Raw genomic sequence first — 72,089 nt, 5'->3', positions numbered from 1 at the left:
GAAGTGGATTGAGTGAGGCGTTTTGAGGGCACCAGTGCACACAGGTAAGTGGATCAAGCACCTTGTATATCTTTATTTATGAAAGCATGAAATTAAGCAAGAGCTTGTATGAATTATGAAGATGAAAGGTTGCATATATTCTTGGATATGTCCTGCTTTTCGAGGAAATTAAGCCTTCAATTTCATGACCAAATGAGCACTGAAATTCCTCTTGTTAGCCATGAAAGTTTGTGAAATGGTGTTCCCATGCATCTAATGTAAGATGGAAAAGGTAACTAACATAAATTTGAAGTATTTGATTGTCCTTGAGGAATGCCATGACCATACTGTGAAATTCCAGGGAAGTTCTTGTAATGAACTTCAAATGATATCCAAATGCTTTCAAACCACCTTTATTTGAAATATATGTGTTTCTACTTAAACTTCGTTTTGAAATCATCTCAAAATTTCTTATAGATTGGAAGTTTTGTCCCTGTTTATGGGGACATATCACTGTTATTAGATTACAGAAGATTTTAAAAATCTCATTCCTATTGTATTGATTTGGTTGGCTAAACGGGGTCCAAATGCTTTCCACTAATTGAAAGATATGTGTGTTTCAAAGTAAATTGGTTCTGAAACTATATCAAAATTTTGTATATATTGGAAGTTGTGCCTCTATTTATGGGGACATGTTACTGTAAGGAATTGCAGAAATCGTAAGACTATAGTTCATTTTGCACTGAGCTCTTGACTGATCAAATGATGCTCAAATTTCCTTTGATTAAAAGATATACATCTATTTCAAGTTGATGTTAAAATTAAGTTGAAATTTCTTATGAATTGGATACCATGCCTCTTTTAGCATATGTATATCACCGATGGAAATGGTAGTGAATCCCAAACTTTTGTATGATTCATGAAGCGTGGTGCACTAATTATATGTTTTTGAATAAAACTTAAATTTTAAACCCTTCATAAAGAGATTGAATTATCTTGTCATGAAGCACTGAATATGCATGCTTATGATTCTGTGAATGCTCTTGAATTCCCAGAAAATAGCAAAGCATGAGTGAATGAATGCTTGAGTATACATAATGAATGCTTGAGTATACATGTACACATTTGAAATTAGTTATGATATGACTGTAATATGGACCACTACGCAATGGGACACCCATTGGTAGTGGGATATTGTTATGATGTGACTGTAATATGGACCACTACGCAATGGGACACCCATTGGTAGTGGGATATTGTTATGATGTGACTGTAATATGGACCACTACGCAATGGGACACTTATTGGTAATGGGATACTATTATGATATGACTGTGATATGGACCACTATGCAATGGGACACCCATTGGTAATGGGATACTGTTATGATGTGACTATGATATGGACCACTATGCAATGGGACACCCATTGGTAGTGGGATACTGTTATGATGTGAATGTGATATGGACCGCTATGCAATGGGACACCCATTGGTAGTGTGGTTTGATACTGTGAGACTTCCGATATAAGGCACTACGCAACGGGTTACCTGCTGGTGGTACGATCTGTATTGTTATGATAGGAAAGCAATGTCAGCAACTGAGATCTTGCCCCTACCCCCATGACAGGAATGGGGTAGGGATGTGAATGCGAATATCTGGGAGGGTCGCACCCCCCAAATCTATATAGGCACTATGCATCGGTTCACCCAGTGATAGTGTAACGCCCTTTCACCTGAAAGGCATAAAGAGAGGGTCGTGTCATACAAGGCCACCTCCTATCAAAAACCCCAGAGCGTACTGGTGACTGTGTGCGTGTGTGAGGAGATTCCGAAATGAAACACGCATTTGTATTATTCTCCCTCCTGAGTGAGGGTAGAAGTTCCAAGTTATAGGATTAGCTTGGCCTAATCGATGGGACTTCCACTTCGGGAGTAGGCAACTCTAGTCTCTGCCTATGTGTATTGTGTGTTTCGTTTGAGTTTCTGTTTTGCTATTGTCATAAGAGATGGAGTAATTGTTAGCTCATGCAATATGTAATGTCCTGATACTTGAATTATACTCCTTACACTGCTAAAGAATTGTGATACATGACTCCACGTTGTGACTACCGTATAAATTGGGGGAAATGTCTATAAATGTCATTATATGTATTGGCCGGAATGCTATAGTGCTGATCTACTTACTGGGCTTTTAGCTCGTCCCTTTTATTTTCATCTATGTTGAGTGATAACCCCCGACCCTTGAGACCGAGCAGCTGGACATTTGTGGCAGACGACTGAAGCTTGGTGCTTGACAAATAAACTTCTTGATAGCAGGTGTTTGGTGGCAGTGCCACAGAGTTGTTTTGATGAAGTGTTGTAATCTTGTTGTCAGGCATGTAGTGCCTTGAACATAATTGTAAAAGAATTTTTGAAGAATGCATAAATATAAAATGGTTTTATGGTTTTATATTATGTTCAGTTCTGTGGAGCATGATGAATGAGTTTTATTTTCTTTCGTGGTTTTGCTTTGATTCTGCATTTCTAAACACATTGAGCCACTCCCACTTGAGTGGCATTCACCATCTCCGATCACAATTCCGCACTTTGTCGCCCTCCGACTAGTATGGTAGGGGTCAGGGGACAGAGTCGTGACATCTCTCCTGTATGGAGGAAGAAGGTATTGGTCTGAAAGTTGAGCCTCTCAACAAGGGCCACAAGAATGGGAAAATTCACATGGTAAGAAGCCATGGTCAAGATGCCCACCATTGAAATCAAGGCCAGAAAGGCCATGAGCTCGGGCCATTATCAACAGAGAGGAATCAATCCCTGAGTCAGGGGCCGATAACAGGATAGTCCTGAACTTGCCGAAGAGCATCGTCCATCCTTAGGCCTTGCAAAATGTGAGAAGGGAGGCCCTCTGATAAATGCCTTACCTGGGCAAAGGGGGGAAGAACGTCTTTGTTGCTTTTGTCTTCAGCATGAACTATCGCCTTACCCTTGCCCTCAAAGATATCACTTTTCTTGTTAGGAGCCATGGCAGATTAGAAAGAAAAATATTGAATACCAGGAGAAAGGACGAAGATGAAGATGAAAAGAAGAATACTTGAACCCAAGGATTTTATGAGAACGAAAGGGAGGATATGAGAAATCCTATCCAAAACCCATGTTATAGGCTCCAAATTCAAGATCAAGAAGCATATGACAAGTTCTAAACATGCTAAATCAAAGAAATTACGATTTTGAAGGTCGGGGGACGGGGCGACACAGGTCCGTATGCCCAGTTTGAGCGACACCACTAGTGTCGCCCAAACGTTTTGGACAAAAATGCTCTTGCTCTAATTCTGGAACCTTCCGGGGATCCAAATAGGTTTTGTTATGGATTTTACTTGCGAAAAAAGACAGTTTTCAAACATTTAATTGATTTTCAAAAAAATTCAAATGCTCCTTGGTGGCACAAGCCTAAACTGCCAACCAGTTTCAAAAGGAAAATCTTTCATTTCAAAAAAGTTCAAAAAAAAATTGCTCCTTGGTGGCATGAGCCCAAACTTCCAACCAATTTCGAATGAAAAACCTTTTCATTCAAAAAATCAAAAAAAAAAAAGGCTTCAAAAAAATGCACCTTGATGGAATGAGCCTAAAGTGCCAACCAATTTAAAAAAAAATTACTTTTATCCAAAAATTCAAAAAGAAAATGCTCCTTGATGGCACGAGCCTAAACTGCTAACCAAAATCCAGTTCAGAAAAACATCAAACTCGTGCGACTTAAAAGAGCCGAGACAAGAAAAATGTCTAACCCTATATGACGTTAAAGGTCGAGGGTATTCAGAAAATGTCTAGCCCCGTATGACATAAAAGGTCGGGTGTAGCCGTCTAGCCCCGTATGACATAAAGAGTCAAGTGTATCTGTCCATCGTTGTATGACAATAAACTGCTTAGCGGGCTTTATGGTTGCCGGAGCTAAAACTGCTAACTAAAAATTTGTTTTTCAAAATATCTTTCCCTTTTTGAAATGTTCACTATATGTCTTGTGTTTTCAAAAACCTTAATTTCTTTGTTAAAATTGTAACACGTCCAAAGCTCGTGGTTCTATTTCAAACATCGCCCTATTTTCAAAACCATCTTTTAAAACAAAGGAACTTGGACACCCTTATATAATGATTACCACGTTGTTGCCTGATCTCTTTCTTTAGAATTGACCCAAACAAACATTTTCTTAAAAAACCAAAAACTATAGAAGACCTTAGAAAACCGTAAGAAGATCAAAGAAAATGCCAAGTTCAAGAATTTAAAAGTGAAAATCTCTGAAGTTAAGTGGAAGGCCACAAAATATAACTCGAGTTCCAAGCTTGCATAAATCACTAGAACATCTCACGCCGAAAACCCTAGTATGAAAATGCCCTTAGTGGGTGAGTGGGGAGCACAATGTCTTCTAGGGAGTTCGATGTGCCCTCTGACCATGTGACATTAGATAAATTATAATGTCAGCAATGTCTACTTCTTTAACTCTCACTTGTCCCTCGAAGGACTGGGACCTCCAAAGAGAGGAAACTGAGGACACCCCATTTTGAAAATTGGCAGAGTCAATGGTCTTTTGAAATCATTGACAGCTTTAGGACTACACTATTCCAGTAAACCCCCGGACCAAAGACCACCATAGTTCATATTGCCTGCCATGTGACTCAAAATCCTGCAAGACACACTATTCTAATAATAAATCAAGTAAAAATAGTAAAACAACTTATTTTTACCTGATTTTTGGCATGAACCATTTCAAAACCCTCTGCATTAACCCGAAATTGGAATTTGCCAATTTTGAGCAAATTTGGCTTCGGCGACACCAGACTGGCCTAAATCATTTCATTTATGGCAAGCAGCATCCCAACAGCCCAAAAATCAGCCAAACAAGAATCTGTCAATTTTGGGAAGACTTGCCCAAATGGGCAGCATCCCAACATCCCAAAAATCACCCCAGACTAGAATCTGCCAATTCTGAGCGGATTACTGATGTCGCTCAGCTCCGACTACCCCGAATTAGCAATTTTTGCATGCCAACCCCTCCCGGATCAATTTTGGCCAGGTTCATTGAATGTGGACCATTTTGGTCAAAGCGACACTAGTATTGTCACCCAAGCCTTTGTCCACCAAAATGGCAGTCCAGGCTAGGAAATCTCTTTGTTATGGGTTGTTATCCTTTCCAGCTTATATAAGCACATTTCGTGACCCATTTTACGGTTAGACCTCATTAGCTTGTATGTTAGGAAAAACCTAAGACTCTAAGATACGAGAGAAGACCCTGAGAAAACCCTAGGTCTAGGAAAACCTTTAGGCCATTAAACCTACAACCTTTTTGTTAAGAAAGTCATCCAATCAAGCTAAAGCCTGGTCAAAACTTAAAGAGAATCTAAGAGGACACATGGCATAAACTCAGTCGGTCCAGATACCGGCAAGACCTCGAAGCTTCGGGAGTCCTGGGTCAACTAATCTGGTCTGGTATATTTTACTTTTCCTTGCACTTCCATTCATTTTTGTTTATTTTATTAGAATTAAATCAGTTTTATTGCATTTTATGTAGTATTTTGTATTTCGGATTAATGTTGGCTATGCCACTGATATGAGAGCAGATCTGCTTATTTTTTAGTAGATTTGGCCTTAGATAAAAATTTGATTGTCCCCACTCTCTGTCACTTTTTAAAATAATAAGTTTGTGGTTCAGATCCAATCGATTCTCATCCTAAGATTGTCCCGATCTGTATCATGAACAAATTTTTTTGAAGACCTTTTGAGAAACTCGGAATTCCTAATGAATTAAAAAAACAATATTTGATTCTTTGAAAAAATCTATGTTTTAATCGGAGACTTCCTAACTACGCTCAAAACATTGTTGAAAATTGCTAATCTTCTATGTATCATAAAATTCCAATTTCTCCCTTAGTGTGAAAATTGAAGCTCAAAATAGCGCATATCTTTTGTTTTTATAAAAATGTTGAAACATATGATCCATATAATGTGTTATAAAATTTGCTAGTTTTACTGCTCGATTGTTTAAAAAAAAATTCATAATTGTCGAGGTCAAGATGATTAATTTGATCATTTTCTTTTACTAAAGCTATATTGTTTAGCACTTTCTTGAGGTATAACTTTATCTCTTTATGCAAAGCCTAGAATTTTGTAAACATTAATTAATTCGCCATTGTAAAAGGAAATGTATAACAATAAGAGCATTTATTTTTGGTATAAGGTCTTAGAATGAATGGTTAAGAGCGACTATAACCTTGTAATACCAAAAACGTATGGAAAATTGTTTCATACAGCGGGGACCGCATCTCTACATTTGCGGACCCAAGGTATAAAGTGTCAATCTTAAAGATGGATGCAAATAGGTGGTCCATCTAAAAACAATTAAAACTAACGGTCCAAATATTTTCTTAATGGAATTATTATTTTTAATTTTCAAAATTTATTTATTTTTTCATATTCATGATCTCCAAGTTGGAGATTACATGTCCTTAAAAATTAAGTCCAAAATTCCATCTCAAAAATAGATTTTCAAGAGATGACTCATTTCTACATGGACACATAGAAACCGTATCCAAAATGTATTAATCTTATAACATAAAACTTATATATTTCCCCTACAACATAAAACTTATATACCTTCCCTTATCCAACCGTCCATTCTGAATGGAGGGCTAAAATTGCCTCAATCACAATGTCACGTCTCTACACTATTTTATTTTAAATTTTTTTTATAAACTATTTTCACACCAAACTTTGGATGTCCAATCCTCTATTAAACTCGCGCTAGTGAAAAATATAAAACAAATATTTTCAATAAAATAAAATAACCAAAATATCCCAAAAATTTTCAAGGAGTATTTTGGTCTATATTTTATCGAAATTTTATTTTTAGTACTTTTAATAGGTGTGCCCCAATGAGAAGATGGTACGTACTAAATTTCATATTCATACAATTTGTATTAAAAACAGTAAAAATAAAATACTTTGAGATGTCGGATCTAAGATCAAACGATGAGTGGCTCTTTTGATCAAAATTAGACAGCTAGATGGTAAGGGAAGTATAGATCTTCTTTGTAGGGAAATTATAGAAACCTTTCCCATATGAACCCTAGCTAATGCCCAAAGATAGCGAGTGGACTTTGGACCTTACTTTTACATGGTTTTTTCCTCTCTCCATATCAAGGAAAGAAAAAGTTGCTCCTTTTGTTTGCTTATTATGCATTTATTTCTCAAAGATTTCTCTTTTATTGTGGTTATAAATCAGCAAGGATTTGAAGCCTAAAGAAAACGGGCACAAAATCTATCGAAGTCGTCGCATGCAATGCTATCATCCACATTTACCTTCGACAAGTTGTAATTATGGGAAAGAAGCTGATGAGGTCGTGGTAGTAGCAACCCCACACCCTAGTCATCACATTATCGATTTTATTCTCACTAACACTACCTTACTAATATTTTCAAAAAACTAATTCCTGAACTATTTGAAAAAACAGGAAGGGACTTGTCTTCCTCATTGAATTACACACAAAAACAAAAAAACAAAAACAAAAAAAAAATTGTAATCATGGGAAGTGGAAGATTCCTTTGGTCCTCGGGGTGGCAGGGGCAGGTGTGCCTAAACCAAGTCTAGGTTAGGGTCTAGGTCTGGCATGGACCCTATCGGGTTGGGTCCAGGCTCCCTTTTTCGGATTTAGGTCCAAGTCACATGTCCAAGTCGGGCCAAGATGAGACCTAGTCGGGTCGTGGTCGACTCTGTCTCAACCGAACCAGTTTACACTAGTGGTTTAAAAATCGTCGAGTCAACATGGACTTGGGCGATTCAACATGAGAATCAGTCACCCCATGTCGATTCCAGCTCAACACAGGAAATCGCTAGTGTTTAGAAAGGCACCAGGCTAGTCAGGTGATTTTGCTACAGTAAACTCGCTAATTCCACCGAGTTTCAATGATGAACAATGAAAGTTGAATGATTTGAGCTCAATGATCAAGCTTTGAAGATTTTTTATCACTTTTTTGAGCAAAATCTAATCTTTGCAGCCTTCACATATCACTTTACAATCTTATTTATCATTAAAAACGAAACCACCATCGATTTGAAGCCACGAATTCACTAACATAAACTCGTTTTGATAAAAAACCACCATTTCATCGATTGCAAATGAAATAGGTCAAGATTTTAGATCAAATCAAAGGGTTTTTTAATCTTTGATAGTATCATTGACAATAAATTATAGCCTATTTTTGGGATTTTTGGTCAATTACTGGTGGATTTGTGATTTGAGCTCACGGTTTCTGAAGAACAGGTAAGGGTTTCAAAATTTCCGCCATTTCATCAATTGCATACAAAATAAGGCAAGATGTTTTATCAAATCAGAGGTTTTTTTTATCTTAATAGTATTATGCACAATATATTGTAGCCTATTTTCGGTTTTTGTTGTATATTACTGGTGTATTTGTGATTTGAAGTCACGGTATCTCAAAAACAGATTAGGGTTTTTATTTTTCCACCATTTCATCGATTGTAGACGAAATAGGGCACAATTTTTTATCTAATCAGAGGCTTTTTTTATCTTAATAGTATTATTCACAATATATTATAGCCTATTTTTGGGTTTTTTTATCGATTAATGGTATATTTGTGATTTGAAGTCCCGGTTTATCAATAACAGATTAGGGTTTTCATTTTCCATCATTTCATTGATTGTAGGCAAAATAGGGCACAATTGCTTATCAAATCAAGGCATTTTTTATCTTAATAGTATTATTCACAAGATATTGTAGCCTATTTTTTGGGGTTTTGGTCAATTAATGGTGCATTTGTGATTTGAAGTCACAGTTTCTCAAGAACAGTTTAGGGGTTTTTTTCGGCAAAACTAATCATTTCACTCGAATTAGGGAATCATTTTGAATTATTTCAGAGGGTTTTTTAAGATGATGATGTTATTTAGATAATTGTTATTGTTATTTGTGTGATCAACAAAGTTTTGTTGATCGAATTTTGAAAAAATTGTGATTATTGGTGTTCACCTGCAATTTTGAAGATTATGGCTTGAATTTTGAGAGGGTTCTTTGAGTAATTAATTTTAAAATAATTTGCTAATTAAATTGTAAATTATATTCAATTGATTGTCAATTTGTAATTATCATGTGAAAATAACTTGTATTATTCAACTTTATTATCAATTATTTAAGGAAAAAGTTTATATAAGTTTGCAACCTTAAAATGTAGAACTAAAGATGCACCTAAAAAATCCATCGAAAAGAAGTTATTTTAATGTTTATTTTAATGTTAAAAAACCCTTTGATCATCTCGACATCGAGATGTATGAATACGAAAAATAAAAAATAAACAAATTGAGTCCTAAAAATAGTGCATCTTGCAACACATTATCTAGACCGTCTATTTTCAAGATTTTCATATGTTTATAGATCTACTTGATTTTAAACTATTTTTGGAGTTTAAAATTTTATAATTAGATATGAAAATAGATATTGAGATAATCTTAAGAATTTTGTACATCAAAATTACATATTATGATAAAATTTGGACGCGCACCTTAATTTGATTGTTTAAGGTTGCAACCTAATAGAAACCGCACCCATTATTTAATGCAAATACATATTGTAAAATTTTACAGTTCTTTGATTAATTAGTTTTAAAACAATTTATTGCTTAAAACTGTGAATTAATCTCAAGTGCTCACTAATTTAGATAATTCGTTCATAGATCGAGTAAATAAATTGTCATGTGAATTCAATCAATGACACCAGTGTGACCAAGATGAAGAACATCATCTTTATTGTAGTCCATATATGATTATATACTTCATCCATCCATGATAATTATAAGCTTATCCTTTTGTGTGATGTAAATTTAACGGTTAACAATAATTCATATCAGGAAAGGATATCTCAATATTTGCACATTGAAGTAAAAAAATGAAATTATTAATGTAATACACATATTTCTTATTGGATTCCTAAAAATAAACATTTATAATGATTTTTAATAAAAAATTTAGATTTTTTTAAAGGCCGAATCCGACCGATTCCCAATCCGAAACACCGATTCACCGGTCCGGATGGGTTTTTTGAGTGCCCGATCCGGAGCACCGATCTATTTTTTATTCCACTTGTTTACGCCCCTATTTGGTTTTAGTTTTAGTTTTCAAACTAGGACATTTTTATAGAATAAGGTTTAAGAACTGAAACTGAAATCGCCCTTCTACCCTATCTCCAACCTCTCGAAGTGAACGAGGGACGGACTCAAAATACTAAAAAAATAAAAAGCTTAAAAAAATAAAAACATAGATTATGACAAAAAACACTAACCAATCATTTCCAAAATATCCTAATCATATGAAAACATTTATACACCATTGTCATTTTATAGATTTTTAGAACATGTTATGTACCCGATATTATACATACAACTTAGGGTTACTCAGGCTCACCTATAGCGTGAGTCCGATTAGACTAGGCCAAGTCACGGAACCATGGTTTTGGCTTCCAATGGTTTGTCGCTTTGCACACATTTGTTAAAGCCCATATAATGAATAAGATTGCATTGGAGTTGTAATTCAACAAGAAAGTGTTAGATGTAATTCCATGAGAATTGTATGTGGCTGAATTTAATCGAGTTGTATATATACAATCTCTTTGTGCCCAAATGGATGAAAATCATGTTGATACCATGAAATGTTTTGATCATCCTAGGCTCAATTCCTACACAAAGTAGGGGCCCTCTCCCCACTGATTCACCCAAAAAAATAACAATAAAAAATAAAATATTTTGATCGTCTTTTCTTACTGTACTCGAGTATAAGGAGCAGTTGTATCAGTGAGAGATTGCTATACTTTCATGTAAAAGTGTACGTAATTGTGGTGTACACCTGCCCAATTATAAAATTTTCAAGTGTTGTATTCTTAAGAGATTGGTATCTACACCTAGGAAAAGCTCGACTGAAATTGGATAAAACAATGAGATTGCACTTAATAATCAAAGAAAAAGCATGGAGCTCTAATGTTATCAGTAGTAACACTTCTAGCAAGAGTAATAACCTTGATTCTTGGAAGCCACGGCCTTCAAACTTGAACAAACATGAAAAAATATGAAATGCACTCCACTAAGAACAGAGGCAGAAGTTGCCCTTGTTATCTTCAAGATTCAATATCCCTTGATTTCTCAGGGCGCAATTGGTCTTTGCAAGATAAATCCAGGGCCAATGAAGCATTGTGACTCTCTTTGGTTTGAAAACCCATAGAGAGGGCAAGAGACATAAAGACAGTACTGATTAGCCTTCTAAAGAGAAATCGAATTTGGATGGCGAAGAACTAACTGACGTTTGGGCTAGAGACAGAGAAACCAGTAATAGAGAAGCTCTCCTACGAAGTCCGGCAATAAAGAAGATTAGAGAATGAAAAGATTTGGAAAACAAGCACCGTATTTCTAGAATTCAAGGTTTATATAGACCCTCTAAGAGACAATGCTTGTGATTCCATCGCCCGATAAAAAAGGTGGGTTTTTCTATAGGCAAACAAAAAGGGGAGCAAGCACTGGTCCCACAGGAAGGTGGGCCTCCCTTGGCCAACAAAGAGGCAGGGAGTTTGAAATGCCCTAAACAAACTTAGTATGGAATCAATTATTTTGAAATAAATTACCCAAAAAATTCAGAAAATGATCACACCTCTTGCCAAACACAACACTGAGAAATTCCCTGAACTCTTTGTATGTTGCAGTTTGTAAAATATAGAAAAACCCTATACATGCACTTGAAGCATGACGGTATGCAAACAATAAGTTGCAAAGCCTATCATAAATCTATACCATAAGCAACATAATACAAATCATTCCAGTGGTAAATCAATACTGTGTCATCCACTAGAGTATTAATAAACCCAACTCAGATGAGTCTCAAAGACGATCTCTATTGGAAAATTACATGTAATGAGTCAACAATCATCAAGTCTGAAACATATGTCGGCGATATATTGATCTATAATATATTTCTAATAGAATAATCTTCAGAAAGCATAACCAGAGGGCTACATAAAGTTATCATAAAATCTTTTGTTCCTTTACCATTAATTCATATAATGCATGCCCACCTTGATGACAGCCAGGCATTTTGGAAGCGACATTCCTCAACTCATCCTGTCATTCAAAAACTTATTGTCAAAACTAACAAGAAAAAGAGTCAAACAATTACAGTGCAATTTGTATAAGGTGTCAACCTTAAACAATCGAAGCAAGGCTCACCTCCAAACCTTGTCAAAAGATGAAAATTTGGTGTTAAGAATTGTAAATGATGGCCTGTAAAATCTATTTCGTTCCCTAATTATAAAATTTATGGCATCAAAAAAAATATAAATCGAGCAGATCTATAAATATTTGAAAATCTTGAAAATGAACAGTCTTGTAACATACAACCTTAAACAATTGAAGCAAGGCTCACCTCCAAACCATGTCAAAAGATGCAAATTTGGTGTTAATAATTGTAAATGATGGCCTGTAAATTCTATTTCGATCCCTAATTATGAAATTTATGGCATCAAAAATAATATAAATCGAACAGATCTATAAATATTTGAAAATCTTGAAAATGAACAGTTCAAATAATGTGTTACAAGATGCACTACTTTTAATACTCGAAATCCTTTTCTTTCATATCAATACATCTCGAGGTTGAGATGATCGTTTAGAGGCTTTTTAGCTTCAAAACAACCTTTTGCGGTGGGTTTTTGAGGTATGCCTTCCTTCTACATTATAAGATTGATGCATTGTACAAAATATTTTCCATAAAGTCGAAACCATTGGAAATAAATCTCATTTAACAATTTGTGAATTTCCAATCTATAAAGATCTACACAAACCTGAGAAAATGCAAAAAGCTGGGTGGATTCATATCCATCTTGCGCATTTGAATAGAACCGACGAATATCCTCCGACTCCATGTGGCATTTAACATGAAAAAAGGCTGTTGGGCGAACATTCAACAATCGACGGGAAATACCAATAAATGTTGGATATGTCTGCATTGGAGGTCAGGATCAAAACTACAAGAACATAATTTTAAATAGAGGAAATGAAAATCACAAGCAAGGCTTGCATATTAAACTGCAACTACAAAATTTGTTGTCTAGAGATATTACATCATTATCAAATACCTACACTTTGAAGGAAACCCAATGCATGAACTAGAATGTAGGAGAAAGTTAGAAACACGCACAAAGGAAGAAAAGCACATTAGCATCACACAAGAAGCAAACAAGAGTTGCAAGTCCTCCTTCCCAGGCGCAAGGCCACTCAATTTGTTTCAATAGAAATATAATACAATTGTCAAGAGAAACAGGACTCACTATTTCCAATTTATATCCTTAACCACAAATTCCTACCCTAGTTAACCTTAAGAGTCTACTATCAATCCTAATCACTATATAAACAACTAAATCATCTAAAACTACCCCTAATAGGAAATAGGAAATAAATCGAAAAATTTGTAAGTCCAAAACAAAAAATAGAAATCCTAAATCTACCCTTACCACGCTAAAAATCCATAGGAATCTCGTGACTGAAAGTTGAGCTAAATTTTGAGGCCCAAAACACCAAGATCAGGAAAAGCATATAGAAATATGAGACGTAAATATTGATGAGACCAATGAAACAACTTCCCAGAACGCATCCAATGGACATCCAAAAGGAAAGTTATGCCCTCTAAAAGCAGACCACATCAAAATAACAAGGCAAACAATCATGTAAGCGACGAACTATTGTAGTTTGTGGGCCATGAGACAACGATTTCCCGAGCGTCACACTTCAGATTCATGTAAATGAACCTGAACAAGTCAATTTGCAATTTCGCATTGAAATTATATGCTCCATGAAATTGATAAGCAGCTTCAAAAGAAAACCCAAAATTAGGCCAATTCACATGGAAATTTAAATTGGACATTTCTACATGCTTGATGATTTCTACATAGTATACCCATAAAATCACTTCAATCGGGATGGAATTTGTCTATCAAAGATCAAGTCCCAAAATGACCAAAAGAGAAAATCACTCTTTTATGAAATATAAAATACCAGAATCACTCTTTCATGAGATATAAAATACTCTTTTTGATCAATACCCTCTTATGATCTAAAATATATAGACAGAAAGGGTGGTAATATAGGAAAGCCATTTGTTAATGAAACACAGACCTGAAAGTAAGAAACAACCACTTAAGGAAAATTCCCACAAAAAACAAATACAATATTCATATCTTAGTTGCAGAAGCCTAGCACTTGGTTAGGGTTCCGTTCCAGAATATACTGCTCCCATTGGAACTCCCAAATGGAAAAGGAGAAGCCTCCATCAAGCTTCAAACAACTAATAGTTTCTATTACAATCCAGATTTGCTTGTTTTTCCTGATCAGTCAACCTAGATGTATTAAATAAAATATCTTTGGATGTTTCACAGACAAATAAAATATTGTGGGAAAGCCAAAAAAAAAAAAAAAAGAAGAAAAGAAAAACAAAATGAATGGAATAATATCGATCACCTACAAAATTAAATGGATGATCTACAGCTCCTAGTTTCAGAACCTAAGTAGGTTCTACCCACATTTCTTATTAAAGATTAACAAGAAAGCATAATCTTCAAGACATGCCCCCAAATTGCACAACCTGCAAAGCAAAATAAAATCATAAATGTTCTGGGAATGAGATACTTTACAAGAGAGCCTGCAGGGACACCAATTTCTTCAACTACTTCACGCGTAATACCATCAAACATCTCTTCTGAAACTTTATCATTTAGGCATGAACTATTTCGTGTGTCCTCATCACGTATATGACATGAAATGCCAATTTCTTGAGGCTGCAAAATAGTGTGCATTGGGATCACTATCAAATGATCAAATGCTAAAAAAGATACTGACCATCTTCAATGAAATAACAAAACAATATAATTCTTTCTCAATACATTAAAATAGTTACATTTCCTGGGAAAATCATGAGAGAATAAGAACAAAATCTGGTGAATAGCAGCAATTTGGAATGTCATGACAATAACCGGAAAGGTATCAAGAATGATATAATGGAGGACCTTCAGGCTGCAGATTTTACCAAAAGTTTTGTGATACAATGATCATTTACTTAGAAGTAAGATTCATGAAAACCTGGCTCAAGTTAGGCAGGAATAGTGAAGGAAATTATGCTGCTAGACCGGTATGGGACACCTGTCAAACCCAAAGCATGTTCAAGCAAGCTCGAAATGATTAGACATAAACTCATAGCAAGAAAGTGAGAATCATCGAGCAGTTTGCTGACATGGGCAGCTTATCTGTGGACCTTAACATGAACAGGAAAGGGCTAAGTTTGACACCCAAGCTCTGATCTATAGGTCGTTTTTTTTTTTTTGGGTAATTCAATGGGGAAGACAGGCCCCTACCTGTTTTTTCAAGTAGATTAGGAGTTAGCTTTTTTAAAGTGTTAGTGGGGTGGTATTAATGGTGGGAATGGCAACTACAACGTGGTGACTAGGGTGTGGGGTGCTACCACCACAACCTTAGCCCATTCCCATGATCTATAGGTCATCTGCTACTGATTACCACCTTGCAAGTCCTGATTCGAATTTTGGGCGCTCCCTTTGATACCAAACTCCAAGCTCATCAATTTGTTAGCACAAGAAGACCAATCAGACTTGTTTGGTCAATCAACATAAATTATTCGCTTAATCGGTTCTTCCACATAACTATGAGAGAGAGGTGACACTATATTAATTCTGCAACCATTATTAGGGAAGTGCATGAATAGTAAGACCGCTCCCCTCCATCTTGCACAAAGTTCCCACAATGATGCTGGGCCAAGATTCTAAAATTGCTGGGTGCAAAGCTCAAAATGGGTCTTGCTCCTAAGATTTCCCAGGCAGCATAATAGAATTCTACAAATTTACCCTTTGTTTGCCTCGCATTGATAAAGCTCATGCATTGTTCTGCTTCACAGTTGACAAGTACCAAACTGCAATCTCATGAAAAAATATGGTTTTCTAATTTTTTGCCATTCACAAAATCTATGACTATTTATGTATGGAGAAGTATTAGACAAGTCTATCGAACAGGTTTTTTTTTACCTCTGTCAACCACATAAGGCATTGCCTAAACTCTTACCAAACCAACGCAGGAGGCGCCCAAACTAACAATTATGCAAAATGAGAAATAGAACCATCACAATCAAGAACCGGTTGCATCGTAAGGAATCACCATGGCCATGAAGTAGCTCCATTCTCCCCTTTCAACAGTCGAGTGACAGGCCCAGCTGCAAATGCTAGGCTCTATTTAATCTGATGGGCTATAAGACTACACACAGTTATGATTGAAAGTATTACAAGTGGTTGAGGTTTGCACCCTCGCTATGGACAATAATCTGCCATGGATGTTGCATAACTGAGATACAAAAGAATTAAGGTGCATGATCTCAATGAATTACTTCTGAATAAATAAATAAATCATATGTAGGAACTATAGCATTTCATAACTTAATGCATGTACTTGATTTATTTGGAGCTATTAGAATGGAATCCACTTTTTGGTGAAAGGATAACGGCTCAATTGTTCCAATGGAGAGAGCCTATAATGAGCTTTCGGAATTTCCAAACAAACAATTTCAATGAAATCTTTCTGTTTCTTATTTTACTATGTTCAACTCTATGTATTCCTCCATCTATCGAGTGCACTGAATGTACAGAAATGGCTATAACAGAGTTTCTGTTATTCATATTAATGTTACTCTAGAAGGAATGCTTTTATGTCGTGCTAACAATTTAATAACTATCTTTGTAGCTCCAAAATATTCTTAGTTTATGCTCATGTCTATTATCTAGATATACCAAGAGAGATGTACAGTCTAATAAAGCTACTACAAATATTTACCCAAAAGGGGATTCAAATAACGAAATTCAAGTAACAGGGTGCATTTATCATTTTTTGGGGGAGGAGAATATATTTGGAGGGTGACTTGCCAACCAAGAGTGCAAAAGAATGTTCGACCAGCTCTTTCTATCGAGTGTTAAGTAACTCTCTTATGAAGTTTTAAGTTATTCACTAATCCAAATTGAGATTTTTTGGTTTAGAAGTTTTCAATTTCAGATTTTTGTTGAAAAGAATAAAATGTAAGGGTATGTGATGCCCATCATTCCACTCCATTGGTCGCTACTAGGGGAGGCCACACACTTACGGTTGGTATAGGGTTTTCATTTTTTTTCTTAAAAATACAATACAGTATGAGAGAAACCTGCCATTGTGTAGCCAGGATGGAGGCTGTCCAATGAAATAAACCTGCCAATGTGTAGGGGAGAAATAGGCAGAGAATAGATGTTCAATGAACCCCTGTGTGAACCATTTGCCAATTGAGGTCTTTGAGATGTCTGGCCCAAATTTTGGAAGCAAAATTGCAATGAAGAAAAAGAGGAGGGAGGGATTCTACTTCTTATCCACAAAGTGAGCATATATTTGCAACGTTGTAACCTCTCCTCATGAGTTGGTCTAGAGTTTTGATTGGAGATTAGTAGCTACTTCAAGGCTTGGATTTTTGGAGGTGAACCAAACCTTATAGTGTATGGAAGGCATGTGGGAGGAAGCAAGGTCAAGAGTTTTGTGAACTGGTCCCTTCCATACACCTGGTCCATTCCATACACCAGGCCCACACACCTGGTCCATTCCATGTCCAATGAGGTAAAAGGCAGCTACAACGCTATGTAAAGCTATGAGATCCTCACATTCATGGTCATGGAGGGATCCCCTAAAGGTGGGTGTCCAGGTTTGGTGGAAGCTGATGTGTTCCAATTATTGAGCCACAATAGCATTATGGATACAGGCTATTGTAAAAAGATTGGGCCGTATCTTTGGGACATTGATCGCCTATCCAAGCGTGATTCCATAAAATGACTCTTCCTATCCAAGCATGATTCCATAAAATGACTCTTTCTCCTTAATTAACTTTGGATCTTATATAAAGCATGAAAAGCTTGTGCTAGCCAAACAAAATTTTGAAAATGCTGGAAAAAGCTGCAGGCCTTGATTCCTCTCAGGGAACCAACCCAACACGATAATTCTAAAAGAGCACTTTCCACCATAAAAGATTATGGTTGGTGGTAAACTGCCATCACCACTAGCCAATGAGTGCCTAGTTCAGCAGCTTTTAAGACAGCACATCCCAAGGCCTCCAAACTTTTTAGGCTTGCAAACTTGATTCCAAGCAATTAAGTGGACTTAATTTTTTAAAGTATCGCCTAAACCAGATAGATTTTCTCATAAGTCTTTCGTGAGAGTTAATGATGCACAAAGGCATTTTGAAGAACAACATGGATAATGGGCCCCGACTGGCCAGGCCAGCCTTGACCCTGGCCTAATCCTTTTCCACATAGAGCCGCCGCAAACTCGGCCCATGCCGGGCAAAAAACAAATGAAGAAAATTAATAGAAAACTAAGAAAAAAAAAGGTTCTGGCCAAGGGAACCGGGCCACTGGCACTAGCCCGGCCCTCAAGCCACAGTTCGTGGCCTAAGCCCTACCTTTATAGGGCCGGACTGCCTGGCCCATTGCCATCCCTAGACGTGGAATAGATTGGGATACTGAATAGGGTGTCTCTGAGGTAAGTACTTTTAACTCTGAGAGAGAAGTACCTGCTTTTCCAAGCAGCCAACCTCTTCTTGAACTTTTCAACTATGGGGTTCCAAAGAGCCTTTCTAGGTTGACCTAAGCAAAGAGGGAGGCCAAGGAACTTGGCTGGAAGTTGGTCTATACCACATCCCAGTCTACTAGCATGGAAGGAGAGATGATTGTCGGAGACTTCATCGGTTAAGATTTGGCACGTCCAATTTCATTCCAGAGGCTATTCAGAGCATTGGAGAAAATAACCATACATTGTCTAACTGTTCAACATTCGCATCACAGAATACCAAAGTATCATCGGTGTATTAGAGGTGACAAGTTTCACATCCCCCCTTGATGGTTTGAAATCTGAGATATATTTCTTGGTATAATCTGGAATGATATCAAACAAAGGTCTCAGCCACCATAGGAATGAGAAAACAGGATAGAAGGTCCCCTTGAAGGAGCCCCATTGATGAGGAAAAGCGTCATTTGGGAGTGTCATTGACGAGGATAGAGAGAGAGGTGTAAGAGATGCAACCAAAGATACATTTTCTCCAAATCTACCCAAATCTCATTTTGGGGAATTATTCAAGGATAGACCAGAATTTTGAAATGAATCCATTCAGGAAAATTTTGGTGTGGCACCAATAGGCAATAAGATGAAAGATAGTAGACTTAGGTAGGTTGGTCATGTGTGGTGTCGACCAAGTATAGCACCTGTTAGGAGGAAGGAGTTAATTCAAGTAGAAGAACTGAAAAGGGCAAGGGGTAAACCCAAAAGAATGTGGTTGGAAGTAGGCTGAAAGGATATGAGGACTTATGGACTCACTGAGAGTATGGTCTTTAATAGAGCAGAATGACAAACCAGGATTCCTGTAGCCGACCCCAATTAATTGGGAAAAGTCTATGATGATGATGATGATGATTCAAGGATAGACCAATAGATGCAGTCGTAGGCCTTTTCTCAATCCAGTTTCAGAATGAGTCCAAGCTTCTTAGTTTGGTGTTTGTGATGTAAAGCTACATGGGCAACAAAGGCCCCATCTAGAATCAATCTATTATTAGCCGCTCAGATGTTGAGAAATGACTTGATCTAGAATGGCTCTCAAGCTCAATGCAAGGACCTTGGATAGCATTTTATAAGTGGAGTAGAGGAGATTAATGGGCCTGAATAAGTCATCAGCTCCCTCAACTTTGGGGATGAGAGCAATGAAGTAGCATTCATTTCTTTGTTAATGATTCCTTTGTGAAAGAATTCATTGAAACAAGCTAGGAAATCAAGGGTAAAGGAGTCACAAAACCTGGAGAAGGCCATCGAAAAAGCCATAAGCTCCTGGTGCCTTGTCTTTGCCAATGTTGGAAACCTTGAGAGCTATCCTCCACTTCCGTAGAGTTGGGGTTTAGGATAAGGAAAGTTAGATCGACAAATTGATGAAGAGGCCCTTAGTCCGTGAATAATTTTTGGAAGAAAGATTTAATGGCTGAGGCCAGTGTTTCCATATTCTACAAACAGGTTTTGCCCGATGGAAAATTGGGGGATAATGTTGGCTCTATATCAAGAGCTAGTGATCTTGTGAAAGAAAGCTGTATTTTTTGAAACCAGTATATCGCTTCATTTTAAGAGTTTGAATGTATTCAGTATTAGCCTCATTTCTCCTTTCTAGCTCAACCGAGTAAATATTCCTTGACTCTTCAATTGTGTCAACGACTGAACTTCCTTAATAAGAGAGTCCTTGAGGGACATGATATTGACAGGGTTGGAATGTCTCCACCCTTTGATTGCATTTTTTAGTAAAGTCATTTCCTTTTGAAGCCTAAAGCCTGCCCTTTAGTGGATAGAGGAGGGTGGCCAATTTGGGACCAAATCATCAAAGGATTACTCTTTGGGCCAAGCTAGTTCAAATCTAAAGGGTTTTGGGCTAGAAGAAAGAGGTAGGTTATCCAAGAGGATGGGTATGTGGTCTGAAGTAAGTTTGGCTAAAGAGGAGTGGGTGCCACGGAACTGATCTTCACATTCTGGTAAGATAAGCAAACGATCGGATTTGGGAAGGGGGTTGAAGGAGTGGTTGGACCAAGTGAAGGAGGAGCCATTAAGTGGTATATCAAAAAAGAATGCGTTGTGAGAGGAAGAATGGAAGGCATTTTCTTCCTGTAGGACTGGATAAGAGTCTACTATGTCGGTTGGACTCATGGCGACGATTCAATCACATTGAGTCTCCACCAAGTTCCCAAGGGTTACAGGGGGGAATAGTTGTTGAACTTAGCATATCCCAAAAAGCTTGCGTAAGGTTAGGTTTGTTGGGCCCCTGAACTACTGTAACTTCCAGGAAAGGCGTTGGAGGATCTAACACGGTATAGTAATACTGATTATAACCTTATAAAGCTAGAAGAGAGGGAATAGATGGAGGGTCCTAGATGACCCAAATACCTCCAAAGGCTTTTATGGCTTCTAAAGAATTACACTCACAAGGCCTTCTACCCTAGATACTTCTAATGTTGGGAAGTTGGGGGAGGCGAGCTTTGGTTTCTAAGATAACATAAGTATTTGGAGCAAATTTGTGAGAGAAGGAGAGGGCATCTTTCCCTTGGGAGGTCACTGATCCCCTGAATGTTCTAAGAGAGTATCCTCGCTTGAGAGGATGTGCAGAGGAAGGTAGGCACCTAGGGTAGCGCCTAGGGGATAGAGTATTGGAAACGGTAGGAGATTTCTGACTCTGAGGGAGTCCAACATAATAGTTTATTGCAAATGACAAATTAAGAAGTTATGGGTCCTTTTTGGAACTTATTGTTATGAAGGATTTCAAAAACATTAGTGGCAGAATCATCGCAGCTGAAACCTGTATCTTCCAATATCTCCATAAGGTGGGGTTCATTGTGGTTGATGCATTGGATCTCCTCATCCAATGCCTAGGCTGTCTCCCGAGTCGCTTCCGCCGATGGGGCCACTAGGGTTGAGTTCAGAGATTGATGAAGGAGATTCATATGTTTAAATACAGAGATTAGCATAGGGAGGTATTGAGCTCTAGGACTATGAGGCTGCATGGTGCTATTACCAAGGGTGACATCTGTGTGTAGGGTAGAAGTGACCTATAGTGGGGAATGAGGGGGATGGTTGATAGTGCTTGGTTGGAAGGAAGGCATGGATGGGCCAAGTAGAAGGGATAAGGTTAGGAGCAGAAAAAATGGATGGGTGGAACAATGGTGGTGGAAGTGGAGGCAACAGGTTGGAAAAAAGAATTACTATGGTGGGAGAAAACATAAAAAAAGTAGGAAGATAGAAATGGCTGAAACTAACTCTAAAGGGAGGGGAATAAGATTATCGAGCCAATCAAAATCAAGGTCCAAGGGGAGAGGTGAAAGAATATTGAGAGGGACTGCTACTAGGTCGCAGCTGGGGGCAAATGGGAAAATTACTTCAAAGGAGTATTGGGGGCAAACTAACAAAGGGGAGTGGGGGATTTGGGGTAGTGAAAAGATTGGGAAGGTAGTTGAATGGAGGGTTGAGGTAGTTGTCTCTGTCTTTGCGGGATGGGGTCTAAGGGAGTGTTGAAATGGCATGATTGAGGCAATATGACATGACAGTTTGGGGGTGGTGTGGGAGATGATGTGACGGTTTGGCGTAGTTGAGAGGGAGGATCATCACAGATTTGTGGCTAGGAGTTGGATATGACAGGGACTAGAATGTGTCTCTTCAAGAGTTATGGAAAATTAATGTTTCATTAAATGGGCCTTATGTAACCAAGCTTTCTGATGCCAAATATTTGGTGATGTGACTAGGCTAGGATCTTCAACCTCAATAGGGATGTGAGGTGGCAGCTCAGGTCGTGGGATATCTATGGATGAACGGCCAACATTTAACTGGGTGTGAACTTCAAGGGTGAGCATGTTTGCTGTGTGGCCGTGCCAATGAGAATGAGAGGATCGAGATTGGTGACTAACACTTCAGTGACAAAAGATAATGATGACAGTGGCGAGGTGGCAACATTGCAAGAGAAAGAGACCTCTAGTAGATCTAGCCTAGGCTGTGAGGTTGGGTGAAGGTGTGGATGTAGGCAGTGGTTCTTGTCTATAATTTAAGGAGCCATGATTTTTCGCATAGATCATGTTGTATTTTGATGATATAATGAGTGGATTAGGTTTGGGGTAGTGGCTCAGCTGATGTGGCAGGTTTCAGAAAGTTTGGGTTTACGATTTGTGGGATGGTAGAGTAGGTGGCAGGTCTGGGTTCGGTGGATGCGGTTTGGGGTTGTGAGATGGAATTATGGCTGGCTCAGGAAGTACTGCATCTGACTGATGTCCTCTTGTTTTGCTACGTATCCTCCTTGGGCACCATATGGTGTAACGGTCTCTGCAGACTACCAAGGCAGCCTTTGATAGCTTAGTGGTCCCAAGATCATCTCTTGGGGTTCGGAAGTCAACCTTCGAGTCTTGGTTGCTCCTATGCGCAAATAAATCTTGGTGAAGCTTATTAATTGGAGATGCAAATCAGTAGCAAAGATTCTCAATCTGAAGGGTAATTTTGCTGGGGGAATGGATGTTTGTGGTTTGGATGAATCAGGATAATGACAGAACCTTCTTACGAGATTGATTTTGGTCTAGTCTGATAAATCCTCTACAGCGATCACAGATTGCTGTGAATGTGGAGGAATAGCAAGAATGCATCGGGATGCCGTGGATGAGGATCCTTCTTTTTGTTTTGGGGTATGGCAGGAAAGAAAGGGTCCAATAGGAAAGAGATAGTTATCCTCTGCTAAAGGAAAGGTTTCTGTTTTTGATGGCACTCTCGACCATTTCCTTCATGGGGAAAGAAAAGACGTGATATCGTTTTGACAGAGTATGGCAAGATACTTGGGCTCATTTCCATGTGTGAGCTGCTCATTTTAGAATAGTTTTATATCTTGGGGGGTGAAGCGAGCTATGCATAAATGTTTTAAGAAGGTTATTCTCTTTTCAGATTGCAAATGTCTATGGTGAGGGTGGTATAGAAAGGAAAGGTTGGTTTTAGATTTGGGGCTTGGATTCAGAGGCTATGGGCTGGTAGAGTGGAGTTGGTGATGAAGCCATTCAGTGCTTTGTATGGCTTGTGCATATGTTTTGTATATTGGTGGTGGATTTATGTGGGTGGAGGTGTCTGCAGTCGATTTCCAGGCACTAGGGCTGGGTGGTTTTTTTTTTTTTAAAAAAAAAATCTCTCTTTTACAATGATGGCAATAAAAGGTCTGTCTAGGTAAGCTTACCTTGGAGTGAGGATTACTGGAATGTAGAGCCATTGTATCTGGATAATGTACAGTGATTTGAAGAGGAGATTTATTGGCAGTAAATGAGTTTATGGTAATAATGGTATAAAGGAGGTAGTAGGGTATTTGTATTTACTATGGGTGGTGCTAGTTTTTGTTTCCTGGTGTTCATTCTGTTAAGAGTAAAAAGGGTGAAAGAAAGGAGTCGGTCGCAAGGTACCTCACTCCCCTCTTTAAGGAGAGAGGAGGAATGTGAAAAGAGAAAGTAGAGCATAGGTCAGAGAGAGGGTTTACCCTCACCATTTCTAAATCATTCTTTTGCGGAGTTTGGTTGCAGAGCATCACTGCACAGCATTGGTGTTCCATTATCCACCTACCTGAAAAGCATAGTTCTTATTTCTTTTCTTAATCATTGTTTTTGGGGAAGGTACTTCTTATTTCATGTAGGGCTAATCAGTCTTCTTTTTTCTTCCCTTGTAAGAGGCATGAATCCAACCACAACCACCCCTTCATTAGCTCCCTTCTTTTCCAGTTCTTCCTTTTTGAAGATTTCCCCTTTCTTCTTCTACAGTCTAAGATACCATGGTTACTTCAGGTATTTGATTTTTTTAATAAATTTATCTTTGTTTATTACTGACAATATTATCTTACCTTACCAATAAGAGGATCAAGATATGCTGCTAAAACCATCAAACCATAGTAGCTTGCAGATAACTTACCTCAGAATGTCCTCCAGGAAAAACATAATGACCGGGAAATTCTCCCACATTATAGCTTCTTTGCAAAACAAGAATTTTACCATCAGCACTCTCTACGACAGCACCATTTCCCAATGGACTTGCTGTGTGTTGGCCACATATGGAGTCATCTGTAAAATTAAGAAAGTGTAATAAAAGAAAAAAAGAATAAAAGGGAAAATTAAAAAGGACTGAGGCTGCAAACATTGTTCCTTACACCTAGCTCCACTTGTTTTCCATACACATTACCAACCTACTCTACTACCCATATTCATCCATGGCAAAAATTTAAACCAAAAGAACACAATTCAAAATCAATTAACCGATTCATTTAGGGGCAGTTATTCTCAAAAGCTTAAAACCTAACCTTTGCATTTTCCCACTTGTTGCACAAGCAGGATTCTCTCTCTCTCTCTCTCTCTCTCTCTCTCTCTCTCTCTCTCTCTCATAAAGGAATTTTCTCTCAAGAGCTTCAAGCAATTAATAAGTCATTGATTCCTTCTTAAGTAACAATGTCTACAGTAAATCCATCATGTCGTTAGTTTATCCACTGCAGTGGATGGTCGCATGAGACTTTTCAAAACTAAGCTTTGTATATTGTTTTTGTTAAGATTGAGAGAAAAAAGAGAGACAATAAATTCAAGCACAAGATAAAGAATTTATAGTGATCTTTTCCCTCTATTCAAATTGTGAGGCAACAAGCCTTATATATACACAGATCCCTATGGGATTTACAGCCTATTATGTATGATTGTTATATGGCTGTTACAGCCTATTATACAAGACTGTTACATGGCTGTTATAGCCCATTACGCAAGACCATTACATGGCTTTTACAACCCATTATGCAAAACTGTTACGTAGCCGTCACAACCTATTATACAAGACTGCTAATCATGGCTGGTGTAGCCTTATACAGCACTGTTACATGAGTGTTACAGTCACTATACTCCCCCTCAAGCTGGAGCATCTATATAATAGATGCCAAGCTTGTCAAAAGTATCATTTAGCCAAGCTTGAGTAGATGCCTCAGTATATTGAATCTCAGATCGAACAAATAGAGTACATATTGTCTTTGAAACGACCTTTTCTTTAACGAAGTGACTGTCGACTTCAATATGCTTGGTTCATTCATAAAATAAAGCATTTGGAGCAATATCAATTGCCACTTGATTATCACAATGTAGAGGAATAGGAGCTGATATATTAACACCCACCACTTGAAGAAGAGAATGGAGTCAAATTATTTCATATATGGCACTTGCCATTGCTCGATACTCAGCTTATGCAGAAGATCGAGCTACAACATTCAGCTTCTTACACTTCGAGCTAACTAAGTTACCACCCACTATCATAAAGTAGCCATTGGTGGATCATTGATCAAAAGAACACCCAGCCCAATCCGCATCGCGGAAACCTTGTACATCAAGGTGACTATGACTGGTATAAAGTAGTTCTCTCCATGGAGCAAATTTCAATATCGTAAAATGCAATAAACAGCCTCGAAGTGATGGGAAGATGGTGCATGCATAAACTAACTTGCCACACATACAGCATATGTGGCACAAACCTAGTAGCTTGAGCTAGGGTTTTAGCAAAGAAGAAAACGGGGACGATCGCTGTAAAAGCCAAAGACAGAAGAAGGAGCGATTGTTGCTCTAGGGTTTTGAATAAAAGTACATAACATCATCCATTATGCTTGAATACATCCTTTATATAAGAAAACCCTAAACAAAACTTAATCATGGCCATCCATCTAATCTAATCGTGGCCCTTTATTATAAAAGATTTTAAGTGAATAAAGAGACATAAAAGACTTTAGAAATTACAACCTATGCCTCAAAATGAATAAAAATACTCAAGAAATAAATAAAAGACATAAAAGGATAGACTCAATGACAAATTGCCCCTTTTGTGGTTCCTCTTGTGAACTTTAAGCTTATCTCTCTTGTGTAGATACTCGAGAGCAATATTTTGGGCTGCATCAATCACCCTTCCTCAGAAGAATTCGCATTGGATAAAAATATGCGACATGCCAAGTCTTGAGCTGTGAGACACATGTCTCGACTGAGTCAATGCAAATGAGTCCCAAGTCAACTTGGCAAGTTCTAAAACAATGATTCAAAGGAATGGACTGTATGAGTAGCATCATAAAAAACAATGCTAAGGCACCATTTGGACACCCGGTCACTACCTTATCTTTTCCTTCCGTTAAGGGCATTCCAAATATATGCCCCTGACATTATCCTTGTTTTTCATAGATAAAGGCAAAAGAGAATTATTATCTATTTACTTATTTATTTATTTTTATGTTTTATTTGTTTTTTATCATCAAACCCCACATTAGGCAGCTTTTGCTCCTAGGAGGGTTGATTCCTAAAAGGTGCTCTTTATTCAAATCACTTATTCTGGGTCAACTCTAAGGAAGTTTTGGAGCAACAATGATACAAAACAAGTATGACAGAAATGAAAGGACAAGTTAACCTCTACATGCTCAGCAATCTACTTAATGATTCACTTACTTTCATCTGAAATAAGGAATTTCTCCCAAAGAGGACTTAAGTTGGTGCCAACAAATGTCCTGAAAAAGCAAAGTGAGTTCTTAAGGAGAAAATAAACTACGGAGAAAAACAATCCTTTCCAAAAATTTTCCAGAGCAACTATCCTTGAGAAAATAATTTCCAAGATGCATCAACAGATTTAATCAGACTTTCTTAGATTAGTCAAAAACAAAATATAATAGTAGAAGTGAATGTCATAAAGAGCAAACTGTAATCTAGTGTCATTCTACAAATTCTAGGAGATATTTATTTCCACTCCAACACCTTTACATGTTAGTTATGCCTTTGTTTATAGTTAACAATGCTAAGATCATATATATCCTAACCATAATTGTTGGAGGCAGGAACAGGGAAATCTTGCTTACTAGGAGTTTCCTAGTTGGGAGTGCGATGGGGTGCCCATACAATAAACTATAAAACTAAAGAAGTTTTAAAAAATTAAATATTAATTGCAAATTTATTAAAATATTTACATGCAAAGTAATATATAAAATTTTTTCTTTTATGAATGCTAACTTACATATTAGAAATATTTTTCCTTATACTCACAACAAATCTACTCAAACAAAATATGAAAGTAATAACTCATTTACATGAACCTTCTTATATAAGTGCTTCACAATACCAGACTTCAAATATTTTATTTTATATTACATTTTATATGATGACAAAGGATATTATTGCGGTCAAATCGTATGCAACTCCTGCCCTTTCCTTCACATATCCCCCTTCATTTATATTTAATGTAAAAATAATGAAAAAAAAAATGAGGTAGATTGGCGAATAAGTATACAAATATAGAGAGAAAGAGAGAGAGAGAGAGAGAGAGAGAGAGAGAGAGATCATTGTCCCTCTTGTGCACTTTTTTAAAAGATAACAGGTCAAAATCCCAAAACTATTTGTGACATTGTAGGACCTGTCATTCCTTATATTAAATGAGATTTTTGGATCACACCAATCCAAGACCTACCATTCCCTACATTAAATGTGATAATACATCTAAAACTTTCCCTTTATGATTGATATGGATTTAAGAATCTCTTTTCCTTTGAAAAGTTTAAGGAACATAGATTTGAATAATTATTACTTATTATCATCACCATCCAAGCCTTATGTCAACTATTTGGGGTCGGATACAAGAATCTTGTTTCCCCATTCGTCTCTATCAAGGGCCATACCCTCACTTAAATTATAAGTCATCATATCTTATCTCACTTGAACCCATATCCTTTTAGGTATTCTCCTTGCCTTTCTAGAGCCTTCCACTTGAACCAAATCACACGTCCTAAGCGGTGTTCTAGATCAACGCCACACAGGACCAGACCACCTATGTTACTTCCCCTCATCTTATTGACTATTGGAGCTATCCCTAAGCTCTCTCAGATGTATTCATTCCAAATTCTATGCTTTCTTGTATTGCCTCTCATCCATCTCAACATCATTATCTCAGCTACACTCATTCTATAGATATGTGGTTTCTTGACTACCCAATATGTTGTCTTATAGAGCATGGTTAATCTTACAGTCATTCGATAGAACTTCTCCTTCAGTTTCATTGGTATGTGTCGATCACATAAGACTCTAGAAGCACATCTACACTTCGTCAAAGAGGTAAAAAGAAAGGACTGAAGAGAAAAATAAAGATGCAGAATTAAAGAAGGATTTACAAACAAACACAGAACTGACTCTATTTTTTGAAATTTTTTGATATAAAAAGGTTACCTGGAACAACAGGCAATAGTGGGGTAGAAAGCAAATAAGTGAGAAGCTTGACGACGGGGGGATGAGTATTATGCTCAATTGGCAATAGTCTACTGAAATATCCTTTTAAGGGCTGCGACTTGCTAGCCCTCTCGGTCAGATCAACTACCGGAACAGTTAACAATACTAAACGATGTCCCTAACTGGTATTATGCTCAGTTGCTCACAGTAAAAGAGCGCCTCGATATCCCAAGTTTTGTCCGGAAACGGGGTTAGACGAGTCCACCAAAGGACTCTTAGAGCGCGATGACTCTACCGGGTTTGGTTACCCAATTAATTTTGCAAACTGCAAACTCAATTTCTGATTTATTTCATACAAAGGGGCTACATATTTATAATGAAACACGGTGGTTTACTAAACCATGGGGCTAAACCATAGACAAAAAGAAAAATCATACAGTACCCTGGTACATTAGGTACATCCACATGCCACTTATACAGCACCCTGGTACATTAGGTACATCCACATGTCACTCTTATTTATATCCACTTAAAAGTAAATATAAAATCAACAACTACAAAACCAAAATTACCTACACTCGACACTCACTCTTCCACACACTGAAAGGTAAATAGTAAAACCACTCATAAAAAGCAAATCCGCTCTTTATAAAGTAAAACTACTTCAGGAAAACCATGTATGGTTTATATGCGAGATATTTTGAGATGATTTTGGAGACTCCACTGGTGACTCATCTTCAATAATGTCGTTGAATTCTTTATAATGAGTCATACAAAAATGTCCTCCAGCTTAGCAATTCATGCAATTTTTGAAATTTTTGTAGAAGTTGATTAGTAGTTGGACTGCTGTCGGTGGCTTTATGCTGGATGCTTCATGATTATAACGAATTTCGTCTTTATATCTCAGAATAAAACCTTGCTCAATGAAATTAATCCTTTGAAAATATTTGCATAAATCATTTTCCCAATTTGTATATCCTAATAATCTCTGGTAATATGATTAGGATATAGTTGTCTTCTGAAAATTAGCAATATCCTAATCATATTGCCGGAGATTTTATGACAAAATTATTAGGATATACAAATTAGGAAAAGGATATATGCAAATATTTCAAAAGGATTAATTTCATTGAGCAAGGTTTTATTCGGAGATATAAAGATGAAATTCTTTATAATCATAAAGCATCCAGCATAAAGCCACCGACAGTGTATTTACGGGGAAGCTTCTATAAAAATTTCAAAAATTACAAGAATTGCCAAGTCGGAGGACATTTTTGTATGACTCATTACAAACAATTCAGCAACATTATTGAAGATGAGTCACCAAAGGAGTCTCCAGATCATCTCAAAATATCTCGCAAAGAAACCATACATGGTTTTCCTGATGTAGTTTTACTTTATGAAGAGTGGATTTGTTTTTTATGAGTGGTTTTACTATTTACCTTTTTAGTTTGTGGAAGAGTGAGTGACGAGTGGCTGTATACTTGTTTTGCTTTTAAGTGGACGTAAAAATTAAGTGGCATGTCGATGTATTTGATGTACCAGGGTACTGTTTTAAGTGACTCTAGGATCTACCTAATATACAAGGGTACTATATAGTTTTGCCTTCTGTTTATAGTTTAGCCCATGGTTTTGTAAATTATTGTGTGGTAAGTCGGGCTATGTTTCACTATAAATATGTAACCCCTTTGTGAGAAATCAAGTAAAAGTGAAGTTGAGTTTGCAGTTTGCAAATTAATTGGGTAACCAAGCCCAGTAGAGTCATTGTGCACTAATAGTCCTTTAGTGAACTCGTCTAACCCATTCCCAGATGAAACTTGGGATATCGAAGCTCTCTTTTACTGTGAGCGTAATATCAATTTGGGACACCGTGAGGCATTGTTAACTGTTCCAGTAACTGATCTGATCGAACGGGCCAGCAAGTCGCAGCCCTTAAAAGGATATCATGGCAGACTGTTGGCGGTTGAGGACAGTACTCATCCCCCTTCGTCAAGCTTCTCACCTACTTCCTTTCGACCTCCCTATTACCTGCCCAACTAGGTAACCTTATTTATGAAACAAAAAAAAAAGATTTTGTTTCTCTCTACTTCCTTTTGTTCTCTCTCTATGTGTTTTTTTAAGTCTTATTAAAAAAATTCAAAAAATAGAGTCAATTTTGTGTTCTCAGTTCTGTGTTTTTAATTATTGAGTACACTTCGTAGAGTTCTCAGTGTTTCTCTCTTCCTTCCTTACTTCTCTTATCATTGTTTACTTATCTCTTCTCTATCTCTCACTGAGACTCTTTGTAGTTCCCTTTTCTTTCGCATTAAAGCTTGTGGTCCACTTTTCACTTCAACCTTCTCGTATTCCAATTTTTCAAAAGTCATCTTTGTCATTGTAGTCCCCTTTAGACCCCTCTTTAATCTCTCACTAAGGCTTCCCTCTCTCTCAGAGACACCCTTTCTCTACTATCAAAAACTCCTCGAGAGAGAAGTCTCAGTGAAAGACTTAAGAGGGAGTTAAAGGGGACAACAAAGACAAAGATAGCTTTTGATAATGTGAGTACGAAAAGGATGAAGTGAAAAGGGGCCACAAAATTTAATGAGAAAGGAAGAGGGAAGTACAAAGAGTCTCAGTGAGAGAGAGAGAGAAGAAATAAGTAAACAATCAAAAGAGAAATAATAAAGGGAAAGAGAAACACTGAGAACTCTACGAAGTGTACTCACTAATTGGAAACATAGAACTGACTCTATTTTTTGGAATTTTTTAATAAGAACTTAAAAAAACACTGAGAGAATTAGAGAGAAGAAAAGGGAAGCATAGAGAAACAAAATCTTTGTCTTTTTTTTATAACTAAGGTTACCTGCTTGGGTAGGTAACTAGGAGGTAGAAAGCAAATAAGTGAGAAGCTTGACAAAGGGCGATGAGTATTGTGCTCAACTGCCAACAGTCCGAAAGGATATCCTTTTAAGGGCTACGACTTGCTGGCCCTCTCGGTCAGCTCAATTACCGAAACAGTTAGCACCTCACGGTGTCCCTCACTGATATTATGCTTACAGTTAAAGAGAGCTTTAATATCCCGAGTTTCGTCCACTCGCAGTAAAAAAAAGCTTCGATATCCCGAGTTTCGTCTGAGAACGGAGTTAGATGAGTCCACCAATGGACTATTAGAGCGCGATAACTGTATGGGCCTTAGTTGCCCAATCAATTTGCAAACTGCAAACTCAACTTTACTTCTAATTCATTTCACACAAAGGGGTTACATATTTATAGTGAAACGTAACCCGACTTACCACACAATGGTTTACAAAACCATGAGAGAAAAGCAAACCCCTACAGTACCCTGGTACATCAAGTACATTCTCACTTATACAGTACCCTAGTACATCAGGTACTTCCACATGTTACTTATTTTTACATCCACGTAAAAGAAAAAATAAAATCAACACGTACAAAGCCATAATTACATACACTCGTCACTCACTATTCCATACACTAAAAGAGTAAATAGTAAAACCACTCATAAAAAAAAATTCCCCTATTGAAAAGTAAATCAGCATTCAAAAACCTTGGCCGAGCTATCGCTGAACAATTTCTTCTATGATGAAGACACTTTCTTCATTAAATGCTTCTTCAAGTTGTTCAGTTGTCTCTATCAGGGACCAATCTGTTTGGATCTTAGATATTGTGAATATGCTTTGATTTGCATTGATAATTTTGTGGACGTTGTGCAGCCAAATGTCCTTCTTGCTGGTAGGTACAGCAGGGTCTTCCGTATCTCAATTTTATCCCCTTGTTTCTTTTGTAGAACTTGTGTAGGGTTTGAAGTTTCTTCTTTTATGAATTTTTCGAAATTTGGGAATATTGCATTCTTCTACTCCTTCAATGGTGTTGCATACCTTAGATCCTGCTTTAAAGTATGTCCTGGTATTATCTTTGCAACACAACTTTTTAATTTCTCCTCTAACAAATCCCACTACATCAGCCGTTACTAGATTTTGCACTGATAAGTTTTTCATTGAAAGTGTTACAAGCACAAGTTCAAGGATACTAATATGCATTACAAATTACATTATTGTGTAATTCCAACCTGTAGCACTAATTGTTGTAGCTTTTTGAGTATTCTGAAAAATCATCAATGCTTTGGAGCTTTCTTTTTCTCAATAGAACAATATCTGTAGCACATTGTATTGGACATTCAGAAACAAATTCTGAAATTAATTTGGACCCTAATTCAGCGAATCCTGCCATAGAAATGACATTTTGCTTGGCATCATCAAGAATAGTCCACGAATAACCAGCTCTTGCCAATAAGAATCTTGTAGCATATCTAATGGAATCTATGTGTGACCATCTTCTTATGCTGCCGACATACATTCCTCTGTGTATCCAAGAAATGATCGCTTGTTTTGTTTTAGAAGGAGAATGAGTTAATTCATGAATATTTTAAAATTGGAATGTCTTCTCCTATATTTCTGAGACTATATTACTCAGCACTAGCAATTCTCATCATTTTCACTTGGAAAACTGAAGATGATTCTTCCATATACTCAGAATTTTGAAGAAGAAAAGAAAAAAATCTAGGAAAACTGAGAGGCTTGAATTTAAAAGCTTTTGCAGCTTCGTCTTCTTTTTTCTCTTTGTAGCTTTCTTTGTTTTCAAATATTTGCAGGTGATTCTCATGTATTTGCAAAACTTTTTCTTCTTCCTTTTTCGTTTCTTTCATTTCTTTCGCTTTCTTGTCAGCCAATATTTCTAGATTTTTCTTTATTTCTTGAATCTGACTATGGCTGATATATGCTTTTCAGCATATGAGGTCCAATGGATTAAGTAGTTTAACTGGCATACTTCGTCCTTTCGAACTCTGACATAATCAACGTTATGAACCAAGAGGTAGCTCACATCTGCCCTTGAAGTAAGACCTTCAAGATTTTCTAGTTGCTCTCGAGTAGGAGAAGAATAAGCCATTTTCGGAAGCCAATCTCCTCCAATGACTAATGACTGGCTAACATTGCTTTTCACTGTGGTTGTCATGTGACTCTGAGCAATTTGAGCAGCTTCCCTGTTTGGTGAATCTGTAATTTCTCTCACAGAGGGGGTAGTATTGATAACTGGGAGAATGGGGGGTAAAGTATTTCTTTGGCTGATCTGAAATGATTTGTTTATAGGTTTCAAGGTGATGGTGAAGTATTTTACTAGTGTTCTATAGGGGGTTTTGGACAGCATTTTGAAGTTTGGCTTTTTCTTTTGAAATTGATGAGACTCCAAATATTCAAAAATAGCAGGAAAACCGGTTATGAAGATTTCGAAATTTACAGAGGAACCAACTTCAGACACAAAATTTGAAATTTGAGGGAATTTGACATTGTCATCTAATTTTTTTGAACAGGTGACTGCATAACTTGTTAAGTTAAAAATACACCTAGATGCTATAGTAGCATACACAGACCTTGGTAAAAGATTTACTCATTTTACTTCCATACAGACCACGAATGCTTTGGTAATAAACTCATCATTTAGACTCAAAGAAAAGTTTGGAAAAACAATGCAAATATTATCTTTGTCTAAACATCTTCTAAAATGAGATACCAAGGCCATTTCCCACTCTAAATGTCAGATAGCTAAAAGAGAAACTAAATATTCTGCTCCTATATCATAATTGAAGTGTGGATGAACAAGCATATCTATTTGTCCAATATGGACATATTGATATTTCTTACTTTTCCACATTTCAATATCTGATTTTTCAAATAAAGGTAAAAGTACAGGACAAATTCATTTACCTTTGACATGGAGATTAACTTAAGACTGGCGAACCGACATGGAAAATTGAACTCAAACAAAGAAATATTATACAAATCTTGTTTATTAACTTCAGGGAAACTGACATTACCTTGACTGTCTAAGACACTTTCTTTTTCTAAAACATAAGAGTGTAAGGAAACAAAAGATGGTGAATAGGATAGGGATTTTGATTTTTTCGGCGTCATTTTTTATGTTTCAAATGAAGAGTTTCAGGAAGATCTAGATCTTAGCATTTTCATCGGGGAACCTGGATGGCCTGAGTATTTAGGAAGCTCATTTTGCTCAGGATCTTCTTTTAGAAAGCCATTTAGTCATTGAGGATCAGGGGTTTTCTCACCAATTTGAGATACAGACATATGAGGATCAAATTCTTTTTCAAGTTCGCCCTTTTCTTTTATCATTTGTGCATATTCCTCAAATCCTGGAGGGTATTCGAGATATGACTTTGAGCATGAAGCCTTTTTAGAGGAAGAGGAAGACGAGGCTCTTTCATCAAACTTTCTTTTTATCGAGGATGAGCTTACTCAAGATGAACTTTCAGCAGGACTTTCAGCACTCTTTATTTCTTTAGCGGGTAATTTTTTGCAAATGGTTTTAAAAATTGGACAGTAACAATTTTTCAGAGAGTCTTTCATCTCTGATATATACTAATTTATAGTATACATCCTTTCTTTTGAAGTATGGAAATGTTCTTTCCCACTGAACAATTTCATCTATGGGAAAGGGAGCACCTTCCCATTCGATATTCCCCATAGTAGTATCATCAAAATCTTCTTCCTTAAGAGAGCTATCTAGTTGTAGATCTCTTAAGGAATATCGATTTCCTCCTTTATGTGCTACTAAATAAATAGTGAACTTCTTTTGCTCGCTTTCATCATATAAGTCAAATTGAGTGATTACCTCATTGGCAAACATGTAGACTACCGTTTTTAGCAAAACTACTTTTCCACCAAGCTTCACTATAGCAGAAGAGGGAAAACAGGACCGAACCTATGGGCTCTGATACCAGAAAGGGGGCAAACAGGAGTGAACTTGTTTGGCTCGCTTTCATCATATAAGTCAAATTGAGTAATTACCTCATTGCCAAACATGTAGACTGCCATTTATTTATTTTTTAATATAGGCAACAAAATTTATAAAGGTAGCGTAAACATGCTAGCTTACTAGGGTATCCTAATCTCTAGTGGTTCATGTTGGAAGTTTATTTAAGGTTGTCTCTATAGTTACTACTTAGCGCCCTCAATTATCGCTTATATTCTTGTTACTCCTTTGCATGCACTCAGCTACCTAAAAGCACATAAGAATTTCCATTTTCACATATTATAATTATAACTTACAGTTAGTGGTTTTTTCATGACTTGTCTTTGTGTAAAGGGGTATTTAGGCTCTGAAGTACTCTTGAAGCTTTTCACATAAAATAATTTTAAAATAATATTTTTAAAAGATTTTCCAACTGTAGCATGGTTTCTAGGTTCTCCCTAAAGATGCGGCTTTAAAGTACTCATATGGTTTGTATGAACTTCTAGGAAAGTCAAATAGATAAGTAATAGTAGCAGCTTTCAAGAGTGAATATTGCAATGCAATTTCTACTCTTCTAAGATGAAAGTATTTCGAGAAGAAAATATTAGCAGTCGAATGTATAGGTCAACTCAATGTAAAAGCCGAATAGGCAAGAGAGTGACATCTTAAGAACACAACAGTTCAAGAATTACACGAAAATAATAATTTGGATTAGATAACATGGCACTCCTTCATGGAGGACCTTTCAAGAACACAAAACTAATACTGCTTTTAAAATAAGGATGAGGATTCTATTGAGTCAGCCGACTCATATGGACACATGTGGCCCCATTCTAAAATTCATTTTAAAGATGGATTTTTTAACTAATTTTCTTATAGATTCATCATCCAGGCCAAGGTGATCACGAATATGAAAAGAAAAGTAAATCTTTGAAATTAAAAATATATTTTTTTGGCTTTTTTTGGGACACGGTCCATACATTACTTATGTTGCACAACATCCATCTTTAGGATGGACGTTTAACAGTCAGTGGGCCCTTGCATCCACTAACTCACGCTACACTTCTCCTTAAAATAAAGATAAAAGTAAGTGATATTTCAATAAAAAAATATCAGATAATGTGACATTTTCCTCCAAATAAGGAGCCAGGTTCAAACATCGCGTCAAGTTCCTACCCTCCATGCCTTAACCATCTCTATTCAATATCCAAGATGTATGTAGACGATGTGACATTTTCCTCCAAATAAGCAGCTTAAAGGTTCAAACAACATCCCAACTACCTACTTGACATTTTTCTAAATATTGAATATTTTTACCCACAAACATGCACATGCACATGCACATATGCTTGTGTGGTTATGTATCTGCATATACATGGGGTTGTATGCCTATGATGGTAGTCAAGATTTAAAATAGTAAATGATATGTACAAAGAATCAATCTTTGGATTAATTTTAAATTTAATGCTTCACGTTACACAAATATGGTATTACTCCAACAGAATCGAGGAGATTGCATTCAAGACAACTCTCAGCAGCTTTTGAAGGAAGGGACATAGAATCAAGTAAAGGCATAAAAATCACTTATATTTGTAAAAGCTAAACTAGCAAAAGAAATCCAAACTTTTATAGAACGTGACGAATAAGGCACATGTGATATCTACATATACTGCAGAAATGTAGAACTAGAGCTTACTTCGATACAGTGTACTACATCGTGGTCAGTACATTAGAATTTAGATATGCTTTCCATTTCTCTCCCCAACATGGACAAGACTAACAAAACAATGCATTTTGGGACTAGCTTATACTTTTGTACACCCCCTTCTAGCAATAATTCACCACAAACATCCTGCATTATTGTGTGCCTCGTTCATTTAACTAAAAATATGACAAGACGGATGTCATTACCAAACATCTGGGTTGTGGGATATATCTAGCACCCTATATATCTTGTCCAAAAAACATTCGATCTTTTAAATTGAAAACAATAGAATGATGTGAGATGAACCTGTAATCTGTCAAACCCAAGTGAATACATACATTAGAATCGTTCCCCAAATCTTCATCAGTTGTATGCACCAAGTAGCCCCCAAACTGCAAGGAATCAAAAAGCAATATAACAGTTGTTATACCATACAATCATTATTATGTCCCCAATGCACTTGAATCCATCAAAAAGAGAAAGAGAAAATGACATAGGCATGGGATAGTTTAATTTGGGGTTCTTTATAGATTTTAATTAAGTAAACTAAGGTTATATTTTGGGGATTTTTAGGGCATATTTTTAGTAGTCATCTACTTTAGGTTATTATGGTTTAGTAAGTTTTTATTATGTTTTATTGTTCTTGTTTTTAGAGTTGTTATTTCTTATTTTGTTAGGGGTAGAGTCGATCATTCATTTTTAAGTTAATAATGGGTCGCTATGGTTAAATAGAATAGATGGCTAGGATTTCTTAGGAGCTTTCTTTGTTTTTTGAGTTACCTAAATTCTTGTATTCTAAGGGAAGGAGATCCCTCTCAAAAAAGTTGGTTATTTGTCAAGAATCAACCCTAATTTGGGTCAATTGGTCTCAGAGCGGATTCTGATACCTTCAAAAGAGGCACCCCTCTAAGGATTAAATTTGTTGACTCAACTAGTTCAAGCCCTAGTGGAGAAACTAGGAAAACTCATGCCCTTAGCTGAGAGAGTAGATGAGCTCACGCACAAGGTCGCTCAGCTTCAACATAAATGGAATTTGAAGACTAGTGTTTGAGATCAAGGCAATGATGGTGAAGGAAGTGACTTTCATCTTGTTCCTAACCAACCTCCAATGGCCTAGGTTAGTGAAGATTTCAATGACCTAACCCTTCAATTCCTGAGATCAAGCTTCCTGCCCATATGAAAAATCCTATTTCATGCAAGGTGTTGGAATTTGAGGAGAACAGTGTTAATCACAAACCGATAAATGATGAAAGGATGGTTCAAATTAACAAATCTGTATTAATTCCTCCATCTCCATTTTTTATCCATTTTCTTGAGGTATTTTGACAACCATGTATACTTTTAGAGGCAAAAGAGAAGAAGGCAAAAGAAAGATGTAGATTGGATGCAGATCTCATCATAGCCCTCTTCAAAACTCAAGGACGAGTTTTCTCCAACCAGAGGAGATTGACGCAGGCACAAGATAGTTTAATTTGGGTTTTTTTATGGATTTTAATTAAGGGAACTAAGGTCATATTTTGGGGATTTTTAGGGCTTATTTTTAGTAGTCATCTACTTAATGTACTTAGGGTTTCGTAGGTTTTTATTATGTTTTATTGTTCTTTTTATTCTAGTTGTTATTTCTTGTTTTGTTATGGGTAGAGTTAATCATTTATTTTTTTGAAACTCGTTAACTTTGTTAAATAAAAGCAAAAGAATACAAAACCACAAGGTGTGGTAGAAATGGCAACCCACAAAATGGGTGCTCAAAGTACAGGGAGGAGCAGAAGTATAACAACAAACTCAAAAGGAAAATAACATAAGGATTGAAAGGCTACAGCGAGTAGGGTGGCAATAAAGAAGTGCAAAAACCAACAAAAGTGAAGTGGTAAAGTAGAAGGGCGATAGAATAGAGAAGTGGAGAGAGTCCAGAGGAGAGAAAATGTGCCCAAAAAAGGGAAAAGTATTCAACAGAATCCAACACTGAATTCTGAGAGGTCGAAGATGCCCAGTACCAAGATCTATGCCAATTTGGAGAGTTTCAAAACACCTGGTAGTGAGAATTGTGGGGAAGCGAGTTTCTGTGGCTGTAACGGATGAGGATGTGAGGTTAAGAACCTCTTACCGCCTTCCTTCACAAGAAGGCGTCCCTTGCGAAAACCTACGGGAAGATAATAATAGAGAGGGGAGCGTAGGAGGGGATGGGCAACGCAAAGAGACCAGAGAGAAAGACGAAGAGGAGATGTGGTAGAATAGGGCGATGATAGAAAATGGAGAGGGGAGAAGGGGTAAAGCAAAGAGAGTAAAAGAAGAGTAGAGCGAGGGAGAAGGAGAGGAGATGGGTAGAGCATAGAGATGATAGATAGTGGAAGGGGGAGAATGGGTAGAGCAGAGAAAGTGAAAGATGGGAAGAAGAGAAGGGCATTGATACCATAGAGAAATAAAAAGAAGAGGGATGGAGCCCAGAGACTTGAGATAAAATAGAAGGGAGAAGAGAGAGAAAATCCAATCCATTCACTTTCAACTAATCTGCTCTTCTTTTTTTTTCTTCTTTCAGATTTTTTTCCTCAATTTTTTTATTGTATTTTTGCTTTGCTTTTTTTTTTTGGGACGACCTAAGGCAGGGGAGGGAGAAGAGCGATAAAGGAAACGTAGATAAAAGAGGAGGGAGGGGAAGGGGGTTAGCCATAGAGGGACTAGGGATATATAATATAGCGTACATGTAGTGAGAGTAAGAGAGTAGGGGAGGTGTTGCGAGCACTTTTTTTAGCAAGGCCATGAGCTACTGATTTGGCCCCCAAATGAAACATATGAAGGTCACAGGCAGCAGGTCTGTGTGGCAAGAACTCCAATGAGGGCAATGTGCTTCGGTTGGCCATCCGCCATGGAATTGGCACCTCTAAGATGTGAGTGAAAGTCACTGCCGGAAGTCTCTGCAAATGAGGGTGATGAGTTCAAATATGAATACCAATACTGTATTATCAGCCCATGAGATGACATTTCTTGAGTTACACTCCACTTTAACTGCTGAAAAGTGGCAATGAGTACGTATCCTCTTTAAGAAGTCACACTCCACTTTAACCCCTAATCGAGGCGGATGTAGAGGTTAGTGAGAGGAGGCTATACTAGCTAACACGGAGTTGACAGATGGGAATATGCAAAGGCTGGGAGGCTGCTAGCCCAAAAGGAAACAAGAGAGATAACAGAGTCCAAAAGGGAGGATAAAAGTCTGGCACTACCTCTGATAGTTCTAGCATTTATTTCTAACTGCACTGACCATAAAAGAGCTGCAACGGCAATGTGCACAGTTTTCTACCACTCTTATGGAAGGAAGGGGACGGGACGACCAAGAAGATGTCCATTATAGATTGAGGGGCAGCCCATTGGATCCCGAAGAGTTTTAAGAAAGATGAACACAAGGAAAAGGAGGAGCAATGGATGAAGAGGTGGGGAATGGATTCTTCTTCTTGGTGGCATAGAATACATTGGTTGGGTAGGGAGATACCTCGCTTCTTTACCCTAGAGCCAGATCCATAGAAATCCCTGGACCTTATGAAGGATACGGAGGGACCATTGTTTGTTAAGTACGTGGGAAGGGTTCAGGTTGGGAACTAGAGAGGAGAAGAAGGAGGCTACCGTGAAGAAGCCCGAAGGGTTAGGAGACCAAACATAGAGTCTTGTCTGGAGAAAGGGAGCAAATAGGGATCAAGAGTTGAAAGAGGGAATTCAAAACAGATAATTTAATGTCACTGAGATTTCTTCTGAAGATCGGGGTTCAAGATAAAAGACGAGCCGGAACTATGTACACAGTGAGCTATAGAGGCACCTTGGTCAACAACTAAAAGAAAGAGGGTAAACTGTAACTCCCCCCTCTGCCCTCATATATATATATATATATATATATATATGGACGAGACTACAAAACGCCTATGGGTGAAAATGAACAGTATTTTCAACCATAGGCTCGGCTCCATCCAATTTTTTCGGACCGTGTGGATTAAAGACCGTCATGGACTTAGCATGTCTATGGTGGTCCATCACGGACATAGCAAGTCCGTGATGAGATATTTTTCACGCAAATTTGAAGCAAAAAATATAAGGGGACCGCCACAGCTCCCGTAAGTTCGTGACAATTTTTAGGTAAAACCGTCACGGATATAGCATGTCTGTGATGGGGGCGAAACACTGTAGCACTTCGCCTATATGCGTTTTTAAGATTTTTCCTATATATATATAGGGGAAATATCTTTGTCTTACCTCTCTCTCTTGTCTACCAACCTCTCCTCCTCCCATAGTCAATTAACGAAGGGAAAAAAAATGAATTTTTGAGAATAGTTTGGTTCGCTCTCTCTTTATCTTTGTTTCCTCCTGCTCTCTCTCTCTCTCTCTCTCTCTCTCTCTCTCTCTCTCTCTCTCTCTCTCTCTCTCTCTAGCCTATCCCTTATCCTTCCTCGCCAGCCATACCGCTCACTCCGTCTGAGGAATGACTGCCCCTGTCCCAAGCAACTTAGTTTGATGCTGAGGAATGAAGCCCCTCAGGAATGTTATCCACTCACTGTAGCTTACTGCTAAAGTTAGAAGCAACCTCACAGTTCTCACAATGATTTCCTTGGAAGATGGTTGCTTCCCACTCTAAAGCAACCCCTCGGCTTGCCAAACTAAGGCTCCTCGCCTAATAGAGACCCGTCGCTCACCACGATAGCAGCCCCTGCCCCAAAGTCTACACTTCCCACACAGCCTGAGCAGCGACTTAGCTTTTAACTCCAACAGCATACCATTCTCGACATCAAACTCTTGCTATAGCTCTCTTTACTCTTGGATTTCTCTATGCCTTATGCAATGGCATCTCGTCTTCTGGTTACTGAAGAGGAATAGTTTTAATTGTGAAATTTTTTATGGATACTTAATGCTTTTAATTTTAGTCTCTCTCTCCTCTCTATTCTCTCTTTTTCTTTCCTCCCTTCTTCTCTCTTTCCCACCATAAAAGTTACATATGTAGTTTGAGCACCCAACAAGTGGATGCCACTTGAAATTTCATCTTTATGTAAGTTTAGACATTTTATGCAAAAGTTAACCTTTCGCTCAAAAAAAAAAAAAAAAAAGATAGAGAGTATGAGGACCAACCCAGAGGTCTTTCCAAAATTTGATTCTATGGCCATTCCCAACTTGAATATGGTGAGCGCCTGGAAGGCACATTTAAATGGACTTCCAAGCCCCAGAAGCTCTAAAGGTGGTCCGAAGGAACCACCCATTATCCTCAAGACCATATTTGGCACGGATGGTGTCCTTCTAGAGAAGGGGGTTGGGTGAGGTGAATCTCCACCACCATTTCCCCTGGAGGTTTGCATTCATGATCTTGAGCCTCTTAATACCTAGGCCACCAAACTTCATAGGGGTGCAGCACTTATCCCAGGAGATGAGGTGCAATTTGTGGTCCTCTATGGTACCACTCCAGAGGAAGTCCTCCATGAGTTTCTCAAGACGTTGTGCCACAGAGGAGGGGATTTGGAATAAAGACATTTGTTAGATAGGGATGTTAGCAAGGTTAGAATTGATGAGAGTTATTTAAGGAGAGAAATTTTCCCTCCCAATTGGCAAATTTTTAAGTAATATTTCAAGGAGTTTGTCCCGTAGTTGCATTCTAGGTTTTCCAAGGCACAGAGGGACGCCTAAATAGTTGGAAGGAAGAGAGTCTGTGCCACAACCAATGTGTTGAGTGAGGGATAGAGTATCAGCCTTAGGGAAGCCTCACTCCCATCATGCTAGTTTTCAACATATTGACTTTCATCCCTGAAGTGACCTCGAAGCACCTAAGGAACAACCAGAGGTTATCCAATTGAGATGGGTAAGCATCGCAAAAAATCAGTATCACTGGCATATGAAGGAGGTGGGAGATTACTACACCACTGGAAGAAGTTTGGAATCCATGGAGAATGCCCCTATCATAGAGCCTAGCGAGAGACTTGGAAAAGAACTCCCCAATGATTGTAAAGAGAAAGGGCGAGATCGGATCCCCTTGTCGAAGGCCTCTAGAGGCAGGGAAGAAACTGACAGGGGAACCATTGATAAGAATAGATAAGTGATGGTTGGAGATGCAAGCCTTAATCCAGGTTCTTCACTTGAAACCAAAACCCATATGCAATTGTAGTTCATCTAGTACGTTCCAGTCGACTCTCTCCCAATCAAGCTTAATGACAAGGCTCTAAAACCCCGAATTAAATTTGGAGTGAATGGCTTCATGGGCAGAGAAAGCCCCGTCAAGAATCTGTATATTAGCTACAAAAGCGGATAGAGTGGGGGAAATGATAGAGTGGAGGACAGCTTGAAGGTGAGTGGCTTGAACTTTAACAAGAATTTTGTAAGAAGAGTTAAGGAGGCTAATAGGGCAGAAGTCTCTCAATTTTTCGGCCCCTTCTAACTAAGGGATTAAAGCAATGAAAATAGAGTTACGGGCAGAATTGAGGCAACTCCTATGGAAAAAATCATTAAAAAAGGGTTAAAGGTCATCTGGTGCCAAAGTGTCCTAGAATTCATGGAAAATGGCAATGGGGAAGACATCGAAACTAGGTGCTTTGTCCCTGCCTAGGTCAAGGACGGCCCTGTGCTCCAAAAATGGCATTTCCAATCAAACCGCATTGTTCAGGGATAAGGAGGAAAAGGAGAGGTCACCTAGGGAAGACCAGGCCTAGTGTGTAACACGAAGAGGTGTTTAAAGAATCTAATTATGATCCTATTAACCTGCTCAAAGGCAAGAGAAGGTATAGTTACAACAGATATTTGGATAATTGCATTGCCTCTTCTTCTGCCATTAGCAGTTCTATGAAAGAAAGCAGTACTTCTATCCCCTGCCTTCAGCCATTTGATTCTAGACCTTTGATACCAAAAGGTCTCTTCCGTTTTATGAAGTTACAAAAGATTATATTTGGTCGAGGATTTATCCTCTAATTCAAGGTTTAAAAGGGGTCTAGTTTCCTAGTTTCCTACAGGGTATCCAAGGAGTGAATAGAAGTGTTGCATTCGGGTTTTTTTTCCCTGAAGTTTCCAAGGATGTTACGACTCCACTATTTGATGGAGCCCTTCAAAAGCTGGAATTTTTAAGATAATCTGAAGTCGGCCCATCCTTCGACCGAGAAGGAGGTCCAGCAGCTTCTAAAGAATTAGGCAAAAGAAGGTTAATCCATCCAAAACAATTCAAATCTAAATGGCCTATTAACCAGCAGAATGGGACTAGTGTCCAAGAGGATAGGTTCATGATCTGAAGTAATTTTAGGAAGGACAATAGAGCGAGTTCAAGGAAAACTAGAATCCCAGGAGTTGGAGACTAGAAAACTATCAATTTTGGTCGTGATAGGAGAGGCAGCATGGTTAGACCAAGTGAAGGAAGCCCCTAAGAGAGGACTTTCCAGAAGGGGCACACTATTTAGGAAATCAGAGAAAGCTCTCATTGATGCAGTAATGCGACCGCCGAAACTCTTCTATTGGACCCATCTAACCATGTTAAAATCACCCCCTAGAAGCCAAGGGACTTCAATGGAGGGTTTTTCCGACATGAGCTCTGGCCAAAGCATCTGGCAAGTAAAAGGACAATTGGTACCATAGACAAGGGAGGTCTTGAAAGTAAAATTGTCTGAGATTCTGCAGAAATGGACATTTATGGAAAAGTCTCTGATGGAAGAAGAGACAGCATGAAGAATCGTAGGATTCCACGAGACCCAAATGCCCCAGGGAGTCTTTAGCAACCCAGCTGCAGGGCCTCCTTCCCCAAGTGTTCCTGATGAGCGTGCTGGGAACTTAGTTTTGAAGAGACCTAAAATATCTGAGAACTGAGAGGAAACTAGAGAACGAACCGCAGTACACTAGGTATGACTACCAAGATCCCTAATATTCCAACAAAAGATCTTCATTTAGAGGAGTGGGGTGTAGGGATAACTTCCTTTTAAACCTACGCTTCTTAGGACTTGAAGTAATAGAGGCGATGAGACGAACCTGTCTAAAGGATGAAGCAGGGGCATCATAATTGACATCAGACAGTAAGTTAGCTAACTCTCTAGGGCCTTTAGGATTTTCAAAGAGGCAATAACCTGAGTAACACCAGCATCTTCTCTGAGCGAGTCAACAATGTTAGCGATGTTTCCATCGAACAGTAGACCCATAGTCGCAATCATGTTTCCCAAGTTGGGTGTGCCTCTGTCTATCCTTTGAAGTTCCTAATTGTCCACCGCGACTGGCGATTGGATATCAAAGTCAAAATCCTTAGAAGGAGGGTGCTGGAGCAATTGCAAAGGTAGGGTGGAGGAGGGAATGGGGTCTGAGGGCAAAGGGGAAGGCAATGTCGAGTTGGGCAAGCTAGTTGAAAATGCGAGGGGAATCATTTGCAAAGGGGTCGGTGTAAGAGAAGGCGGGGGAGGGGGCTGTGGATTTTGTTTGGGAGAGGGACACAGGAAGAGGGGAGAAGAAGTAATTTAGAGGAGCGATGAAGGGGGGTAACTTACCTTGAGAGGAATGGAGCCAATCTCATTTCAAGCGAAAGGGGAACAAGGCTGTCCAAGTCCGTGTTATTTAAGCTCGAATCAGCGGGACTAGGAAGAGGAACGGCGAAGGAATTAGAGTGAACGGCGGCAGGGGCCAACGCATGCGATGTAAGGGTAAAATCACCTTGAGGTGACATGTCTGATCTAGGTTGAAAAGTAAAAAAGGCAGCATTAATTGTATGGGGCACAAGTGGCAGGAGGGATTGTTCCTTAAGGAGCGTGTCAACCTCAAGAGAGAGTAATGGGGTGTGATCGAGACCTGGGGAAAGGTGAGGGGACGGCAATAAATGCATCATTGGGAGCTACAACGACAAACGACGCTTGAGGATATGAAATGACGACATTTTGGGGTGATGTGTGGGGAGTTGAGGAGGGAGGAATTAATGCACCCAACGAAGTGGAATGGGAAGGCGGCACCAGGTGAGAAGCAATAATGGCATTGTCCTGGGGAAGGACAGGTGGCTATGAGGATTGAAGCATCTGTAATGGACCAGGATCAGGGGGAATAATGAGGAGGATAGACGAGGAATATTTGGTGGATCCGAGGGGTGGTACCTTTACTAGGAAGGTCAATCCTGAGTAGAGGTTGTTGGAACTCCGGATCACAGTGGTCCTAAGTAGGGGAGGTGCGTAAGTCATACGAAGAGGTGGGTTTAAGGATTACACTAGATTGTGCACGCTTCTCGTGGGTCACCGTAGTCCATCCATTGTGGTCCGAAACAAAGTTTCATGGTGACCAGGAGTAGCAAACCCTTGAATGGAGATTTTGAGAAAGAAAGAAAAAACCATTGAAGTGGAGGTGGAGTGTAGAGGAAATGGAGTCCAGATTGATAGATTCAACAAGTAAAATGAGGAAGCCTAAGGGATGAGTGCCAAAATATTTCCAATGGACTAAAATGAAACCTCCACAGGAGTCCCCAATGGCCTCGAAGACCGATTGGATCTAGAGATGAACCGGTATGCCTTGGACTAGCAATCAAACCTTAGGTTTATGCACAACCTCACAGGACTCTTCCCACTTAGTTAAGGACAAACGACCCCCTCCGAATGAGAGGTTGGTTCAACTGACTTCCAAAGAGAGGTTGGTTCAACTGAACATAGTTTGAAGCCATCTAGTGATACCTTTGATATCATTTCACTGAGGCAAGAAGGATGTTGTAAAGTAGTTATGTAAAGATAAGAGTCGGTCTAGGATCTCACTGGATTTGGGAAGCCAAATTTGGGGTACACCATTAGAGAGAGAGAAAAGTGAGCGGAAGAAGAAAGGGCAGGTACAAACTCAGAAGGAGCTGGAGCACTGACTGGAGTAGGGGGAGAAGGATTAGCGTTACTCATGGCAACAATGGCTACAAACGATTTCCAAGCATAGAAAGTTTCACGTGAAACCTTGGGGGGACGAGTAGTGGGAAGAAACTTGTTGGATTCATAAAAAATGGATAGAGGGGTAGAGAAGGAGTTTCGATTGCATTAAGAAGCCTCCTATCTTGAGACCCGACCTGGGAAAAACCAATCGCAGAGGGCTTCATTTCCTCTCTTCATGTCCTCCAAAGCATCGCATGCAGTATTTGATTCCATTTGACTTGTTCTCATTCTTTCCTAGAGTGTTAGCATGTTCAATATCAGTTAATCATTTATTTATAAGTTAATAATGGGTGGTTAATGTTAAATAGAATGGATGGCTAGGATTTCGTAGGAGCTTTCTACCGTTTTTTAGTTACATAAATCCTTGTATTTAAGGGGAAGGAGCTCCCTCTTGGAAAAGATGGTTATTTTATGAAGAATCAACCCTAATTTGCTTCAAAAAATCATAAAAGAAAACCACCACTATTAAAAATTGCACATGCATGGCTCTGTTCTTGAATATTTATTATAAAATCTCTAATTGTAAAAAACCACATCAAATTTACTGAAACCCTCAACATTGTCCATCACTCTAAAAATTTAAATGTGCCAATCACCATTTCAAGGACATCCCCCATGCTTGTCAAATTGCAACCCCAGCAGCAATTCATGGCAATGATAACACAGCAAAATGAGAATCATTCCCATACCCATATCCCAAACTCTGAAAGCACATTTTAAATCACAAAACATGGTGCCATGCCTAGGTCAACAACCACAAAATAACTTGATAGATTTTCCCTCTAAATTCCAAAAATATGCATTGGACTCCTTAGATATTACAAACCAATGTACTCTTTTTCAGGTTGGAACCAATTAGCAATGGTCATCAAGCAGCCTCAGCAAACGAGTTACCCTAAAATGCTCAAAATCAAAGGAGATATAGGAGCATAACTCTGTCTCAATATGCCAAGAGAAAAAGCCACACAAAAAATCTAGCATAAACAATTGAAAGCTCCAGATCCTTCACATGGAGATAACACAACCATTTTGTGATAGAAACAAAGTGTGAATCAAATTGCAAAGTTGACACACTCAACAAGTTCAAGAGGCGATCAATTTATGAAGAAGAAGAAAAAGACTATACATTGAGAAACTACTAACAGAAAAGCACACATACCCTAAACTTCAAACCATTGTATAAGGATGGGTTCTCGTGAAGCCTCTGATCCCATATCTGTGAGCACCGTTAGCAACAATTAACTTTTATCACTCTAAACTGACCAAGAGTATTTCTTTCTCCAAACAAAAAAAAAAAACAGAGGAGAGAAGATAGGTAAAAAAAAGTTGCTCAAAGAGAAACACAAGGAGGCTTCTGATAAATGTAAGTTGCAGTGATGGATGGATGAGTGAACCTGAGATATGGATTCTTCAAGCCTGGGGTCTGGATGAGGCATCCTGTCATAAGATGCACTGAAATCTACAAACACCTTCAATGAAACAGGGAAAACAATCTGACATATGAACATTTTTTGTGCCATGAATCGTGGATGCGAAGAATAGAAACAATGAAGAAGGAACTCTCAAGAATCAAAAGACATTGGAAAAAATCGTTGGAATTCTTCAAAGAAATCAAAGAGAGAGAGTATAAAACCTGAGAACGAGAGAGTCCAGTGGGGCAAGCAAAGAGTATAGAGTAAGCGCGAGGAGGAGGAGATGAGGCCGGCATGGCTACCTTAGAGCTTCCCAGAGTCCGTAGTTTTCCCTCTTCTATACCCCTCCTCACCGGGAAAATGCAGGAAGCCCCCTGTTGATTCTCAACGCCAGCGTCAGTGCTCAGTCGCCCTTGCGAAAGAGGACCAACTTCCACGCAGGCGAAACCAACAACTGCTTTTGACTGTAAAACTCGATGACTGGGAAAAAGCTGTGTGTTCTGTAGGTTTCGTTTAGTGCGTTGACAAAGTTTTTAGAAGGAAAATTTACATCCGCGCCTCAATGAAGATACGGAATTACGAGGAGGTCCAATTTTTGGGCAATTTTACTAACAGATTATCTCTGTCCTGCGTTTTATTTATTTTTGCAAGTATGTCCTTTGGTCAATATCATATAGTTTTTTATTTTTAAAATATTTTTTAGAAGGTAGGGTGCGATTTGTATTTGTGGTCACTTCCGAACTAGTTTAATGTCTAAAATATCAGACTGCTCTAAAGTTGATTAGTTTGATGTTCGAAACATCGAATTCACCTCAATGGGTCAATCCAATTTTGTGGACGTTGGAACGGACTGAAGGAGTGTTCTTTTTCTCTGTTTTTTTCTCCTCCGCCTCCAATAAAAGCCCTAATTCAACGTCTCCCTCACATCCCTAAGAACCCCTCTCTCTCTCGCTCCAAACTCATGGTATCTAGCACTCTCCACTGCGATGTTCAAGTTGCGTTGGAAGTCTGAATCAGGTATCTTTTTATATTTCTATTATTTTCTTGTTTTATTGTGGAAAGATAAGGTTCCTCATTTTAAATTAGTGCTCTAAGATAGGTACAATTTGATCATATTTTCGTTACTCATCAGCAAACGGGTTTTCATAAAGTGCTCAAAATCAATAGAGATACAGGAGCATAACTCTGTCTCAATATGGCAAGAGAAATGGCCACAAAAAAAAGCCTGCATAAAGAATTGAAAGCCTCAAATCCTACTGTCTCAATTTTATCTGTATTTATATGACGTTAGATTTTATTTATTCATCATTGACATATTTGGTTCACATGAAAATATTTTTTAAAAAACATTTTCACCTGAACAACTTATCTCATGCAGTCAAATGTGGGAATATTTTTACATCTATTAGTTGTCAATTAGTGTGAAAATATACACTAACACCAATTGGTATGAAAATATTTCCACACTTGACCACATAAGAGAATTTTTTCATGTAAAAAAATATTTTCACGTGAACCAAACATGCCATAAAGCATTTTGGGTTCATATTGGCTACAGTCATAGACACGAAAATTATATGAGTTAATTTCATTTTGGAGCTTTAATGGAAATGTGTGCTCTAGTTTGGTATTTATTTCCAATTTTACGAATTATCCATCGCTCACTTAGTTCTAAATAGAGATGTGGGTTTGTCGTGTTTAGTCTTTCTCTTTGATTCTGAGCCATTATTTTTTTTTATTTATCTAATTGAAAACCCCATTTTCCCGATCAAATTTACTTGTTTAAATCTCTAAGAATTTCTATTCAATTTATTCTTTTTCTTTGTCGTGTTTTCGCCATCTAGTCGATTGGGTGTCATTTTGTAAATACCCCTTAGAAATTCTGGCTAATTCCTAAAAACCTTAGATCTGATTCTTAATGACCAGAATAACACTAGTGAGCTATAGTGAAATTAAACGTATTATAATTGTCTCATAACTACTAGAAACCATTCCAAGCCGTAGTAAACCACAAGAGCTTTTATCAATCCCAGAATCATTGAAATCGGACTCATCGTTGTAGGGGTTAGGGCCTAAAGAACTTTTTTTTGTTGAAATGACAAAGCAATCCCCTAGCACCCGCCACTTCAGGTTGCACGTGGGCCGCACAAGCCATGGAGGCTCGCACAGCCCTCGAGTCGTCGTGCGTGGTGCAGCCTGATGGGCAAGGAGGCGGCAGGGCCTTCTAGAACTCTTATTTTGATATAGGTTTCCTAGTCAAATTGGGACCTTGAGATTAGTTTAAATATTTTAACCCTAACCCTCATCTAAACCTATAAATGCTCCCTCAAAAATCCTACAAAAATCAATTAAAATCCCTTCCAAAAAATCAGTCAAAATCCTTAGAAAATAGCCTATAAAATTTCAAAAAATTAGAAAATACCAAGAAAATCCCAAATAAATAGGAAAGACTTAGATAAATCCTGGTAAATTAAGAAAAAATAGGAAAAATATCCAAAATTGGGTAAAAAAATATAAGACGTCCCAAAAAGCTTAGAAAACCTTAGAAATCCATATCCTTTCCTTGTAAATCTTTAAGGAAACCCCATACATACAATTCCTAAGCCTTCTTCAACCCCAAAAACTCAAAATCTATCGAATATAAGCCAAATCACAATAATTACAGCAACAAAAGGTATTCATTAAAGGAGATAGTAGCACAAGAGTGGCCTAATCCGAGCCCTAAACTCTGGGTTTCGGGTCATTTGAAGTAAGTAGTCTCTTCTCTGCTTCTTTTAATTTTATTTCTTTAGATTTCTAGTTTATTTATGTAATTTTTAGTTTATTTGCATATCTGGGAAAATTAGTTAAGATTTGTTTAAGCTTTTTAAGGTCTAGAATATTGAATATATAGTTAGCGCTGCAGTAGATTTAGAAGAGGATCAGACCTACAAGATCTGTGATTATAATAAGTCGATAATTTGAGTGACCCCCACTCTCCCAATCAATCTACAAATTTAACTTATTTCGCAAGAATTTGAGCTAATCTCACTCAGATATTGGTCTAAATTGCGCGTAAACAGTTTGGTGGCCACTGTGGGGGACCTCGGGATATAGATTCGCATATTTAGACCACAAAAGGCTTTCTCTATTTTTTCCAATAAAAATAGAAAATATAGAGGCCAAAAAATTACCAAAAAGGTCCCCAAAAATTGATTTGGGGCCCACTATACAGTGCGAGTCGGATTGACTCGTACAGGACCATGCATGAGCCGCTTCAACTCGCACAACGCGAGTCTCTGCGGCTCATGCTATGTGGACGGACTGGAAAAAAATTTCGCCAATCCTTTCCCCCCTCTTTTGTTCTTTTGTGTTTTCTAGTTTGGCTGTTTCCTCTTTCCTGCAACCTGAAAGTTCCATAAAAATAAAAGGATAGGAGGTAGGTTAGGATAGATTAGATATTTGCTTGTTTTTATCTCTCATATTAGGCTTTAATCTTTATCAAATTAGATTAGGGTTTATATCTTTATCTGTTTGTTTATCCTTGTCTGCTTAGATTGGGCTTTTTAATCATTATTTAATTAGATTAGGTTGAGATCTTTACGTTTTTCGCTATATATTTATCTTGTGCATCATTTGGTTGTTTGCATCTTACTTGTTTATCATGGTAGTTGCACCCACCACTTGTGTGTTGCGTTTCCACATCCTTAACACACACAATTTGCACTTATCAAAAGAATTTGAATATGAATCTATTAGGAGCCAAATCTTAGTGGCTACAGAATTGCCCTCTTTTAGCAATGTTTGTACTACTATTCAACAAGAATAAATTAGGAAGAAAATCATGAGTCTTGACTTCAAAACCCCTAAAGAAAGTATTGAGAAATCTACCTTGGTTACTACCAATAAAAAGTACAGAACTAGAAAATATCAAAATTATAGTGGAGGTAGAGACTTTAATAATTATTTCGGTGGTGCAAGGGGTCACAGTAATAGAAAGCATCCAAAAAGTTACAATTGCAACAACATAGGACATGTGAAGGATAGGACATGTGAAGGATAGGTGTTGGGTGTTGTACCAGTTAGTAAATACGTCTTTGTTGTTTGAATGTCTATCAGTTTGTGAAGTAGGATTAAGATAAGGCTTTTGTAGTTTGAATGAGTTGTAGTTTAGGATAACTAATTCCTATTTTGATGGTTGTAACATGTACATGCATACTAAATTACTTGTATAAGGATATGAATTTTTCCAAAGTAAATGTAGAAGGTAGACTTCTCTATTTGCTATAATGGTATCAAAGCTCTTGTGTTGAATTCCTGAGCATGCTCGTGGAACTGGTCCAATTTGGGTTCCAACATATTCTCTCTCTACCTCTTGCCTAGCTTCACCCTTGTTTTGCTAGCGTTTTTTGCAGTGATATTATGTTTTTTTATTTTTCTTTATTTCTTCATTGGCCCTTTTATCACTAGTTGGGTCTTTCCATCTATTTTTGCTGGAGGTTTTCATCTAGGTATTTTCTCCCCTTACTGCATCACAAAAAAAGCAGTCTTCCAAAGCTTTTTCACAAACTACATCCACCAATCTTCATTTTTGGCATTTAGGGTTGACTTTCTCTCTCTAACTCTCCTCCCTTAGTTAGGGTGCGATTAGGTAGGCTACTTTCCCTCTCATCTATATTTTATTGAGTATATCATGTTGGCTACTTTCCCTCTCATCTATCTTTTATTAAATTTCCATTGTATCAATCTCCACTTCTTTCCCTCCACAAAATCTTGCAAAAGATTCTCCAAAAATCTCCACTTCCAAAATTTTGACTTTACGAAAGATACATTCTCTCTCATTTTCCACAAAATCGTGCACATGATTGTCCAAAAATCTCCACTTCCAAAGTTTTCACTTTGCAAAAGCTACTTTCCCTGTCATATTTGCCTTTGCATCAGTAAGCTCTTTCTTTATCTCTCTACACGTCTTGTTTTTGTTACTTCCTATTCTTGAAATTTTTTTTTTTGTGCGTTTGTGATTTTTTTGATATTGTTTGCTGGTGGATTTAGCTAACTTTTGTTGGTGGGTTTTTCGATGGGTTTGTGGGCTTCTACCTTTCTACTCTCCATTTTCTCATTTACCGTTTCATTGCCTTTTCTTGGTTGGGTGTTTGTTTTTATGGGTATTTTTACTGGTTCCATTTCTCTCTATGGGGAACATTCTTTTTTTTGTGGGTTTATCTTTTGTCGTATAAGAGAGAACATAGTTTCATTTGGGCACACATGGATTCCCATTACTTAGTAGTGAAACTGTATGACCAAAAAAATTTTTGTAGGCCTCCTAACTATAAAATTTTCTAGAAGGTCGAGAATTATGGGCTACATCGACAGCCCTATTGCTTAACTGGCAAGTGGACTTGTTGATTCCAAATGGACTTGTTGATTCCAAGTGGACTGCAAGTAATACAAAAGTGAAGACATGGATCATGGAGTCCGTTGAAACCTTCATTGTTGTTAATCTAAGCCCTTTGCACACAACAAAGGCTATGTACGAATATCTTAAACGTATATATCAACAATTCAAGAATTTTATAATGCAATGATGTTAATTTGGAATCAAATTTAAGCAACAATCGCGCTCTCAACAAATTTTAAACAAACTACGATACGAGTTTGAGCATGTGCGAGCTGCACTTTTCAATCGAGATGGTAGCTACTTGCTGAAGAAACTCGTTTGAAGTCTCTTTCCATCCATGGCGATTCTTTCAGAGATTTTGCCCTTTTAGCGAATTCAAGTAAAGGGAAACGTCGGGATATGAGCAAAGTTCAGTGTTATCATTGTAGGGAGATGGGTCATTTAGCTAATAATTGTAAGAAGAAGAATATTTGCAACTACTGCAAGGAAGCTGGACATCTAATCATTAAGTATAGGAAACAACTTGAAAACAAGAGGCTACCTTTTAGAGCCTATGCTGCAGTTACCACCTCCTCAAAAATGGCCAACACTCTCACACTGCCTTCTGTTGTACCTGCACCGACATTCCTTCCCTCTCCAAGTCAGTCGCCTTTTGTCACACCAGAATTTCTTCAACAAATCATACAAACACTTTATGTTTCCGATTTTGGTAAAGCTGATCTTAAAACTTCTTGGGTATTAGATTCTGGTGCTTCCAATCACATGACTGACAACTTGTCATATTTAAAACAAGTTGTTCCATATAAAGATACTCATAACATTCATATCACAAATAGTCAAATCATTTCTTGTAGAGAAAGTTGGCTCATTATACCTTCTAACTCTCCACCTTTATATCTTTCTAATGTTGTCGATGTGCCTTGTCTATCAGCTAATTTAATTTATGTTGGTCAACTAGTCAAACAAAATTGTATTGTCTCATTTTCTACTTCAGGATGCTTAATATAAGACCTATGGATGAGGAAGGTGAGTGGGAAAGGCAGTAAGAAGGGGGAACTCTTTGTCTTGGACTTCAAAACCGACTCAACCTCTCCTTAATGTTTTTTTCTCCTTTTGATTCTAAAATAAATTATGCAAATAAATTTTGGAGGCTTTGGCATTATAGTTTAAGTCATCCTCATCATTTAAATTTGACATCTTTGTTTTCTTCTAGTGCTTTATTGAATAATTGATACTAAGGTTGTGGTCGAAAAATCTTGTGAAGATTGTATTCTTGCCAGAGCTGTGACTTTACCTTCCAGTTCTAGTAGGACTAGGACTTTACCTTCCAGTTCTTTTCAATTTAGTTCACAGTGACGTGAGGGACTTCCACTCACCAGTTCATTGATTAGAAAATTTTATTTTGTTTCCTTCATCGATGATTGGTCTAGGTAATCTTGGATACATCTTTTGCATAAAAAATATGAAATATTGCAAGTGTTTAAGGAATTTCATGCCATGGTGGTCACCTAATTTAACATGCGAGTAAAAATTTTACACACAGACTCAAGTGGAGAATATATGTCATTGACATTCAAAGATTTCTTGACTAAATAAGGAATTTTACATTAATGAAGTTGCCCTCATACATCACAACAAAATAATGTTGTCGAAAGAACAAATAGACACAATCAAGAGACTGCTAGGCACTTCTTCTTCATTCCAATATGTCTAAAGTATTTTGGGCAAAAGCCTTCTTAACCAGTGTATACTTAGTTAATAGGTTGCCTACTCCTGTATTAAATGATACTTCACCACTAGATAATTATTTGGGCATTCCCCTAAGTACTCCTTACTTTGAACCTTTAGTTGTACTTATTTTGTTCTTCTACCTCCATATGAGTGATCTAAGCTAAATGCTAAGTCTGTCAAATGCATGTTTGTCGGATATGGAGAAACTAAAACATGATATCGTTGTTATGATTGGGAACCTAAGAAACATCCCGAAATGTGATTTTTTTTAGAAAATATACGTCTTTGTAGTTTGAATGTATCTCTTTGTGAAGTAGGATTAGGATAAGGCTTTTGTAGTTTGAATGAGTTGTTGTATAGGATAACCAATTCCTATTTTGAATTCTATAACGTGTACATACGTGCTAAAATTCCCAAGTGAATATAGAAGATACACTTCTTTGTTTGTTAACAATACACACACTTAAGGGCCACCAATGACAGAACAACCAACAAGTCTACTGCTCAGGTCACAACCACTCAAAACCATCGCTACAACTATGATCATTCTCAACAATTAAGTGACAGGAGTGGTTCTTCCTCTACACAAGATCCTATTTCCTCCTCCTAAGACAAAGGTAATCCTTGTACTTTCATGTCTTCCTATAACGCCTTTCATTAGATAATAAACTCAGGGACCACAGATCATATGATTGATAAGGTAAAGTACCTATCCAACTTTTTTTAAAAAATGTTAATATGAACCTTGTGTCTATTGTTAATGGTTCTTTGATTCTTTTCCATGGTGTTGATAAGACCAAGTTATTCTCTAAACCTCATAACTCATAATTTTTATTTCTGCCTTCCCTCTAACTTGATGTTTGTTAGTAGAATTACCCAAAGCATGAATTGTAATATTATTTTTTCCGCTAACTGTGTGACTTTTCAGGACCGAGCCATGGGGAGTAAGATTGGTGAAGGAAGACTGTCTCATGGGCTATATTTATTTAATCAAGAGATTAAGGCTTTAGTAGCCAGTCAAAATAATTCTGATGTTAATAAAGTGTAGCATTGGAGATTTGGACACCTTTCAGATCAAGTTTAGAAACTTTTAATGCCTTCTTTATCTTTAAAGTCTCATTCTTGTGAAGTCTGTAAATTCTCAAAATAGATAAGACTTATTTTTAGTCTTTCATGTATGTTTCAAAGGAACCACTTTATTTGATGCATTCTGATGTATGGGGGACCAGCCCTAGTTGACTTTTATACTGACTTTAAATATTTTGTTACTTTTATTGATGATTAGTCTTGTGCTACTTGGGTATATTTATTGAAATTAAAAACATAGGCCATTTCTATGTTTAAGGAAATTTTCAATATGATTTCTAATCAATATAATGCCAAGATTAGAATTTTGCGAACTGATAATAGCATAGAGTATGAGGATAAAGTTTTTTTTGAGCATTTACATAATCTTGATATTGTACACCAAATATCGTATGTTGGGACAACTTAGAAAAACATAATTGCTGAAAGAAAAAATAAACACATTTTGGAAGTTATGAGGTCTTTGATGTTTCAGATGCATGTTCCAAAAAATTATTGGTCTGAAGTTGTTTTAACTGTTTGCCATCTGATTAACAGACTTTCGAGTAAAATTCTTAAGGATAAATTTCCCCTTAAAGTCTTGAACAATAGAAAAATTGATTTGTCCTATTTGCATGTATTTGAATGCATGTCTTATGTTCATGTTGCTGGGCACAACTGGGATAAACTTGATAAATATTCCAATAGATGTATTATTCTTGGATACTCCTCTACTTAAAAAATATACAAATGTTATGATCCCAAAACTATAAAAGCGTATATTTCCTAAGATGTTCAATTTGTTGAAACAAAGTCATATTTTCATGACATATTAGAGAGTGGTTTAGAATATATGACTCAGGGAGAGAGTTCAAGAGGTTGTTTGCCCTTGCCTAATATTAGTATTAGTGATGTATCCAGCACATCTGAAACAAATCACAATGATCAAGTCGAAGTTGAAAATACTTCTAAAACTCATCAAATTGGTTTATAAGGAGAAGACTCCGTCGTGGCCCCACTTGATTGTCCTTGCGCAGATCTTCTTGTTCCTCTTAACCTTCTTCTAGACTTCAAGATTTTATACTTATCATGAAGTTTTTTATCTTGTTCAAAATCATATTTCCTATGAAAATATCTCTCATGAATATTTTGCTGATTTGAGTCCTATTTCTAATAATTTTGAACCAACCATTATTCAAAATGCTATTTCTCATCCTGTGTGGAGGAAGGCCATGAAATAGGAAGTTCAGCACTTAAAAAGAATCATACATGAGACATTGTCAAGTTACATAAAGGGAAAAAAGCAGTTGGATGTAAATGAATTTTTAAAATCAAATATAATAATAATGGGTCTGTTGAGAGGCATAAGACCAGATTGGTGGCCAAAAGATTTACCCAAACTTATGGAGTCGACTATAAGGAGACTTTTGGACCAGTTGTCAAGATGAATATTGTTCATGTTCTTTTATTTATCATAGTTAATTGTGGGTGGTCTTTGCATTAGATCGATGTTAAAAATGCCTTCTTACATGGTGACCTTGAAGAAGAAGTTTATATGAGTCTTCCTCCAGGCCATTCTAAAGAAAATGAGAAAGGTCTTGTATGCAAAGTAAAGAAGGCATGGTATGGAAAACTCAACTCAGCTTTGATGAGTGTCAATTTTTTTAGAAGTTCAGCTTATTCTTCGACGTTCATAAAAAGGGGAACTTAAGGTACAACAATTGTACTTATTTATGTTGATGATAGTATTATTACAAGTAATGATGAAGAAAGAATCATGAAGCCTAAAAATTATCTTCACAAGAAATTTGACATCAATGATATTTGTCAACAAAAGTATTTTTCTTGGTATTGAAATAACACATTAAAAATAGAGACTCTTCATTTCTAAAAGGAAATAGCACATTAAAAACAAAGGTCTATTATTAACTATTATACATTGGTCGGAGGAAACTTAGTAACTTGGAAAAGAAGAAAACAAAATGTATTTGCTCGATGCAATTCAGAGGCCGAATATAGAGTTATGGCTTCAACTACAAGTGAATTGATATAACTAGAATCACAACTTCGAGATATGGGGTTTCCAACGATCAAACCAATGGAGATGTTCCACGATATTCTGGCAGTTATGCTTATGGCCTCCAATCCAGTTTTTCATGAAAGAACCAAGCATATTGAAGTTGATTGTCACTTTGTAAAAGAAAATGTTCAATAAAAAATTATTAATATTCCTTATATTCGAAGTGAAGACCAACTTGCAGAAATGTTTACCAAAGCTATTGTAAAGATAAAGTTCCACCAGGTACTTTCCAAGTTGGGCTCTACGGATATTTGCGCACCAACTTGAGGGGAGTGCTGCCAGTTATAGTAGCCAAATATTGAGTTTCCTATATTCAGTTAGTTTGTGGGATTACTATTGTAATGAGATTTGTTTCCTAAAAAGGAAAGTGTTGTAACTCTATGAATCTCTGGTAAACTAGAGTAATCTCTATGAATGAGATACTAGTTTACTCTCTGTGGATGTAGGCAACCATTGTCGAACCACTTATATGTCTTGTTCGTTCTTTTCTCTCGTCTTTATTTCTTTTATTGCAAATTCTATAAGGAATAATAAAATATCAGCTGACAAAACATTTATAATAACTTGATTTTATTTCAAAAAACCGGAAGAAAAATCGAGTCAAAATACAAATCACCAAAATATATGTTAAGTTATAGAATTGTGAATATTTTAGATTTGGTTAAAAAACATGTAGCGAAGAAATTGAATATGTAAAGATGACACAATATAGGATTCTGATTAACAGAAATTGTATAGATATATTAAAGCCATTAAACGATAATTTTATAGCCATACTAGTGTCATGTACTAAAAAATCGAATATGTAAAGATGACACAATATAGGATTATGATTTGCAGTTATTCATTGGGTGAACTTTTATCACGAACAAGACCAGATACATTGATCGAGTTGTTAATGACTCATACTTTGCCTTTGGAAAGTATGAACAAGTACTCCCAATGAAACAGTATGAATAAAATCACTTAGAGATATGCAGTGAACCTATAGAGGATGAGTATGGTTCTCGTCATTCAAATGTGCCCAGTTGGACTATGATCAGAGCATGGATTAGTCTATGGATTTCGAGAACAGATGAAGGGTTGTTCAATGACAGTCTAAAGCTGCCTAAAGATGGCTTAACTCATGTCAGTCTCAACGTCAGTCTAAAGCTGCTAAAAAATGGCTTAACCCATTATAGTCTCAATGGCAGTCTAAAGCTACCCAGAGATGACTTAACTCATCTCAGTCTCAACAGCAGTCTAAAACTACCTAGAGATGACTTAATCTATCTATCTTAACGACAATCTAAAGCTGCTCAAAGATGGCTTAACCCATCTCAATCTCAAGAGCAGTCCCAAACTACCCAGATATGATCTTAGTCTCAACGATAGTCTAAAGCTGTCTAGAGATGGCTTAACCCATCTTAGTCTCAATCGTAGTCTAAAGCTGCCAGAGATAGCTTAACCCATCTCAGTCTCAACGGCAGAGATGGCTTAACCCATCTCAGTCTCAACGGCAATCTAAAGCTGCCCAAAGATGGTTTAACCCCTCTCAGTCTCAGTGGTAGTCTAAAGCTACCCATCTCAGTCTCAATGGTAGTCTAATGCTGGTTAGAGATGGCTTAACCAATCTCAGTCTCAACAGCAGTCTAAAGCTGCCTAAAGATGGCTTAATCCATCTCAGTCTCAATGGCAGTCTAAAGCTGCCTAAAGATGGCTTAATCCATCTCAGTCTCAATGGCAGTCTAAAGCTGCCCAGCGATGGCTTAACTCATATCATATTACGAAGCTCTGAAACCACCTGACGATGGATTAACCCACCATCAGTATCATTTTTCAGCAGTTAAATCCTTGAAGGCTTTACGGATTGTGCGGTCAATCGGTTATTGCAAAAGGGGAATTGTTTCTTCGAGAATAATGAGTTCTCTCATTTAAACAACACCGTTGAACTCTAGGCTCCTTACTTTATCACCTTAAAAAGGTTAGCATGGATTGAGTTGAACAACGGAAGTGGCTATAACCCACTACCAACATTGACGATATTGATGAAGCTCGGATTTTACTCCTACGAGATCACGTGGTTCAAAGATTTGAGATGTGCCAACAATTGTATCTGTGAGATAACCTAGTAGAGAGATCAATAGTGTGAGACGACAAGCACAAGAGGTAAATCGAAGATACACACAAAAAGTAAAACCATGTTATGAAGATAAAGCTCGTGCCCTACAAGATTTGTGATTCCATTGAGTAGATAAACTTAAGATGAAGATGGAGGGTGAAGTTCTGAAGATTATAAGTGCATGGTTATCCTCTGAATAACTATAATTTAGCACTATAAAAAGAGGTACTCCTTGAATTGAAGAGGAGGTTGCATTTTTGAGAAACACAGTCTAGTAGAGAATAAAGAGTTATTCAGAGGTTGTGCCTCGGTAAGAATCAAGAGTAGAAAAGAAAGTAATATTCAAAACGCGGGGAGAGAGATAATTGTCTCTTATGTTTCACTTGAGACTTGTTCCCTTTTGAAGACCAGACTTGAAAGATAATAAGTCTGCTTATTTCTACAAGTATATGGGTCGATATTCCCTTGACGTTATCTTTTCCCTTTAACATGTCTATATTTTCTTCTTTAGAAACGATTATATAGGTTTCAAAGTCAGAATCAAAGGTGTTTGGCTTATTTTAATGCTTAAAAGTCGATGTAAATGTAACAGAGGATTAAACCTCTAGAATTGCTCAGTGCCCAGTATAAATAATAAAGCATGTGTTTATGATATGAGTGCACGGGTGAATTTGGCCCCGAATATGATGTCCTCTGGTTTTTCATCTGGAGTCTAATTTTTGTCTAAACATTCCACATTTCTTTTAATACATCCACACTTTGGAGCGATCAAATATATGGCGATTCCACTGGGGAGTAATTTACCTTTCATCTCTGATAAAGTCTAGGAATTCTAATGTCTCTATCTCAATATGTCTGGATTCATGATCATTCCTACTATACTCTCGTGTCTTCCTTATTTACCCTGACAAACGAACCCCTCCATTGTTCCATGCAGTGGAACAATGGAGGCTCCACTGCATGCCTCCCCAATAAGGGGTCAACCTACTTTTCCTAGTGCCACGGTTACCCCGCATGTTGAAAAAGCAACGACTGGTGTGCAAGAAGTCGAGCCCCAAACCTTGAAGGTGGGTAATGAGAAAACTTCTCCCTCAAGTGAATTTAGTCACGAGTAGCACACCTTTGAGGGTGGGGTGATTTTGACTTGCCCGAACCAGCGTCTACAAGCGAAGCCCAATAGCAGCGCTATCGCTCGCAATATCCAAGAGAAGCACGGTCATTACGGTCTGCAAACTCAGCCATCCCTACACTAAAGAAGAGTGATCAGGCTATTCCTACATAGGCTAAGTCACAATCTAAGCCATCTCGGCATCTTGTGCATATGCCTGGGGACCCCCGTTTTTTGTCTTTGATCATACGAGTTCCGCACTCAGCTGTTAATGCAGCCCAGATGCCGACGATTAGACGTTCCTATGCTGCTAACTCACATGACTCTCGCGTCACTCATAGGCTGATGGTTAGGAATCCTCGTGATGCTACTTGCCTAGATTTCTGAACGCAGCTCAGATGTCGGCAGTTAGACGTTCCTAAGGACCTAACTCACCCGACTCTCGCATCACTCATCGGTTGGTGGTTAGGAATCCTCGTGATGCTAACCTTCTTAGATCGTTGAATGCAGCCCAGATGTCGAATGTTAAACATTCCTATGAAGCTAACTCACCCAACTCACACGACACCCATCAGCTGGCGGTTAGAAATCCTTGTGCTGCTAACTTGCCTAGATCGCTGTATGCAGCCCAGATGCCAGCGGTCAAACATTCTCATGATGCTGATTCGCTTGATCCGCATGATACTCATCGACTAGGAGTTCTCATGAAGAGGAGCCACCAAGATCATCTCGTACTGCTCATTCACATATCATTGTAGTAGAGCGAGATTTGAGGCAAGGCAATTACAAGCCTCCTCGTGTTCCAAGGCGGAGTCCAAAAAGTACAAACAAGCCTACAACTCGCATGTTTGTGTTACAACATTTTTGACGTACTGATGTCCCTCACACGAATAAGGAGAGAGCTAGTGACAACTCGGTCCTGTTAGCACTCGAGATACTGACAGACCAAAGTTGTACTGCGAAATAAGCCTCGAAATAGACAACTTGGGAGGAGTACTATTGTACCAAAGAAAGACCTTGCAAATGTTAGCGGCTTCAGAACAATACCAAACCACCGTCGTCGCATTTAGAATGTCAAACCCATGAGGACCAATTTTGGGCTCAATTGGACCACCCAAAAGGGGTCTACGCCCAAACTGCCTCAAAACAGGTAGGTTTTACACTAACGTAGTGCGGCTTCACTGAACCAGTCTAGAACTAAAAAAAGCTCAAACTTGGACATGTTCTAAATCACAACAACCCCGTCATTTTGATCTAGGGCATCCACCCTGGCACGACTCAGAGTCAAAATTTTTCTAGAAAGAAGGTGAGCACAAAACAAAAAAATTAGGGTTTTAAGAATAAGACATCTCAAACCTCGTAAAGCACAGCTCGAGATCCGTGCATCAGATCATCGTGAAATCGAGTTCAATGCAACCACCTCGCAAAGAGCTGCAAACTGATATAGCTGTTGTACTTGATCCAAAGTCCGATAAACACAAATCCCAAGGTTATTGGAAAAGCAGGTCCGCTCGGTCGTCGGAATCCCTTTATCCAGTGACCTTCCAAATTAAGAAATGCCACAAATGAAGACCAAAACGAACCAAACTTGGTGCAAAACGACTGTGACAGTCTCCTTTTTTATCTGCAGGCAAAATAAAGACTCAGATCATCACAAGACGAATGACATTGATGACCAAAGTTCATGCATCTGGCCGAACTTCCACCTTGCGGGAAAAGGCTGCCTCAGCACGATTAAAGGGCATCAAAATGCTCAGAATCGAACTAGCATTGAAGTTATAATGGCAAATCATCTGAACCGTCACTACAAGTTTTTGGAAAAGCTTCTAAGATCTAGCAATTGCCGAAGGCCCCTCAGAAAGGGATGGCTTTATAATTAACATACAAGGTTTTAGAGGCGTTTTTGTCATCGTACCTAATTTCAAAATTTTGTTCTAATTTATTTAATTGTAATTAAGCTTAGTTTTTGAACATTCACCCATATTTGGTGAGTTCTCTATATAAACAAGCTTAAGTCATTTGTAAAAAGGCAGATTATTCAGCACTAAAATAGAGGCATAACGCTTGTTTTCACTTGTATTTTGCTTCTAAACCCTTAATCCCATCGACAGGAGAGAGAAAAATTTTAGAGAGAGAAAATACCCATGAGTGTGCGGTCCCATTCCCTCTCAGAGAGAGAAAATACCTAAGCTGGGTCCCATGTTGAGCCCTCTCTCTCTTCTCCTCTACCCGTTATCTACTCTGCACAGTAACCCATGTCCGCAACAGACATGTGGTCCCCACCGAACCCAATAGTTCTAACCCTTAGGTTCTCCCGCACGCTTCCACTAGCCAGTCAGCCTCTTTGAGGGAATCATCACAGAGAGGGATAATCGAACCCCCAATGCAATTACAAGCACGAGAGAGAGAGAAGAGATCTTTTGAAAGCCTTAAGAGAGACTCTATCCAAACCGCGTTGGCTGACAGCCAGAGGACTTCATACTTGCTCTAAGAGGGCGAACTTCCCGGGTGTGTCCCCCGAACCCTAAACGGCTAGGGAAGCGTTCGAACGTACCCTCGCCATAAAAATCTCTCTCGTTGTTGGTTCCTATTCGCTCTCAAGAGTGCCCGTGCACGCACGCCCCCAAGTGTCAGCCTGCATGGACTCCTTGCAGTTGTTTGAGAGAGGGTTTTCTCCCCCAAGTGTGCCACCCCATCCGCCCAAGGATCAAAGCGAAAACTAGGTTCCAACCAACTGGCGACTCCACTGGGGACATGCCACCCTATCGTTGGCTTGGACTGTTTTCAGGTGAGGACCTCCCTTCTTTCTCTCTCTAAAATTGCAATGAGATTCCATTATCCCTCCTTCATCCAGATTGGGGATTTCTACATCCCCATATTTGAGACTTTACTTGTGGCGAGCGAATCAGCTGATCCTGCCTCCCCCACATCCTACTCAAGCGGCTTGACTGGCCCTACAATCCTAGTCCAACTTAGGAAAACTCGAGGTATGGGCACTCAAACCCCTTGTCCCTCCTCCTTCGGCATCAAATGGAAACCCATTGATGTCAACTGCATGGGTGACTCCACAGTTACCCCATCACATAAGCACCCTGTCATTGGCGGGCACCCCGTCAGTCGCAAGCTTCAATGTGGTTCTTGTACCATTACTCCCCTTCACTCAGTGGGTCTCAATAGGGCCATCGTCTCTGTGGGTAACTAGAAGGTAACCCCACCTATGTTGCACAATGGCATCGCTAGCACTAGCACATCACTAGACACACCATGCTCTAGCATTTTCCATGCCAGTCTGCGCGACCTTGTAGCCGTCGCATATACATACACTCACATCATCGCTGACAGTCTAAACGTCACTGTGACGAGACGGGGTAGGCAGCAACCCACTCCAGTCTCCTCAATTACTTCAGGCTTCTTCCGACCCGAACGCAACGTAGGTGGTTCCAATGCCGCCAATAACATGCATGCTAATCCTGCAGTTTGGGGCGGCCCAAATGCTGTAACCAAACAAGCACATGGCTTTCGAGATAATTGAAAGTCTCGCAAACAAATGCACATGCATGCTGGAGGCCCTAAGGCCCCTCAAACCAAACGGGCGAGTATTGCAAATACTCAGCCTCCTGCTTCACAAGGGGTTGAACGTAGAGCCACCCCCAAACACTGCTATGGATTGTGCACACACATTCAAGTCCAAGGATGCTCTCAGTAGGAAGGGGAAACAAGCATCCGCCGCCCTCTTGATTGCCCCAAGGCCACTCTCTAGATGGTAATCAATTGAGCACCATCCTTTTCGCTCCTCTTCCCTTGCACGCATGAGTTAACCCCCGAGGCAAGGCCCGAGATAGGAGGACAACCTCGGTGATGATCAATCAGCCCCCGCCCCCTTCTTCAGACAAATCTAACCCCCAAAGCCACCTATGAGCTCCCTTCTTCATGGGCATCATACGTTGCCTGAGTTGATCAACTTTGCTCACGCATCCGTCGAGTGAGACTGTCAAGAAGGAAACTGGAATCGTTTTCGATTATGGGGAAAGATTTACCGAAGCTTGCGACTTAAACAAGCTAAGGGGATGGAGGTGCCACTCTGACATCGAAAAGTAGAGTCTTCCACCTCAGAAGGTCGACCGAGGAAAAAAAGGTTTGAGCCACTGCAAAACGTGCAGGAGCCTGGAACGAGCAACGCCACTCACTACTATGTCATCGAGGCGCTGAAAGATAGGCCTGTTCCAACCGACCCATGGCCCCAAGGCCATCGTGAGCAGATAAAAGAAACATGGCCCCAAGGCTATCATGAGCGCCATTGGCCTGGATGTTGGCCCCAAGGCCTTCAAGCGCCAAGTCTGGCAGGGGAGAAACCCCAGAATTCTTTCAAATCCAATTGGAGGAAGTTATCAAGGAAGCCGGATAAAGCTAACTCCTCGAATCGAGAAGCATGCCACATGCTAGTGTTCCACCAAAGATACACAACAGCCCCGGTTCACCAGATGCGACTGTGGTCAGGAAGGAGGCTAAAACTAGACCAAAAGTCCCCCTCATCCAAAACCCTGAAGTACCCTAGGCCGCCACTGATCCCTTATTCAGAGCTAGCCATTTGCCTTAACAAACCATCCACTTTGCCTACCCCTGCTCAAACTGCCACACTGACGCAGTCCTCACCCCATTCTACTCCCCATGCACTCCTATCAAGTCAACCGAATCATGCTAAACGGAGGATCAGCAGTGAATCTAATGCCCAGAAGGATCCTACCCGGATTGGATTGAGTGTGGACCAACTCGAACCTACAAGCTTAACAGTTTAAGGATTTAATCAATCCGAAGAAAAGTCTGCTGATACGATCCGGCTCAACTCAAAATTGGGGATTTGAACTCTACCACTTTATTCCATGTCATTCACACAGATAACTCTTATAACGTCCTATTGGGTCGTCCCTGGCTCCATGAGCATGGTGTGGTTCCATCCACACTTCATCAATGTTTCAAATATTGTCGGGATGGGAGGCAACATGAGGTCTATGCTGACAAAAGGCCGTTCTCGGTCGCTGAATCACACTATACCGATGGAAAGTATTATTTTGCAAATCCAATATTCTCTTAGGCTGCATTGCATGCAAAAGCTCGTACGGACCCGAAATTGAGAGAAACCACCCCGACCTCTCATGAAGATGTAGAAGACATGACATGATCTCTTGATCATCTCTTCCAAGAGCAAAAGAGAAGCGAAAGAATAATCCCTCTAACCACTGTCGACGAAAATCTCAACTCGTCCCCAAAAGACACACTAGGGCAAAAGAATGAAGGGGAGATTCTGCCCTCGATTCCCTCAGCACAAGAATCCTTACCGGTGGAAACTCAGAGTGAGGATAGCAGGAGTGCAGCTACAGGTGTAAGCCCGCTGACAACTGCAGTTACTTATGCTCAAGGTGGCATGAAAATATTATATATTATCATCCCCCTTCTTGATCCTGGGATGGCATGTGTAACCAAGGCCGAGCAAAAAGCTGACCAGAAGATCTTGCGCATCCCTGTCTCTCTAAAAGAGGGTGATGATGCCTCTGTTTCTCGAATCGGTCATCTCACAAATCAGCTCAAAGTCTTGCAAATACCTAAGGTGTTGCGTGTTGAAAAGGACGAAGATGACTTGTCCCAATCGTCTGCAGTACGTCAGCAGAGTCCCTCCAGGACACTACAAATCCGAAATGAAACCAGGCTCATAGGCCAGGTTTACCACACGCAGGACCCCAAAAGGACTTTGTTCTTCATAATCTCCACGTCGGAGGCTCAACTCGCTTATCGAGAGGCAATGAGTGGTCCGTCCTTCCTCGTCAACAATCTCGCTAATAGCTCCAATCAGCAGTATGAGCCCCAAACACAAGATCCGGTGCACATGCCAAAGGAACACAAAGAAGATTCACCTGACCAAGTTGAGGCTATGAAGAAAGGAAAGACCAAAATGGAAGACGTGTCCCCTCTAAAGTCCACTACCACTCCCTTACCAGGATTCACCTCTAAAACTAAGGAAATGGCTGTTCAGATAAATCCATGAAGTGACCCCCTACCCAGATGGGACTTGTACAACCATGAGGCTCATCAAATCATGAAAAAGATGGACTATGAGCCGTTTAACAATCAAGGCTTGAACGATGGCAAAGGTATGCTGGCGCCCTTCGCTATAGTCGAAGCTACATTGTCTTAGCACCGTTAGAAGAAGGGCCTTTGTTATCTAAGATGACCAAGCCTACCCTCATGGCCTTCCCCCACCAAGCAAGTTTCTCATGTAACAGTGTCACAAGAACCACTGTCATCCCCTCGAGAATTTACTCCTAAAGAAATCTCCACCCGGGGCCACAAGAAGTGAGAGGCTAGCCAAGCTGTCAAAGAATCTGTGGAACCTAAAGCAGGAGAAACCAGTGGAAGAGAACGACCTGCGAAACAAATAGTCGAGATGTGTGGCCAGATCGATAGCTTGTCGCTGCCCAATGAGGAAGAAATAAATGAGGCACCAGAAGTCTTAGAAGACGGTGGACAAACCATATTAGATGACTTAGAGGAAATAAACCTGGGCGACGAACCTGACCCAAGGCCCACTTTCATCTCTGCCATCATGTCTCCCGAAGAAACGTAGGAATATGTTGAATTCTTGAAGGCCAATCGAGATGTGTTAGCCTGACATTACAAGGAAATGCCGGGCCTTGCACCACGTGTGGCGGTCCGTATGTTGGGGATCAACTCATATAAGCCGATCAAGCAAAAATCGAGGAGATTCAGGGCGGACTTGGAGATCCAGATTGATGCAGAGGTCAACAAGCTTAAGGTGGCATGATTTATTCGATAAGTTAAATACCCAAAATGGTTGGCTAATTTTGTCCCAGTCTAAAGAAAAATAGACAGATGAGGGTTTGCATTGACTTTTGGGACTTAAATTCGGCTTGCCCCAAAGATGACTTCCCGCTCCCCTTCATAGAGCTATTGATCGATTCAACCACTAATTGCCAAGCATTTTCCGTCATGGATGGCTATTCTGGTTGCAATGAAGTAAGAATGACTTCGAAAGACGAGGAATCTACAACTTTTCTAAACCCAAAAGGAGTCTTTTGCTATACGGTGGTGCCTTTCAGTCTCAAAAATGAAGGAACCACCTATCAAAGGGCCATGACCACTGTCTTCGAGGACATGCTCCATGAAGAAGTAGAATGCTACGTGGATGACCTCATGGTCAAATCCGATAGCAGGAGTAATCACATAAGAAATCTCGGGAAAGTTTTCGAAAGGCTTCACCTCCACCAGCTCAAGAAATTTCACCGCCTAGAAATCTCTGAGAGCTCTGGTCTCTCCAAGGCAAGTTGGCCTACATAAGAAGTTTCATCTCTAACCTGTCGGGGCAATGCTAGCTCTTTTCTCATCTTTTAAAAAAAGACGTGCCCTTTGAGTGGGATGAGGCATGTTAGATGGCTTTTGACGCTGTCAAAAGTTACCTGCTTAAACTTCCAGTTCTCTCCACACCAATTCTAGGGAGACCCTCATTCTATATTTGGCAGCGCTAGATGAGTCACTCGGGGCTCTGCTGGCCCAAAACAATGATGAGGCGAAAGAGATGGCCCTGTATTACCTGAGTCGAAGGATGCAGGGGGTGGAAGAAAACTACTTGCCGATAGGAAAGATGTGCCTAGCTCTTATCTTTGTAGTACAAAAACCACATCACTACCTGCTCGCGCAGCCGGTTTGACTCATTTCTCGAGCGGACCCAATAAAATTCCTCTTATCGCGCCTCTGCCTAACATGCCAGCTCGTAAAATGGTCATTACTCCTCATGGACTTTGACATCACATACGTGCTGCAAAAAGCTATCAAAGGTCAAGCCCTTGTAGATTTCCTGGCTGCCCATCCTCTACCGACAGGTACTCTTTTAATCGATGATCAACCCGATGAAGAGGTCTTCCATACTGAAAACTCATGCCACTGGAAGATGCACTTTGACGAGTCATTCTAATCTGAGAAAGGTGGTGAAGGAGTAGTGTTCTCTACCCCCTATGACGAACTCGTCCCCTTATCCTTTTCTCTCTCAGGAATAGGGTCACATAATGAGGCTCATCATAGGCCTGAAAATTGCCTCCCATATGGACTTGAAGTGCTTGAACATCTACGGAGACTCGGAATTGGTGATTAGATAACTCAAGTAGGTATATGTGTTTGAAGACATTTTTCAGCACCATGGGTCCTTGATGCAGAATAAAATGGAGAAGTCGGTCAAAAAAGCCTAACAAACAAGGAAAATTTTGACAATCTCAAAATGGTCTTAGAATTGGTCAAGATCTTCATTAGGACTCTTAAAAGTCTCCTGCCAAGTTTCATCACAATCCGACATGTCTAAGGTAGTGCAGACTGAGAAACAATTATGGTAAGCTCGAGCACCCTGAAACGGACCCCTATAACTGGAACCCTACTTTTGGAGTATCAAATGATTATGGAGCCATCACTATTAGATCTGGCATAGTTGAAAACCTTTAAGTGTCAAATTTCAACTTAAACGGACACTCCAAACAAGAGGAGCCACACACTATTCCCGTGTGGCCACCCTGCAACTAAACTCCATTAAAGGGGCATTCACGAACAGTGACTTGCAAAGCTCATATCTCACTTGTCCGAGGTCAGATCATACTCAAACTTATTGGAGTGTGTTCGTCTCATCAAGACAAGCATTTCGATATGTGGCATGCCTCGTGATGATGCCCGAGCTAGGAGAAAAGCTAGAGAGAAGTTGCCAACCTATGAAGAAAGTTGCAGAAAAATCAGCAGCGTCACATCTCGCTTGAGTGGCCAAATCATAGTGCTTGTAAACCCGATCGATGTAAAACTAGCTGTATCACATGCGTAAGGTCCATGGCTATCACTGGTTCGAACCCCGCATGTGATAAACGGTCAGATTTCACACCCGAAGCTGGTGAAATGGATGCAAATTTCAGCATCAAAATTTTATATTCCAGCCAAAACTCAAAAGTTATGAAATCTTTGTCCGGCCACGAAATCGAGTTGTGTGTGTTGCTACCAGATCATGATGGCATGCTTAGTGTGATTCAACAAAAAAATCAAGGAAAAACATCAAAAAATGAGCATACTAACGCTCTGAAGTTTTCAAGATTCATCCAAATTTCAAGTCACATGATCGTGGCTTAAAAACACGATCCATGGCTCGAAGTTGGTATCAAATCGATGGCCATGCCGATCCCTACAAAAAAACAATCATCTTTCAGACAAACGGGCACCGGAGCAACCCCGTATCGTCCATTAAAGATCACGCACGTTCTAGGCCAACAACATAGATTGTTTTGGAAAGGGGTAAATCAATCATTTTGCACCTTATTTTATTATTTTATTTAATTCAATTAAATCTTAATTTTCAACAATTAGTTTTAATTTTGATTAATCCACCCATGTTTGGGCAAAACTCTATATATATCACGTATTATCATTATACATGGACCGAACTTTGCTTAATAAGATTTCCATCTCTTTTTATTGTTGGGTCAAGTTTTGAGAGAGACAGGAAGGAGAGAGAAACTTTTAGGTCAGTACCCCTAGGCTTTAAGGTAAATCTTTTTTTCTATCTTCTCTTCTTTCCTCTCTTCTTCTCTTTCTTCTCCTTCATCTGAGTTTTTCTCAGAGGCCATGCATGGCAGTGGTAATGCCGTGCATGCCTCTTACTTTCTTTCCTTTCCTGTGGTTTCGCAGGTCGTGCATAGTGATGGCAGCACCATGCTTGAGTTTCTTTTCCCCTTTCTTCATTCGTCTCTATCTCTCACCGAAGTTCACAGACGACGCTGCTCATCATTGTCCACAGGCGTATCCTCAGCGTTCTGCGAAAGCGCATACGATGATTCCTATTGCCGCCTGCAGGGATCTCATCCTATGCGTGCCTATTGCAGACGGTGATGCTGCAATACCTATTGCCGTTCGCAAGCTTCTCTTG

General features: G+C 38.7%; 1 protein-coding gene and 1 long non-coding RNA gene across 8 annotated transcripts; one reads left to right on the top strand and one right to left on the bottom strand.

Annotated features, from left to right (window-relative positions):
* Positions 1-11,779: 11,779 nt before the first annotated feature.
* Positions 11,780-49,660, bottom strand: NUDT9 (nudix hydrolase homolog 9). Of its 7 annotated transcripts, none has more exons than XM_011627342.2 (9): positions 48,888-49,660; positions 48,649-48,723; positions 48,414-48,470; positions 37,689-37,774; positions 27,113-27,171; positions 24,573-24,721; positions 14,699-14,842; positions 12,854-13,012; positions 11,780-12,134 (listed from the first exon to the last, which is right to left on the bottom strand). In XM_011627342.2, exons 1-9 carry the CDS (start codon positions 48,960-48,962, stop codon positions 12,039-12,041), a joined length of 900 nt encoding a protein of 299 aa, XP_011625644.1. In that variant the 5' UTR covers positions 48,963-49,660; the 3' UTR covers positions 11,780-12,038. The 7 variants fall into 7 exon arrangements, with proteins under 7 accessions (XP_011625644.1, XP_088730732.1, XP_088730730.1 ...); XM_088874606.1 differs by having other exon boundaries at positions 48,649-48,747; positions 48,888-49,187; XM_088874604.1 differs by having other exon boundaries at positions 37,721-37,774; positions 48,888-49,186.
* LOC110007795 (uncharacterized) lies at positions 49,547-57,052 on the top strand. Its single transcript, XR_002281990.2, has 2 exons — positions 49,547-49,683; positions 56,703-57,052. It is a non-coding gene; the product is annotated as an uncharacterized LOC110007795 (long non-coding RNA).
* Positions 57,053-72,089: the final 15,037 nt, after the last annotated feature.

The sequence above is a fragment of the Amborella trichopoda genome, chromosome 8, assembly GCF_054954075.1.
Source record: "Amborella trichopoda isolate Santa Cruz 75 chromosome 8, AtrichopodaSantaCruz75HAP2 v2.0, whole genome shotgun sequence".
In the NCBI taxonomy this organism is placed as follows: domain Eukaryota; kingdom Viridiplantae; phylum Streptophyta; class Magnoliopsida; order Amborellales; family Amborellaceae; genus Amborella; species Amborella trichopoda.
This window is presented reverse-complemented; position numbering and strand designations above follow the sequence as displayed.

Coding starts and splice junctions, on each gene's coding strand:
- NUDT9 (XM_088874606.1), bottom strand. CDS start 48,962: ATGCCGGCCTCATCTCCTCCTCCTCGCGCTTACTCTATACTCTTTGCT. Junction 48,748..48,887: donor CTGGACTCTCTCGTTCTCAG/GTTTTATACTCT, acceptor TTCATATGTCAG/ATTGTTTTCCCTGTTTCATT. Junction 27,172..37,688: donor TTGGGTTTGACAGATTACAG/GTTCATCTCACA, acceptor TTGCTTTTTCAG/GACATTTGTTGGCACCAACT.